This window comes from Protomyctophum bolini, assembly GCF_963924005.1.
Source record: "Protomyctophum bolini genome assembly, chromosome: 13".
NCBI lineage: Eukaryota > Metazoa > Chordata > Actinopteri > Myctophiformes > Myctophidae > Protomyctophum > Protomyctophum bolini.
The window spans coordinates 1,116,017-1,188,105 of record NC_137874.1 but is presented as its reverse complement, the minus strand read 5'-3'; the positions used below and the strand labels follow the sequence as shown (position 1 = coordinate 1,188,105).

At 41.7% G+C, this 72,089-nt stretch overlaps 1 protein-coding gene and 4 long non-coding RNA genes across 5 annotated transcripts in view; 1 reads left to right on the top strand and 4 right to left on the bottom strand.

Annotated features, from left to right (window-relative positions):
* The window catches only part of LOC308327460 (intermediate filament protein ON3-like), a 7,359-nt gene extending 5,716 nt beyond the window's left edge, over nucleotides 1-1,643 (top strand). Inside the window, exons 7-8 of the mRNA XM_080780969.1 lie at nucleotides 124-388; nucleotides 746-1,643. Of these exons, the coding sequence (XP_080637095.1) occupies nucleotides 124-388; nucleotides 746-1,035 (555 nt within the window). The 3' untranslated portion in view covers nucleotides 1,036-1,643. The remainder of the gene's footprint in view (nucleotides 1-123; nucleotides 389-745) is intronic.
* Nucleotides 1,644-30,170: 28,527 nt separating this feature from the next.
* LOC308327201 lies at nucleotides 30,171-30,893 on the bottom strand. Its single transcript, XR_013965172.1, has 4 exons — nucleotides 30,832-30,893; nucleotides 30,652-30,712; nucleotides 30,408-30,533; nucleotides 30,171-30,237 (listed from the first exon to the last, which is right to left on the bottom strand). It is a non-coding gene; the product is annotated as an uncharacterized lncRNA (long non-coding RNA).
* Nucleotides 30,894-37,016: 6,123 nt separating this feature from the next.
* LOC308326758 lies at nucleotides 37,017-37,941 on the bottom strand. Its single transcript, XR_013965122.1, has 3 exons — nucleotides 37,842-37,941; nucleotides 37,314-37,379; nucleotides 37,017-37,167 (listed from the first exon to the last, which is right to left on the bottom strand). It is a non-coding gene; the product is annotated as an uncharacterized lncRNA (long non-coding RNA).
* Nucleotides 37,942-42,366: 4,425 nt separating this feature from the next.
* On the bottom strand, nucleotides 42,367-43,641 carry LOC308326598. Its single transcript, XR_013965110.1, has 4 exons — nucleotides 43,542-43,641; nucleotides 43,014-43,079; nucleotides 42,514-42,867; nucleotides 42,367-42,420 (listed from the first exon to the last, which is right to left on the bottom strand). It is a non-coding gene; the product is annotated as an uncharacterized lncRNA (long non-coding RNA).
* A 4,427-nt stretch (nucleotides 43,642-48,068) lies between these two features.
* On the bottom strand, nucleotides 48,069-49,343 carry LOC308326811. The gene is made up of 4 exons (XR_013965131.1): nucleotides 49,244-49,343; nucleotides 48,716-48,781; nucleotides 48,216-48,569; nucleotides 48,069-48,122 (listed from the first exon to the last, which is right to left on the bottom strand). It is a non-coding gene; the product is annotated as an uncharacterized lncRNA (long non-coding RNA).
* Between the last annotated feature and the right edge of the window lie 22,746 nt (nucleotides 49,344-72,089).

Below are 72,089 nucleotides of genomic sequence, written 5' to 3'. Positions count from 1 at the left end.
CAGATCGGCAAGCTGACAACGTGACACGTTGTAAAAAAACAACAACACACCAGCACAGAGCCCTGAGGGACTACACTCAACCATACAAGTGGTTAATGTCTTCTGTTCTTTGTCTTCTATCAGAGGGCCAACCTGGAGGCCCAGATTGCAGAGGCTGAGGAGCAGGGAGAGATGGCCGTGAGGGACGCTAAGGAACGCATCAAGGACCTGGAGGACGCTCTGCAGAGAGCCAAGCAGGACATGGCCCGCCAGATCAGAGAGTACCAGGACCTGATGAACGTCAAGCTGGCCCTGGACATCGAGATCGCCACCTACAGGAAATTGCTGGAGGGAGAGGAGGACAGGCTGTCCACTGGCATCCAGTCAATCAACATTTCCCAACAGAGCTGTGAGTTTCGAGTTTGCCGTTATTTCCTTGTAATAACTGCAGCTAGGTTATTATTGTTTCCCATGATTATACCCTGGTGTTGTATTCGTTTTCCTATAGGCTTTAAAAGCAATCCCTTCATTCGCAAACAAACATAAAAATTCCATCTCTGGCAAACATTTGCATGACTCTCCTCGTACAGTATTAAAGGATGTAGCCTACAATATGAAGATAAAAACATAAGGCTACACATTTAAAAATTATGTACAAATGAAAACTGTATAAAACAAAAAGTGTAAAACATCTCTAGATGGTCAATGATTTGATAGATTTCTTCAATTGCCCATTTTCATTCTTGTCCTCGTCCCCTCTCAACAGCGAGCTACGGCGGCGGTTACGGTGGTGGCATGGACAGTCAGCTGAAGAGCAGCTACTCTAGCGGCAACTACAGCAGTTACGGCGGCGGTTACAGCAGTGGCGGCTACGGAAGCAGCAGCGGGGGCTACGGCTTCAGCTCCGGCAGCAGCTCCGGCAGCAGCAGTGGCGGCTACGGCAGCAGCGGGAGCGGGAGCAGCGTTGTCCAGAACAAGAAGAGTGTCGTCATCAAGATGATCGAGACCAAGGGCGGAAAAGTGGTGTCGGAGTCCTCCGAGGTGGTGGAGGATTGAGCAGTTCAGCTGAAAGCGTCCGTCGCGGCCTGCTAGGATCTTCTCCTGTTAGTCTTAGTAGTTTTATACTCACAGCTCACTTCCCCCAAACCGTTAGTCTCTCAAGCCATGACTCTCTCTTCCACAATCTTTGAATGCTACAGAGTGTGCAATTCCGCCTGGTAAAAGTACAGGAATCTGCTCTTCAGACTGGAAGGGTATTATTCGACCTATCACAATGCGGTGTTCACGAAAATGAAGTACAGACTGTCAGGCGGAAGCATTTGAGAATTGTGGGAGCCTAACACGTCTGTCTCGAGAGATTAAACCGCTGTCTAACAACCCAGTCTGAAGCAATTCCTCGCCATTCCTTCTACAGTACCATAGGCCTTCCATGTGTCCGCTAAAAGAAGCAATAGTCCTGACCCGAAAAGAAAAAAAGATCTGAAAGGGACCAAAGAATCTATTTTTGTCAGTCACATTTTGTATGTCTTGAAGATGAATGTTTGTTTTTACTAAAACAGTTGTTTGAAGTTTTTGTCTCACAAGCAACAAAAAAAGAGAAAAAGGATCGATGGGCAAATTGCAACTATGTAATAGTTGAAAAACAAAAACAAAACAAAAAGCAACATACACATTCCCTCCAATCTATGCAACTTTAATATTCCACTACAAGGGCTATTCCCTTAAAAAATAAATAAATACAGGTTGCATGAAATGGGTAAAGTAGTATTGTGAATGTACTTGAACAGTGCGGAGGTGTTTTTGGTCAACTAATGTCTTAAAAATGTCTGCTACAGTAGGTAGTGCATGTCACCCCTATGTGTGTGTCCTGTAACTGTCAACGGTCGACCCCTTAGGAGACTGCCCACACAATACTGTTGTCCTGAGGTGCTGTTTTTGCTACCAAACCAAATAAAACAGTGTTTACTGAAATCTCCACGTTGTGATGAATTTATCCTTCATTCAAATGAAAGTATGAATAAATGAATTAGCAAATTATGGTTTAAGGTTTTGAATGAATGAAGCAGTTGAGACGAATAAGCAGTCTAAGTCCCTAATTTATTCTGACTCCTCCCCGAAAAGGCCTAGCTGTGTTGACCCCATATACATCATTTATACATTATGGATAATTAGTGTGGACTTAGACTGTTATTCGTCTCAACTGCTCAATTAATGAATTAATGAACATATGAGAGAAACCGGAATAAAATACATCTAATCCTTATATTTATTTATACTATGTGCTATCAAATGAGCGCAGCATGCAATTAAAATGACTGCTAGCATTTACAGTTGTTTATCAAGAACGAGAAATTGCTTTAGAAGAAGCTTTATAACAAGCGCCCCTGTTCCTTGACTGCAAAAGGCAAGCCATTTCACATTTGTATAGCCTTATTAGCAGTTAGCACAGGCCTGTTAGCCCAGGGCTTATACTGTACATCTACTCTACTGTATATTAGTGCTGCCAACGAATATTCTATATCCGAATATAGTTTCGAATAAAAGAAAAATATATTTTTTATTTATTTATTAGTTTTCGGTGCCATGGGTAAGCGTTGTGACTTGTGAGCTTGTAGATTAGTTATATTTGCCACGCGACACGCCGACAACGGCATACATTGAAGAATAAATCAGCTGCCTCGCACATTTCCTAAACACAGACTATACAGCGCAGCGCAGTTCTGATTGGCTGCCTCGTCTCCAGCCATGTTGCCTCAGAATTCTTTAGGGTCACTAATTTCAGCATAACAGCGGAGCGCAGGCGCTAGCCAGCTAAAAAGTTTCATAACGTCGGCAGCAGACCCACAGTCCACAGATAATAATAATGCAGCTGGCTGCTGCCGGTAATTAATTGATTGAATCAATTTGGGCTTGATAGGCCGCAGTCACACCTATCAGACAAGCGTCTTATGGTTGTCTGATGAAAAGCATCAGACAAGACTACTCACTTTCTAATGGGAGTCACGTGGTTTCATCAGACAAACGTGTTTCATGTGGGGGGGGGGGGCAAGACACAAGACAGAAAACATTTTGTAGGCGACAAGCTGAAGAACAAGGCGGGACTTCAGACAAGACAAAAAAGGGTTGGGTTTACCCGCCAACCAATAGGAGAGAAGGTCCATTTGTTACGCTGCACTGGGCGGTCTTTTCACACTCTGTTGTTTTTTTTCTGCATAGTGCAGACACGGAAGAGGAAAGAGCCTATGCACTTTCGTAACGAAAATGATTTTATTGTTAAGTAAAGTAGTTTGGTCTGTTCCAGTAAGCAATTCAACAGGAAAATATAATCCCTGCCCGTCGTGGCCGAACAGAAAATTAAAACAAACGTTATAATTCAAGGTGCATGCATTTTATCATTCACTCCTAACCTAGCTCTGGTCCATATAGCCTAATGCTTATATGATTCTGCCCTGTTATGATCTGAGTGCCTATGCTGTGTAGCCTACTTGTACGACTGTACGTGAATATACAAATGCACACACACACACACGCACACGCACACTACCGGTCTGCCAGAACCGGACGAGGGTCCAGTAGCCTACCTAGAGAAACACAACACTCTGCATTGACAGAATGGACCGGAGCTACTTCTAAACTGCAGAAACAGTACAGTAGCATATCAAAAGAGATTGCATGCAAGCTATCAAATAATTCAGGTGTCACGTCGACTCCGTGAAGTTTCAGATCTCTCGTTCCACCTCGTATCAGTTTGTTATTCCACCCGACCCATAATCAATAGTTATCCGTCTGACTGCACGGACCAACGATATAAAAGGACATCAGTGCTTTACACAGAGGATGCGACATTATAAATGAAGGCCTACTTCAAACCATTCCATATGATTTGGTTGTTAAAATAAAATAAAACTGTTAATATGAATGAACATGTTTTCAGTTCGCATGGGCAGTGCGCATTGGACTGGAGATAACAGCCTGAAATGCAGCAAGTCGTGTGTTGTGGTAAAATGGATGCGCTTTATTAAAAATAATGGAGTCGTTGCTAAGCTCTCTCTGGCGCGTCTCCCTTTCCCTCTTTCTCCTCGCCACCAACATCGCCAGGACAAGAGCCCTCTTTCTCCTCCAAAAAAACATTTTGTCACCACAAACACGTTGACACAACCAACAAGCTACTAGCTACTGTGTCCCGCAGCAGCGCAGCTAACAGCGTAAGGACAACAACAGGCAACACGTGGATCTGTTTCCGCATGTCCTCGCACCGCCCACGCACCGCCCAGATTCCGCAAAGCATTGTGGTCAATTGATGCGACAAACGACAAGACAGATGAAACCATAAAACATTGATAAGACGCTTGTCTGATAGGTGTGACTGGCGCCTTAGACAACACACAGATCTATCACTCATCAATCTTCAATCATGAAGCGACTTTATCCTACAGGAAATTATAAAAAGATAAATAAAATGCGTAAGGATGAAATGTGGTGCCCCGGCAGCAGCAGCAGCAGCAATGCAGTGTTCTGTTCTGTGAATTAATACTGCCTCCGTGCCTCGTTTTGATAAGGCTGTGTGGTAGGATTGCTCATTTAAGAAAAATGTTTTACTGGAGAAGGGAGAATGTATGCGTTCCGTTCCATCTCAGTTTTCAGCAACACCAATGCACGGAGAGAGAGAGTTGCGCCAGCAATGCGATCTTAAATGTTATGTCTCAGGTTGTATTGGTGTAAATATAATTATTAAAAAATCCGATTGGCTCAAATTGAAATCCGAAATCCGAATGGCTCGAATTGCTCGAATCCACGTGGGTTTTTAAAACGAATATCCGAATCCAATTTTTGGACAATTACGGCAGCCCTACTGTATATGTTAGTGCTGGCCGGTTTGCCTTAGTTTCACATATCACTTTCATTCACTTTGGAATGTGGGATATCCCATAAACCTTGCAATGAAGCAATTTACTGTAGGCATTTTGCAAGGTTTTCCCTGACTTTTCAGATCATGTCCTCTGTTGGAATGTGATCTATATTGTGTATATACATGGTCTTATTCTGAAGTGACAATCCTTAACAGGAAGTGCCCATTAACGTGAGTGTATATATTGGCTAAATAAACGCCTCTCGTCAGTGTTCTGTTGTGTGTCAACAAGCTGACGAGTGGATGATGTGAACTGACGCTGATGCCTACTCGTGTATTATTTATTTCCTCCTTATATACTGACCAGTCTCCATGCTATCAAGACTCTTCCTACACTACAATGATAGCTCTGCTAACAGGTTATGGGACCCAGCAGGAAGAGCATTGGAAACCTTGGAGTAGGCTGTGTTTGTTTGTCGGAGAAAGAAGCCATTTCCAGGTATGGCAGACCAGATTTCTCGCCTACCTGAGACTGCGAGGGCTGAAGAGCACCACATTGAATGCGCCTGACGACGGCGGCAATGTGGACACGATAAAAGTTTGTCTTTAATTGTTTGATTGTGCGTGATGCAGCAGATGATGGGAGGAAGGCGTTGAAGATTCTGAACGATCACTAATGCTGGTAAGAGAAAACCAAGAATGTACACAGAGCTTACGTCGCTCCAGAAAGCTGCTAATGAAACAATTACTGACTATATTATACGAGCAGCACTGCACTGAGGAAATTGAAGAATGCGGAAGAGACTATAAGTGACGGCTTATTGACAGCTATGATTCTGAAGGGGCTGCAAGAGTCATACAAGCCATTTTTATCCACATTACACAAAGTGATGACAAGATGACCTTCGCTGAGTTTAAGACCGCAAGCTGAGGAGTTATGAGCGCACTGATAAGTTCAGTGGCAAGTGCAACTCTCAAGCTGAGGAGTTATGAGCGCACTGATAAGTTCAGTGGCAAGTGCAACTCCATCGGTGAAAACAGCGTGATGAAAGGCAAAGACATGAAACTGTGCTGTTACAACTGCGGCCAGAGGGGGGCATAAAGCTTTCGAATGCAAGGATGCTGCCAGCCAGAGAGAACAGACAGTGGTGCAGTCTTTGCAAAAGTTCCACGCACAACGATACAAACTGCAGGCGGAGAAGGAGGGACAACGTCAACGTGACGCAGGATGAAGAGGAGCACACGTTCACCTTCAAGGTGGGCCAGGTGAACCGCGACTTGGACGGCGCCGGGAGACCGAAGCAGATACTATGTCAGGGCATTGCTCTGAGCATTGGGCTGATGGTCGTCACCGGGGCTACGTCACACATTGTGGACGTGAAGAAGTTCCGAAACTTCGACGAGAGTTTCGAGCCACGAAAGCAAGTTCTGGAGTTGGCTGATGGAGTGAGGGCCTCTGGCATAGCGCTGAAGAGAGGTACTGCAAACATTTGGCTGAGAGATAACAATGGTTGTGAGGTGGAAACGATGCAGAAGGGGGTGCTCTATGTTCCATCCTTTCCCCAAGACATTTTATCAGTCAATGCAGCTATAGTCCAACGGAGCCACAGTCTTCTTCAAAGAGGGACAGAACAAGCTCATCCGTAAAAACGGTATGACATTCAACATTAAGGTACAGGACAGATTGTTTTATTTAAATTGTGATGTTGAATATCAAAACGTGGCATGAAATTCTAAGCCATTGCAACTGCGAAGATGTGTTGAAATTGCAGAATGTAACTGAGGGTATGGAAATGAAAGACAAAGTTGATATTTCCAAATTATCATGTGAAGTGTGCACAAAAGGTGAATTTGCTCAGAGCCGAAACAGCTGAGAGCCAGACCAAAGATCTAAAGCTGCACTATAAATTGTACACACTGATTTATCTGGACTGATCGATCCGACAGCTAAAGATGGATTCAAATACACTTTAGCATTTACTGATGACCAAGATGATGTAACCTTTGACTATTATTACAGAGTTATATGAGAGAGCATGATATATTTTCCCTGACTATACTGCCAGAGGGCAAGAATGCAGTGGGGGATGCAAGCAGAAACAGGGTGATGCATGATTGTCATAACACATTAAAACAAAAGAAAGGGAAACAAGTGTTCATTTTGTATTTGAGTGATATCTGATTCTGTGATTTATTTAATCTGCTATTTATTAATGAGTAGGTCTATTTTGAAAAGTAAATTGTATTTGAGAAATGACATGAGTATTTGAAGTTTTATTATTGCAACCAGTAAATTGATGACATAACATGATGACAGATGTAAAAGAGATGCTTACATTTTGCACATATTTATTGAAATGGATTATTTATTTTATGTGAAAAGATTGTGTAAAATAAGTTGAGATTCAAGGTTTAACATTATTAAGTTTAATGCATTTTATTGTTTACCAATATTCGATCAAGTGGGGGTGTTGGAATGTGATCTATATTGTGTATATACATGGTCTTATTCTGAAGTGACAATCCTTGACAAGAAGTGCCCATTAACGTGAGTGTATATATTGGCTAAATAAACGCCTCTCGTCAGCGTTCTGTTGTGTGTCAACAAGCTGACGAGTGGATGATGTGAACTGACGCTGATGCCTACTCGTGTATTATTTATTTCCTCCTTATATACTGACCAGTCTCCATGCTATCAAGACTCTTCCTACACTACAATGATAACTCTGCTAACATCCTCCCCCAAAACACTGAGGTTAAGATCACTAATGTAATGTGTTGAACTTGTGAGGAACAAAAGCAACAGAGCTTTATTTGTTCAACCAAATATCTTGCTTGATCATGTTACTATAGCTTAGTAGCTTGTTAGTGTTGGAACAGTTTTTAAACCCCAGACTCTGATTTCGAAGTGTGAATTTAATATAGGATTTACTATAGGCTAGGCTAGGTGTAGGCTAATGTGAGTTGAGGTTAAATTGGTCTTTCATTCGTATAATTAGGTGCCACATGCGGAGTGCACACCTCAAGCCTTACCCCCTCAAACCACCCCAACCTCATGAGATTCTCAAACATAATTATGGACTCAATAAAAATGTTGGGATTGAAAACAAAGGCTACGGTATTGGCCAATAACTTGAAATGGTTAGCAGGCTGTATGAAATATAAAGTTAATGGACACCATATAAGGCTTGTGTTGGAGGTCCTCCGTGTGTAATATGTCAGTATTATGTACATGCAGTTAATTTCCACATGATACTTTGACTTTGACAGAATCAGTTTTCATTTGTCACATCACAGTCTTACAGGTGTAAAGCAGTCAGTGAAATTATTTTATTTTGTGCACGCACCATCGTTTTGTAGTATTCCATGAGAAGACAGAGGATAGTGTGAGAGCAAAGGGATTATAGAAAAGAGGTTTAGAATAAATATAGGCCTATAGTACTGTATATAGGCCTATATCTTTATTTGTTCTATTTAAGCTCTAAATATAAGGTAGGCCTATCTGCTTTCACATTACACTATCTTTATTCTTTATTCTTTATTCGGATCCACATTAGCTTCCACTGCTGCGGTCGCTATAGTCTTCCTGGGGCCCACACAAAACATCACAACATAAAAACAACATACAATACCATATACATACAAACAACAAATGGCACTTGTCTGTCTAAATCTAAGTTCAATTACATTAGAATGCCAAAGATACGTATATAGATAATGTAGGTTGTACAAAAGCACATCAGTCCAATTGTGTGACGTCTCCCAATAATGTATTTACTTTTGATTTGTTTTATGTTAACAGATAATGAGTTCCACTGTTGGGTGGCTCTATAAATAACAGATTTTTAAGTGTTTCTGTCTTTGGTATTGGAAGTTCCAAATACCCTGAGCTTACCTGTCTAGTTCAAGAGTGTCTGACTGCAGGGCAGGATTGATTGATCAGGAAGTCTCTGCGAGGGCGGGGGCATTGGTCACATGATTGATCAGGAATGGGGAGGCGGGGCAAGTCAACATCAACCAGAGTAGAGGAAACACAAAAACGGAAACGGAAACAGATAAACGGAAACAGAAAAGGGCGTTCCCTTATTCCCTCCTCAGGGACTCGGCCCCGTGGGTCTCGTGCCCAAGTGGGGGTCCGCGGGGGTCCGCGGGGGTCCCCGGCGTATCTCGGCCGTCTCTGGTCCGTTTTGAACGAGGGGAATCTCGTTGCGACCGGGCCGCCCTCAGGGACTCGGCCCCGTGCCCGGGTGGGGGTCCGCGGGGGTCCGCGGCGTATCTCGGCCGTCTCTGGGCCGTTTTGGACGGGAGGAATCGTGGGCCCTATTGTAAACAAGTGTAATGCTTATGGCAGCAGTTCCCAAAGTGGGGTCCGCGGGCTAGGGGTACGCGACGCATAGCCAGGGGGTACCCAAGCTGACAAAAAAAATTATAATAATGTGTGTGTGTGTGTGTGTGTGTGTGTGTGTGTGTGTGTGTGTCTGCCCAGTGTCTGCCCAGTGCCTCCCCAGTGTCCGCCATGGTGCCTCCCCAGTGTCTGCCCAGTGGCTCCCCAGTGTCCCCTGAGTGCCTACTGCCTCCCCACTGTCCCAGTGTGACCCTGAGTGCCTCCTCAGTGTCCCCCTGAGTACCTCCCCGCAGTGTCTCCCCAGTGCCTCCCCAGTGTCTGCCCAGTGCCTCGCCAGTGTCTCCCCAGTGCCTCCCCAGTGTCTGCCCAGTGCCTCCCCAGCGTCCCCCCGAGTGCCTACCCAAAAGCGGTACCTGGTCCAAAAAAGTTTGGTAACCCCTGCTTTATGGTGTCGTCCACTCACTGTTAACAGTTTTTGTATTGAGTTGTACTTGAAATGTACTGTAATTCTGCAAACTGCATGTTAATCAATCTATATATATATATATATATATTGTAGTGACTTTTATAATATATATATATATATAGAGAGAGCCTAATCACAGACTGCTGGACATTCACTGGAGAGCACTCCAGGCATAAGGTTGAGCAACCCTTTTTTGGTCCCACCTGGTTTCTTAGGAGGCACTATCAATAAAGTCTCTTCAATAGTTTGTTCCACAGTAATTCAACAATCTGGATGGATAATAAATAGGTTGTTTGGTCATAGTAGTAACTTAGTAAGGACTAAGGAGTAGTAACATATAGCCTACACTTGCTGCAGTAGGTGTAAAAGATATGCAGTCACCTTCACTCTGCGCTCCAACAATATCACTACCATGTGAGGTATGACAGCAGTTGAGCCAAATAAGTCCATACTAATAATGTATAAATATGGATAAGAGTTCAGGACAGACAGGCCTTTTCGGGGAGGTTAGATGGTTAACTTAGATGTTTAACTGCTCTTCTGGGGTCATGTCAAAATTGGTTTCTACGTCCTCCTAAACTCAGTAGGCCTATGGGGACCAGGACAATTCCGGCTGTCTGTTGGTGTATTATGTTGGTCATGTCCATCTATGGTACATGGTGGTACAGTATATTATAACATTTTTTTTCTTTTCAATAATTGTTACCTATTAAAACCCGGCTATAACCCACTAACCCTACGACACTGTGGTATTGTGGTTTTGCATATTCAGACTATTACCCCAAAACAGTATGTATACTCACTCTGCTTCTCTTCTGAAACTGGCAACTGCTATCACATTTGATCACTCCTGGATGTCAGACTATAACACTTGTATAAACCAATGAATAGTGTGACAGTGCTTTAATCTGTGGGCACAATTATGGAAACTCTGTATACAATACATATTTTGTGATTCAAAGTAACGTCTAAATGGTTTCTACATCTTCATAAACACTTACTACACCGTTACACTACACTATACTATTACACTTATCATAGTTCATGGTATCATATTACACATGTCATAGCAGCATCCACCCACCTGGGAGGTACCAACATGGACTTCCAGAGCAGTACATGGACCTGGGAGAAGTGGCAATTCAATAAAACAAGCAGAAAGCCTGCAACACTGCATGTGTTTGGAAACAACAATAGAGCCACAACATAGTGAAAACCTTTTATCCTTTTCTTTATTGCTTAAAGAATACAACTTTGTAATCAAATTAATGTGTATCAATTACAACCACGTTATCTATGTTTATATTAAGGGTTTACCACACAGTCGCATTGCAAATGTTTGATAATACACCAGAGGTGGGCAAAAGAACAAATTCAGCCCAGATAACAAAGCATTTTACAAAGTAAACATCCTTAACATTGTGTACATTTGCTTGGATGCACTCTGCAGCCAAGCATCACATAGCTCCTACACCTCAGAAAATCACTACCTCAGGGTGTTATGCCTCATTCATACTTTACTACTACAATAGCCAACCTACAAGCTCACAACACCTCCATTTGATATGCATTGTGAGTTTGAAGGTCTGTTATTTTTGCGTGCGACGGAGCATACATTAGGCACTAGTCTGTCCTATGTCTTTGGTTCTATAAGTCAAAAATAGTCAGATTCTGTAAGGTGTAGCTAGCTAGTTGCGAATGCAGTGAGCACTTACTATGAGACCTAGCAGATCATGTCTGTCTGTCTGTGTGTCTGTCTGTCCCGCTATCCAAATATGGAGTGTGTTGCATCAGCAATCACTCAGCTCCATATATGGGCACAAAAGGGGCCAGGTCCACTCAGCTTCATATATGGGCACAAAAGGGGCCAGTGATTTGTTTGTTGTGGACCTGGCCCCTTTTGTGCCCATATATGGAGCTATACGTCCAAAACCCAAATATGTACGAGCTGCGTTCGCTTCCCGCGTTTGCGCGTCTTACTCGTTAACAATACTGTGGTGGAAAGTAGGAAAAGAAAATGAATCAACATAGTGTGCAACTCAACTAAAACAAAATGTCCTTTTTTTAACAGAAATTGAAATACATATTCACAACCGCTCCAAAGAATTGACAAGCAACCATTTTGTCCAGGATTGACATGTCCAGAGGTTCCTCAGTAACTATGTGATCACAGTAATCTAGTGAACGGATGTGTTCACACTGATCATAAGGAAGACCACTCCGTTGTGCCAACTGCAGGTAGCTCAGGCATTCATCCAATTCACACCGTGTTCTCTGTTTTTCTCCCCAGCAGGAGGCTGCACCTAAAATGAAGGAGAAAAGAGTTTTGAGAAGGACTCACCATTGCAATTATGCTGCAAGTGTAACAAATAAAATGTGATATATCTGCTCCCAAAACACACGTGTACAAGTAGTGGCTTGCCTCCTCTTTACAATATTTTCATTGTGCTCCATGATGGCTAGGTGAGCTCTCTCCTGCATCCCCATATAGGAGAAGTGTTGGCGCTTAGGCATGTACTTCAGAAGAGCACTGTGGAACACCTCCAGCTCACCTGTGTGTTGCAGCCAGAAAGCACATAAACATCTAGGGCTCCATCTTGCGCCACCCTTATCCCCAAACTAAACTAAACTTTTTACTATTTTAAAAAACATTTTAAAATAGTTCAACTAGCCATCTACATCGAAACATTGTGAGCTTGTATATCGGCTATTTTAACTATTTTAAAAGGTGTTTTAAAATTAGTTTAGAGATAAGGTGTTGTGCAAGCTATAGCGCCTACTGTAAAACAGTATGTATCATTTGAAAATTGGAACTTACCAGTATGCTTGAAGAGCCCCATTTGTCGAAGGTCCTTCAGAAGCCTACCGTCCTGTACCAGTGAGGCCAGCATCCTGAAGGAAAATATATGTACCAATATATTATTTGAAATATATTGTAATATATTGTAATATATTATTTGTCCAATACATTTTACAATATATTATATATATATATATATGCAAATACATGGAATAATATATTGATGACACATATATTATACACTATATTATATATGCATGTAATATATTGCAATATATTGCAAAATACACCAATTATTGCCGTTTTCCATATATTGCAATATATTGAACATGAATATATAATATATGAGTTTATATATCCCAAAATATATGCAAATTTATATTGATAAATATAAAACAATGTATTGCGATTTATATGGTCACATGTATTGGTAAATATATGTAAAGTTATAGTCACATATATATGTCACATGTATGTTCAATATATGGTAGAATATATGTTAAATATATGCAATATTATATGAAAACTTAGATTATATATATGGAGATATATATGTTTAATATATGGTAGAATATATGTTAAATATATGCAATATTATATGAAAACTTAGATTATATATATGGAGATATATATGTTTAATATATGGTAGAATATATTTTAAATATATGAAATATTATATGGAAACCTACATTATATATATATGGATATATATGGTAGAATATATTTTAAATATATGCAATATTATATGGAAACACACATTAAATATATGTAGATATATGTTTAACATATATGGTAGAATATATATTACATATATGTAGTTTTATATGGAGATATACACGTATAGATATACCTGCAATATATGGTATAATATATAATATGTAAACATTTGAAATATATATATAAATATATTCTAAAATGTATGCAACATGCACATGCACATACAAAGCAAACATTTATACTTCATACTAAGACAGACTAATGGGTAATCTATCAAAAGCCACCTTTATTTTCTTTTAAGAAAAATACAAAATATAAATTAAAGCAATGTCAATGACCAATGTCCATTTCAAACGTTCAGCAGTGCAGTTATAAATAAAATATAAATGCAATATAAATAAAATATCTTTAAACAAAATGCACAAAAAATAAATAACTTCAGATAAAAAAAAACCCTGAATTGATAATGGATAAGTTATTTCTCTTTTTGGGGGCAGTCATCGTCTTAGATGTTTTGTTTGTTTTGAACAAGGTATCGAATTACCGGTAGTACAGATATCGGGAGATTTAAAATTATACCCAGCCCAAACTGTCCAATATTGTCTAGTAGTAATTGTTATGTAGTATAATGTAAGTATATACGAAGCAAGTCACAAGATTTCAAGATTCCTGACTGACCCCAATGTTGGATGAACTTATCCATTAAAAGGACCACTTCACCACTTTTCAACCTATCTTCATATAATAGGTCCTCACTAATAATCATGAAAGAATTTGCATAATTATTTTCTACTCTGTCTGTGTCTCATAGGAGGGCTGTGGGCAGTTCAGAAACCGTCCTACAGTCACAGTGACATCATCGATGGGGAATACAAGCTAATATAAACTGCAGGCTTTCTAGTCCTGAAAAGTTGCAATGCGAAAATGGAAGCCATCTAAACATTTTTGTAAAAACATCTGCCTAATGATGTCACTGGAGGACGGTTTCTAAACTGCCCACAGCCTTCCTATGAGACACAGACTGAGTAGAAAAAAATCGTCCCATTTTATCATGATTATTAGTGAGAACCTATCATATGAAGATAGGTTGAAAAGTGGTGAAGTAAATTAATATTAACAAAATACGTAGCTTCAATTGGCACTTTCAAGGAACAAGACCTTTTTTTTTAAACAAACTTTCAAAGCAAAGAAATAAATTGCAAAAAGAACAGTCCTTTTTCTAGGTTAACAGTCCATCTTGGTACTTCACCGATTTGAACTTGGTGCGGAACAAAATACAAATTAAACAAGTGACTTATCTTATAACTTCACACTCTTTTGTTTCACCTGGTGCCTAAGCTCGCAGATTCTGCAGTTGATGGACTTTTTCACATCACCTTCCTTGGCCGTCGGAAACTGGTTTAGAACAGCATCTGTAGAACAGAACAATGATTACTCTCCCCCTCCTCAAATCTCCCTCACCTCTGCCTGCCCCCCCCCCCCCCCCCCACACACACACACACACACTCACTCTAGTTCCCTCTCAAAAATATCCCCCCACCTGGCAGGGATGCAATAAAATTTGGAAAGCACCAGCTCTGAGAACTATTTACCGAGTAAAGCCTGAATTTTGACTGGGTCGAGAGGCTGCCGACGCTCAGCCAAGGGATCCACCTTGCTGGCCCCTCCTTTCAAATTTGATATGAGGAGGACATCCACCTCGAAAAGCCCCAGTAGTAGGACTCGTGCCATCCCATTGGCGGTGGTTGAAGATTTTGCCGTCTCCCAACAATGCGCAGAGATGGTGACTGTTCCAGCCTTCCCGATTTTCACCTTATGTAAACAAAATAAATGAGCAAAAAAAGATACAAGGAAAATCACCACAAGCAATAGAATGCAAACAAGGCCAAAAACAAAGAAAAAACAATTAATACTTACTTGTGAAGGTTGTGAAGGTCTGCTTGGTGTGTGGATCAGTTCACCTGGGCCATCACTCTCAGCATCAGGGATGTCCTCTTTGGTTGATCTTCTTCCGTGTGATGCAGAAAGATGCTCTGTTCCATCAACATCTTTGTTGATGGATATGAGCTTCCTCACATCAACCAACAAAGCAGGAATTTCTGAGAAAGAAAATGCTACCAAATTATACAGACAGCAAATATCACAACACATCAGAACAGGAACAATTAAGCGATAGGACAGACACTTACCCCATTTTGAAAGCAAATATTGATTTATTTTTGTAGTAAAACATTTAATTGTAGTCTCATTTTAGTAATCTGAAATTGTGTTTGTCTAGTATTAGTTGACTAAATATCATACAGTTTTAGTCTACTAAATCTACAGTTAATTAAGTTGACTAAAATGTATCTTAGCAGGCCTGATTTTCACTGAGCTACATTAAATAGCAGATCTACAAGCTCACAACATGTGTTGTGAGTTTTAGAATCACTCAGTTCTAAATGGATTAAAACCATTCCATATACAGTAATATTTGATTACATAATTAATACTAGATACTTGCCTTTAACTACCATGCTTCTTAGTTTGGCGTTCTCTCTCTGTAAGGCCTTGATCTGGCCTTGCAGGTCTCTGGTGTTTTCTTGGCTTGACACTGACAGTTCTTCTGAACCGGGGCTGAAGAGACTGTCCTCAGACAAGATTTCCTCCTCCGCCTGTCTTTGCGCAGCAACTTTGGCCTTTTTCTGTAGGGCAAAGATGTTATTTTTTATTATTTAATCAATGATAATCCTATACACAAAGTATGCCTAATATAATGCTATCAATCTCTGCTGTTTAATTACCAGTTTGGGATTTCCAGAGCCAGACTCTTTGTCACCACCATTATTGGAATCTTCTCCATCAAAGTCCAGGTTTTTTGCTTTCCTCACCCTCTTGCCAGGATTTGGTACGTCAACTGGGTAGAGTTCCCGTTCAGCAGCTTTGAGCATAGCCTCTTTTTCTGCATTAAATATAGATTAGGATAGATTAAAAATCAACACCATTGTGCAAATATGCAGTGGTGGAAAAAGTACTTTTTTAACTTTAATAAAAGTATTAATATGTAAAAGTACAAAGGTATTGGCATCAAAAATGTACAGTAACAAAAGTAAAAGTACTAATTATGCAGAATGTCCCATTTAAAGTTTTCAAATGTATATTTAGTGTGTGAGTGTGTGTAAAGACCGACTTGCCTGCTAATCTAAGAATATCAGCCCTCTCGACCGGCCATCCATTAGGAGGTTTCTTGCGGCCTAGCGCACGGCACTCCACAAGATAGGTCCTGTCAATTTAAATTCAAATGAGCTTTATTGGCATGAGAAAACATACGTTTTCATTGCCAAAGTACAATAAAAAAAAACAGTTGAAAATGGGGAAAGTACATACAGTTGGAGGGGGTACAGCATTGTGTAACCAGAGCAATGTCACATTGCATCATTATATACATCTTATAGGGTATAAAGCTTTTTTTAAACAAATAGCAATTTTTTTGCAACCATTTTGGTACAGATAGCAGCAGCTTTTTCTTTCTCATGACTATTTTAATAGTAGATACAGAAAAACTCAGACGTGTTTAAAGGTAGCAGCTCTGTTTACATGTGCATGTGTACAGATATATAGTAGCCCTTAGGGTGGTTGTATTCCATTGGATAACCTTCTTTTGTTATCAACAGCCCAGCTAGCAAGTCATGGCGCGCCGCCTGCGGGAGGCGGTCGCCGCGCGCCGCCGATCGTGTCCTCCGCCGGGCGCGTCGCACGATGTGGCCGCGTCGTTCTTGATCAGCGTGTGCCGTGCGCGCCGACGCGCGTGTAGCCGGCGCCCCGCTTCTCTGCCGCGCCTCGAACGTCAGCTACCGAAGGCAGCAGCAGGACAGCGTGGAGCTGTCTTATGACACCACCCCCCCCCCCCCCCCAATATATATTGCGACCCCGCACCCCTCCTCCCCCATGCTCACCTCCCTCCCACATATTTATAGAAACATAATAAAGCAGCAAATGTATACTTAATTTTGTTTCTTTATTAGGAAAAAAAAGGTTACAATGAAATAATTTAGGCACATAGAAAAAATATGTAAACAACCAAGTTTAGAATACAAGAAAACAGTCATACCATTCAAACACTTTAACCATCATTGTTGGCTCACGAGCTTGTAGATTTGCTATTTTTGAAAAATCGTGACAATGTGGCCCAAACACAGTGAACGTTTTAACTAAAAACTGCAAGGATTTAGAAGACATTTTGTGGAATCAGTTCTCAAGTTTAATTTCTATAAAACACCAAGTCTATTCTGTGTGGAGTTAGTTATGTAGGCCCAGTAATGTTGCAATAACAGTTACACAGCAATAAACAGAACACACAATCGAGATTCACCTTTTGAGCAAGAAATAGTGCAGCATACATTCAAGAGTCCATTTGGAAACCCCTATAGCGGTGGGTTTGAACCCTTTTCATGCCAAAGTTATTCAGCATTTGAGCCACGGACCACCGTTTGATGAGCTGCCTGCCATGCCTGTCCGTTTCCTTCCTTTATGAAGCCTGACTGGTGGTGGCCGCCAGCAGAAGTTCCAAAATGCACCCTGTCCAACGTCTCCGGCTCTCAGACCCCAGGTCCCTGTCACTGAAGTCCAAGATCCAGTGGTTTTAGCCACTTTAACCATTATTTAAAAAGCTGTAAGCTGTTGAAAACGAGTTTGCTAATTTTGAAACATCGTGAAAATGTGGCACAAATCTGTAAATATATATTATTTTGCTGCAAACGTTTTAACTAAAATCTGTGAGGATTTAGAAGACATATCAGTTCTCAAGTTTAAGTGCTTAAGTCTTTAAAACACCAATTCTCTTCTGAGTGGAGTCAGGAGTTTCTGAGCGTAGCAATGTGTGTATGTCCCCGTGTCTGTACGTCCGAGCACGGAAAGCTGGGTGCGTTCCTTGAGGTCTGGATGTTGCATATAGTAGAGGGTCAGGGAAACCCGACTGGTGGTAGAGCAGAGGTTGCATTTGAAGTCGATAGGTCTTCCTCCAGCGAAAGTTCGTCTGAAATCACAGAATTCATTAAATAAATTATTTTCACCTTAATAATTTCTCTGGCTTGTGATCCATGACTTAACAGTTGCCCTGTGGGTAAAACCCAGCCATTTTCTAATTTCTATTCCTGTGCTAAAAAGCTAAATGTGACAAAATGTGAAAATGTTCTTACCATTTTATTTATCCATCACCATCATCTCCACGTGACCTCCTCATCTGTAATTTGAACAAAATCAAATACAAAATTGATATGGATTGCATTTGTATAGGGCTCACAACACATGAGCTTGTAGATCGACTATTTTCACCATGCAACCAAGTGTAAATTCAGGCATTCTGAAATAGGCCTACCTACCATCACTGCTGTGAAATGTGGGATAACGTTTTGATGGCTGTGAGAACCACTGCCTTAACCTATTTAGACCTGAGGACGCATCTGTGTCGCCTCATAGGTTTTAAACATTATTTTAAAAACTGTTGAAAAATAGCAGATCTACAAGCTCATCTCCCTTCTACACCTCAGTCATTTAAAATGTCATGATGGTAACAAATTAACAATGGTACACATTTCAAACTTGAGGCAAGAGAGCTTGTAGATCGGCTATTTTCAGCAGGATACAAAGGCCAATATATACAGAAGTTACACAAAATATATGGCTTAACCTTGTTATGTAGCTGCTGTTGTTGTTGTTGCCATGATGTAACTGGAGTAGAAACCAGGTCAGGGTGGTAGAGAACGCAGGGTTCCAGTCCTGAGAAGTTTAGACAAAGACAAAGATACAAAATTGAAATTTGTTTTCAGTAAAAAAAAGGTTCAGTTGTTTCAAAAAGTAATTACTTAATTCAGTGGTTCCCACCAAATAACTGTTCAGACAGAGCAGAGACAGGGCAGTTTAATAAAGATTAAAATTAGCATTGATATTTAAGTCCACAGTCATCACAGTAGGCCTATACTTACTTTAGAAAATGCGTTTCATGGTTTCCCCAGGCTCCACCGTCTGGGTCTTGGAACGTCATCTTGTTTGTCTGTAAAATGAAATAATATAAAACACCGTCCATAACGCTTAAGCTGCAGTAGCTTTCCAATGGAGCTGTTTTTAAACCTGTTAAAATAGCATGAATTATACGTTCGCTAACCCCCGTCCAGACAATAGATTAGCTAGCTAGCTAGCTATAGCTACCGGATCGGATACACCGGTAATCTATTCCCTCTGCTAGCGTTAGGAAACGAAACGATTCTAACACGTGCAATTACACTACACACAGTATAAATCAGATATAAATATACACTGACCTTTCAACTGAATTTCTCCGGAGAAAAACGGCGAAATATAAGGCTTTGTTGTGGAGTCTTGTCTTCCTACGTAGCTCATTTCTCAATTCTCAACAACACATTGAACACAACAACAACAGACTCAGAGAAGCCTGCAATGCATGCCGGGTGAAGCCTTGGTCCCAGGCTTCACCATAGAGAGGGGGGGGGGCTTCACGGGTGAATTTACTGCACGACCACAGTAAAGTGTTACAACTTACAATTACTATAGTCTGCAGGTACATATTATTATTAATACAAATTAAAACTAAATATAGCTGCAAGAAGAAGTAGAAGAAGAATCCACTTATTTATATTCAATAATAGTTTAAAAAAAAAACATAATAATCCTACAAAATATAATATTATTATTATTGATTTATTTTATACATAAGATGCACATCCTTGTCTGAGAGAGAGAGAGAGAGAGAGAGAGAGAGAGAGAGCGCAAAAGAAAGAGAGAAGAGAGGAAGAGAGGGGCGGGGGGGGCAAGCCTCAGGACAGCGCCACGAGGGCTGTAAATGCACACTGTTGCGCAGAGGAATGAAAATCTAACTGAGGCGTGATCGTTTGTCGCGCGGACAGCGGGGGGAAGTCCAAGCCAGCCCGGGCGTGCTACGCTGTGAAGGCGACAGCGGGAGGCGGTAGCTAGCGGGGAAATGTTAGCTGGGAGTTCACAAATCTCGCTCCTGTGCATTTTGTCATTGGTCATATAGTTTCAAACTCACCTGTCAGTATCCCCGTCAAAATCAACTATCCAGCTGGTTGGAATGATGCTGGTTGTGTTCTTGTCGGGTCCCATCGCCCAGCTAACAAGGGCAAACCTTTCTGTCATACTTTTCTTGTGTTAGTGCAATTTAAAAATGTTTGTTTGCTAAAAGTTTGTGTGTACCGCAGCCGTGTGTCTCCTCCGTCTCCTCACTCTTCAATGTGTTTGTAACTCGCGCCTAACTCTGACGTCAGACAACTACTCTCCCTCATGTGCATGCGCGAAACACATCCGTGTGCGATGATTGGCTGGCTTGAAGGGCGAAGGGTTCTGTACATGCGCAAGTTGCGCACTAAGCATTCTGGTCGATGTAGTCCTAATGTAATTAGCACTGCTTACTGCTAAATACAGTAGGACTACAACGACCAGAATGCTTAGCGTCTCAAGGAAGTCAGCGTCTCTGAATAGATACAAAAACAATACGTCTAGAGCAGTCAGCAGAAGTAGAGAAAACATCGAAAATGGACCGAAGAAGGAAATATATTCTCCCGGGTTCTGATCAAATGGATATTCCAAAAAGAACAAGACTGTTATGGAAAAGAAGGTTAGTCTTTGTTTTCTTGATTCACATGATAATGCACATCTACGTACTGTTGTAAAGTAACTAAATAGCCTGATTGAATGCAGCTGCCTGCGTGCAGAGCTGTCAGCTGTAACACTGTCTAAACCAAACTATCTGTCTATAATGTTAGTTTAGACTCTAAACTAACATTATAGACAGTCTGTCTAGTGCATGTTTACTTCAGGTAAAACTCATAGGAAGGGAACATGGTATATCACTGATCACTCTATCTATCAACAATGAGTAGCCTATGTAAATTAATAGGCTACTATAGGCCAGTGGTTCCCAAAGTGGGGTCCTGGGACCCCCAGGTGTCCTTGAGGGAGTTCCAGGGGGTCCCCAGCTAAATAATAGTTTGGAACCAAACGGAGTCAAATTAACATAGATTTTACAATATAAATTGGGGCTCCCAGAGATAGAAATGGCATTAAATGGGGGTCAGTAGACTAATGCATGTCAAACTGGGGGTCCTTGAAATTAAACGGGTTTAGAGCCATATGAATCTTATCTTGTGAGGGTCCCTGGTATATATTTTCAAGCAGGCTAATTGTTGTCAATTTGGGGGTCCTTGACATGAAAAAGTTTGGGAACCACTGGACTAGGCTAATTGAATTACAATCAATCATATTATTATATAATGTAAAACATGTACATGTTTTTATTTAGGCAACATATGATCATTGTGATGTATGTTCATTCTGTCATTGGGGATATCCTGTGCTTTGACATTTACACATATATTTATAGATAGACTGCTAACTCAGTCTGAGCAAGTACAGTATAGTAATTCTCCATTAGTGCGGTGTACAACATTCCTGGTGTGAAATTGTCTAACATATAACCTCGCCCAAAAAGGCATGCAGGACCCCCACATTTGTGGCCTGCAAATATGAATCAAGTACAAAAAGGCCATTGTGCTTTCTTGGGTTTAAATCCTATTAGTAGACCTTGTATCTGAACTGTTCTGCACTGTGCTTTTCCTATGCAACCTGCTAATAAAGTATTCAATCAATAAATAAATCCATGTTTTCTATCACTTGCACCCAGGAAAGAAATGAGTGAGATTGATCAGCCAAACCAGGATCTTGTAAGTCATGAACTTAAACATACGTAAAACTACACCTTACTTATACTATTGTATTGCCAAATGGATCTCCAAGAACAGAGATCTTCATCAATATATTGAAATATGTGTAGCTTACGAGTACATTTAGCCCATGACTATATTATGAGTGATCTTTCAATATGCTCTTTTATCAGATTATATACAGATTTGTCAAATTTGTTGCAGATATTATGTTGAACCTGCCCTCTTTTGTTTTTTTAGCCAATAGCCCATGCCAGTTCTGATGCCTGGACCCCCCTAAGTGAACCATCTTCAGAAAGGCTATCAGGAACAACAGAAAAGACAGGCAATGTAAGTTCCAGCTGCTGGAAAACTTTAAATAGCAGATCTTGTTGATCTGCTATTTTGGTTTGTAGACTTTATGGGTGTTAACTTTTGTTTATTTTGTTTCCCCCCCCCCCCCCCCCCCCTTCTGTTGTCTTTTATTTTATTTTATTTTTAGGTAACTGATGATTTTGAACCTTGGGTTCCTCTCAGTGGACTACAAAGTTTGTCAGAAGCAGAAAACTCTGTAAGTTTCAACTTTGAGGTGTTTAGTTGAAGAATGTATTATTTAGCAATGCTTTCAACTTTTGCAAAAATCTGGCCTGTAGCACTAACATTATAGAGCAATATTAATATATTTGATTTATGCTGGTATCGACCCAGCCAGCTCAAGTTTGCAGAATTACAGTACATTTCAAGCACAAACTCGATACAAAGACTGTTAACTGTGAGTGGACGACCCAATTAAGCATTACACTTACCAAAAACACAAGCTCACAACGCAACGTGTTGAGAGCTTATAGATCTGCTATTTTAGGTGAAGAGACATTGAAGAGAGATCAGGTATAGAGGGGCTATAAGCGGTTAAACTTAAGTTATATTGATAATTCCAAATATTAAAGTATTGAGGCACCCCTTTGAAAAACCCTGGTGTACATTACATTTACATTTTTTCTTAGACATATTTTAGGAACTAGACATGTTACATTTTGTTAACAGGCAGATTGTAAACAATCTATTGATTTTTATTTTGTAATCTGTTTCTTTAGGTAACTGATGACGATGATTCTGAAACATGGAATCCTCTTAGTGGACAGGAAAGTGTATCAGGAGGAGCTGAAGACTGTGTAAGTTTCAACTGTGGTGTTTAGTTGAACAATGTACACTTTAGCAATACTTTAAACTTTAGCAAGTATCTGGCTTTATAGCCTCTTAAACAGACACTTGGCTCTCACACATTTCAAATGCTTCAGCCTGTGTCTGTATTGAATGCTTGGAAAACCTGGTCAAAACGGAAAGGGAAAAAACCTCTAAAGCCGATACAGTACATGTGATAAAATCTGTGTTTGGGGTGATAGTAATTATAATTATAGTAAGTTAATCAAGATGTTGTATTCTTATTTACAGAACCTAAATGCCAATACCTCTCTCTATGACTCCGACAATGGCCCTGAATATGTACATGATGTCACTCCTGATGTTGTAAGTATAGTGTACAATACAGTTCACGTTCTATTTTATGTTAATCATCTTAAGAACTAGCCATGTTGTAAACAATCTAATCTATGTGGTCGGCGGTCGCCGGTTTCTGTTTCTTTAGGTAACTGATGATGATACTGAGCCATGGACTCCTCTCAGTGGACAACAACAAAGTGTATCAGGAGGAGCTGAAGTCTATGTAAGTTAACTGTATGTTTTTTATTGTTAGTTTTCCACATTCTCTCCTCACCTAGTTCACTTTCTTTCACCACACTTCCCAATTCCATTTCATCCTAACTGATTTTTTTCACCTGTTTGATCCCTCACTGATGGTCCTCATAGACATAAGAAAGATTAGACATCACATTGACCATACAGCCACAGCTAGTAAGCTGTGGCTGTATGTTATCTTAGTTTACACCTTGGTTTGTGTGTGTGTGTGTGTGTGTGTGTGTGTGTGTGTGTGTGTGTGTGTGTGTGTGTGTGTGTGTGTGTGTGTGTGAGATACTGTAGATATCCAAACAGATTTTTTTTCTTCTCCATATCTAGAGCCTGTATGATGACCGTGGAGATTATATTCCCAGATGTCCTACTTCCCCGCTCTTGTTTGAGGATGAATGTTCCACAGAGAGTGAACCTCACTTCAATGATGGACCTAATTTCAGTCAAGCGTCACCAAATACCAGTAACTTTATTCCTAATGACTTTGATGACAGTCTTGGATCCATTATTGGAAGTGAAGAAGAAGATTCAATTGTATTTGAAGATAGCCCTCAGTCAGTAAATGAGGAATCACATTTTGGAGAAGTCAGTCATGAACAGTTTCCTCTGGAAAATGAAGACCCCCTTTACACTGGTTCAAGACTAACCCAAGCTCAGAGTTTTTTACTTATACTTTCATTTGTTTTGAGACACAGCCTCACAGGCATGGCTCTGTCTGATCTCCTAGATTTGATCAATATTCACTGTCCAGAAAATACACAGTTAACCTCAAAGTATCTGTTCTTAAAAGAGCTTAAGCCAGTAGAATGTCACCTACAATGTCACATATATTGTCCAAACTGTGAGTACTACATCGGTGACCAGTATAGTGAAGGACAATGTGTTGTATGCAACACAACATGGGATAAAAACAGCTCACTAAAGAATGGAAACTTCTTCATATACTTACCAATCCAAACACAGTTGGAACATCTCCTTCAAAGGGAAGATATTGCACATTGTCTCAAGTCAAGAGATGGCACATGTAATTCTGACATTTATGAAGATATTGTAAATGGTAAAATGTACCATAATCTGAACAAAATTGGAGGCCCTCTTGACTGTACTCATGGATACTCCTTAACACTTAACTGTGATGGAGTGCCTGTATTCAAATCATCACTTTATAGTATTTGGCCATTATATGGGATTGTAAATGAGCTTCCTTATGCTTTGCGCAAAGAAAATGTTCTAATGTTTGGCTTGTGGTTTGGTAATAAAAAGCCAAATGTTAATTCATTTTTAAAGCCATTCACTTTAGAGTGTCAGAAGTTGTCAAGTGTGGGCTTTAAGATTAAAAGAAACAGCATTTTGGAACAATGTAGAGTTGTGGCAGCTCTTATGATGTGTGATTCCGTAGCTAGGCCCATACTTCAAAACATGACCCAGTTTAATGGTCAGTATGGTTGCAGCCTCTGTTTACATCCCGGTGAACAAGTTGAAAAGGGTCGTGGCACCGTCAGGGTATACCCATACAAAGACGTCCCAAAGAGGGACCACGCTTCAACCATAAGTGATGCAAGAGAGGCGTTGCATACCAAAAAATCAGTGAGAGCTGTTAAAGGGCCCACATGTCTGATAAAGATTCCACACTTTGACTTCATATCGGGTCTGCCTCCTGACCATATGCATAATGTACATCTTGGTGTGGTTCGCCAAATGGCAAGCATGTGGCTGGACAGTGAGAATCATGAGAAGCCATATTACATTGGCAATAGAGTGAATGAACTTGATGAACAGCTCTTGCTAATTAAGCCTCCTTGCAATATAACAAGAGTGCCCCGATCTTTTCAGCAAAGGAGATTTTGGAAGGCTAGTGAATGGCAGAACTGGTTACTGTTTTATAGTATATTTGTGCTAAAAGGAATTCTGCCCCAGGCATTTTACAACCACTGGTTAGTCCTTGTCACCTTTATGTTCATTATTTGCAAGGACATTATAACAACAGAGGACGTAACAAGATGTGAAAAACTTGTTGTAGATTTTGTCAAACAATTTGAAACACTGTATGGAAAGACCCATGTGTCATTTAATGTACATTTATGTCTTCATTTGCCTGAATCTGTCAGGAATTGGGGACCTTTGTGGGCTCATTCTGGGTATATTTTTGAATCGTATAATGGTGAAATACTGAAAATGTTTCATGGCACTCAGTGTGTTCCTTTACAGATAATGAAACAATTCACGTATAGACAAGTATTGCCTCTTTTGAGGAATGATGCACTGAGAAATGCTGTTCCTGAATGCATCCAGCTATTTAATAACTTAACAGGACTAAAAAGACTGAAGCAGTTTGAAAGAGTAGGCGATCAACTTGTTACCCTTGGTTTACATTATTCTCGAAAACTTTCTAGTGAAGAGACACTGGTCATTAGAGAGCAACTTTCAGTCACCACGGATACAGTCGTGAAAATATTCAGACGACTTCTAGTCAACGGGGAGCTGTATTACTCTCAGGAGTTCACAAGAGTAGTGAAAAGGAACAGTTTCACTGTGCTGTTGCAGAATGGACACATCATCACTGTATACTATTACATTGTAGTAGTGCAACATGGTGACAGAAAATGCTTTGCTTTTGGAAGATCGTATGACAGATCACATAGTACGCTGATTAATGTTGAGAATGTAGTTGGTCTGAAAAGGGAATTTCGGGGCAGGAAACAGATATTTGATGTGACATTGTTCAAAAGAAAATGTATGCTAATTGATCTGCCACAATATGCAAGCCTCTATGCATGTATACCTCCAAGATCCAGTGTGGAGGATTGAAAATATAACGGCAAAGAACATTTCAATTGTCATAAAAACAATCACACCTATGTGAAGTGAGGGGTGCTCGTATCATCGTACATCATCCAATACAACTAAAATAAATATCAAATTAACATTAAAAAAGCCAATTTGCTCAGACACATAACTTAAATTATCCTTTCATTGTTGATGGCATTTAATGCTTGTTTCAATAAACTTGTTTGTGTAATGCAGATTATTTTGTCTTCAATGTATTTTCTTTAGGCTATATAGCTATGCTATGCATGGTCCATGTATATGCTATGGTTGTTTATTTGAGAAAAAACACTTAATATAACCATATATGGTACGATATATAATCATACATGGCACAATATATGGCAAATGCATTTATTGCAATATATTGGAGCATATAAAGTATATATATATCCATATATGGTACAATATATAACATGTATATGATACAATATATATCCATATATGGTACAATATATAATCATACATGGCACAATATATGGCATGCATGTATTGAAATATATTGGATCATATAAAGTCAATATCTAACCATATATGGTACAATGTATAATCATACATGGCACAATATATGGCACATGCATATATTGCAATATATTGGAGCATATAAAGACAAACTTATATGTAAAAATATATTGTCCTTTTTGGTATTGATTGCAATATATATCTTTATATGTATCAATATATACACATATATGGTATATGCATATATTGTGATATATTGTAAAATATAAATACTAAATCTCATATATGGTAATATATTGCCTAATATATCGCATGATATTGTCCAATATATTGCAATATATTTTTCTTTCGTAAGGGGAGTCACTCTTGAGCCACTTTGTCATCCGCCGCTGCTCTGCACTGAGTGGAAGATGACAACACCGGTACGTGTTGCCGTCCTCTGTCCACGTGTGCTCATCACACACATGGTGCAGGACGGACAGCCAGCGCAGACGTCTGTTCTACGGTGGTGAGATGAAACATAGAATCGTAGAAACGTAGAAACGTAGAAACCCCCATTGACTTGCATGCGTTGGACTTTCTACGTTTCGCCCCCCTCCTTCGAGAGGAGGAGGATAGCCTTTTCACTATCCCCGCCCCTCTCGGATGCCGGGCCGACCAAGATGGCGGCGCCCACAGAGACTGGGAGAACTGGGAAGTAAATGCAGTTTTAATTCATTATAGGTCTGGTGAGCTAATTCCGACGGTCTGTTTCTGCTCGACGTGCCCCTATGACATTCCGGTTTTAGGTCTTGTGTTTTTTAAGACTTTTTGGACACGAGTTTTATTCATATCTATCTCCACCTTCTGTGTTGCAATGGAGCGACTCGAGCGAGCGCAGCAAACCAGAGGTACGGTGCATGTGACATTATAAACTAATGTAACATTGTGTGTTTACATTGACTGCTTTTTATTTGGTCCTCTTTGAGCCAAGGGTGGCCATGCTAACGACGTTAGCGTGATGCTGACGCAGCTCACACAGTGAGCCTATCTGTGGCGTGAATATACCATTGTCTGACTTGTCAATTCAAACGTTTTTAATGTGACAAGTTGTGGTGTGTTGGTGCTCACACGGGATTGATTGTTAGATCAACCTGGGATTTTATAATGGGCACTAAGTTGTGTGCTATGTGTCCATCCATGCTAATAGCCTTATTGTTAGATCAACCATGTTGTGTGCTTGTCCATTCTAGCCTAATAATGGCCTAATCAAATCTACAAGCTTGTAGATCGGCTATTTTCAAATAGGACCCCTGACCCCAATCAATGTTCTCTATAATATTTCAATGGGTCTGACTCATAGCAATATTATATATAATATTAAATGCCATGTTCTTGTTTGCTCTTAATGCTAGACTACAGAACTGGAGACCACACCATCTGTCGCCAGGACACAACCAGTGGAACAGCATGGGCAGCCAGACAACCCAATGGACAGAGAGAGGCATCACCCCAGATGAATGTCTTGCGACTCGCCATGACCAACCTTGGGGGGCCATCCAAATGCCGCTGCACTCGCCTGCACCAAACACTGGAAAGAGAGGATGGCCAGACACGAAGAAGAAGAATGCTAGAGTATACTGCTTGTGTGCGTTCATATTGTTTGAGATAGGTTTAGGCCTTTGTGTAGTGTACAATACATGATTAGGTTACTCCCCTATTTTTATATTTTATTTATTCACATGATGGTAAGTAGTGATGACAAAGCAAAAATAAAAGCACTGGTAGTAGTACATTCCAACTATGGAATTTGGGTGCAAGTCCCAGCAGAGCTCTCAATTGCTGTCTCACTGCTGTCCAGTTCACAAATTAAGATCAGGTCATCTGAAATCCACTTGTTTAATTGTAGACACATATTTCCAACCAGGACCAGATAGCTCAGTTTCTGCCTCAGCCAAGTGATTTCCATGGCAACCCCATTTGATTAACCAGTCCACTTTTCACAGTCACTTTACTCACTTTGCACTCTTCAGACACAGGCAGACAGAGATCTCCATGTGGGACACAGACGGACGGTTAAAACGGGTCCTATGACAAAAGGGTATTGCATACTAGGTTCCCAACTTGCATCGTTCACAAGTAGGCCGGTGGCTTACGTGGAGTTTAAAAAAATAGTGAAAATGATTTATTTTAGAAGCAATCTGATCTATTTTTGAGGGTCTCCTATGTGCAGATTAAACACAAACATTGAGGCAAATTGTTTGCCGGAATGAGATGATGTATGATAAGTGGCCCTCAGTTCACACATGTGATTTGTTTGTTTACTTTAAATGTTCTGCAGTGTGGAATAACTTAACTGTTCTGCCTAGCCAACCTACTATTAGTTATAAATTATACATTTTCATTATTGTGTAACAGTCTTGTATGATTTATGGCATTTTCTAAAAGAACATGACAAGTTAAAATATGAATATAGGCCTACATGGTTTCTGCCTGACCGCAACGATATGCTGCTATAAGCTTTTGTGCTATGCCTAAACACATTTTTGCACATTGTTGTGACTATATTGCACTAGGTGCTTTACAAAGGCTGCCATATTATGTTGCTAAGTTTTATATATTTTTCTGACAGTTTATTAGTTAATGTTCTTAATATTGTTCCTTGCACATAATGCAGGCCTAAATACTCAAACGTTTAACATTATGAAACAAGTTGTCAGTGAAGTTGTAGTACAGCTGTAATTAAATGTCTACAAGAAAAAAGCAGTGTGCAAACACAGGTATGTTTAGGTCTTTGACTCTGAAGTTGTCAACAGTTTGAGTGAATTTGTTAGGGTCCGGTCACCGTCGAAATGTGACGTCAACCAAACAAAAGCACATGGCTACTTATCATGCACGTAACTAAACACAAGCACGTGGCTACTTGTCATGCACGACGGGATCCTCGTCACAAACGTACGACTTTTGGTCCAATAGCGCCGCCAGCCGGAATATCACTCCGGTGTGACCCACCCCCCAGCGCTGCTGCAGTAGCTACAGTAGTGTGAATATCAGTTACACTGCTTGGTAATGACTGGCACAATGGAAAGAAATTGCAACTGTCTGAGAACAATCCAGAATATTACAGATGCACAGATCACTCACCTCTGTGTCACCCTCACAGGTTCCACAGGAAAACCACATGTGGTTATAAATGGACCTTTGAAGAACATACATCAAGAAAAAGTGATTAGACATCACGAACAAATGACATGTTTGAAATGTGTCTACTTTGATGAAACACTCACATTGTCCAACCGCGCAATAGCTCCATGCATTTCTTCTGGCTTCTGGATTTCAACTTCTTCAGGAAACCTGCAAAAACACACACACACACACACACACACACACACACACACACAGTGCACTGTATTGCATCACAGTATATAAGCATAATATATAAGCATAGTATATAAACAGCTTTGAACCCATTATTTTCTCACTGTTCTACAAGTACGACTACAACCGCCATAAATATAGCTAACCTTTAGCAGTATGCCATATATCAAACTCGTGTTTGATCTCAGGGTGCTCAATCCTCATCCTCTTCCTAATTGATGGAGAGCGGTCTGTGGTCATCACCTCCACATCTAGCCCCATACCAAGCAGTGCTGCAAGTATGGAAAATGTATTTATGAAGTGCCTTTCAAAACATAGTTACAAGGTGCTGTACAATTATCAAAATGAAACAAACAAGGCAACATAACAGCAATAAAGCATAATGAGGACCTGTCATTCCACGCTTGAAGCCCTCTGGTTCCATCATAACGGAGCTGGATGCTTCGGTGACCTGGAAGGAGGAGCAAGAAACAAAACGCAGCAGAACAGAAAGTTATTTCAATAACGGCATGCTACTACACATGCCGACGATCCTGCTGTGAACACAACATTTAAAAACCTCAAAATTACCTGTACTAGTTCAGTGTGAAGGATCTCCTTTGTGTCGTCCAACATGAAGGAGTAATGGCAGTATTTGGCACTGAACCCAGATGTGTCACATCTGGCATCACCATTGAGTTGGGGCCGTTGTTGGGGCTCATCATCGTCTGGTACCTGCTTCAGGAAGACTCGTGCTAGGAGTTCATTCCGCTGTTCCTGATACAGTTCCTCAATGGCAGGGTGTAGATATGCCTTTTGGATGGCATGAAATGTTGTGGTACCAATCATATGCAACTTCATTGCCTTACACCAGTTTGAAAGCTCAGTGAAGGTGCCCCCCGTGAACAGAGCAGAGGCAGCAGCTTGCAGGTTGACCTCTGGCATTCCCCTGACATCCGGCGATGACCTCCATATGTCCTTGTGGCCACCATTGCACTGCCACTTGACATTCAGCTGTGCACCAGTATAAAACTTGTGCACATTTGTGTCAAGGAGTTCTTCTCCACAGAACTGGCAGAACCTGAAGAGGGACATTATTCTCTCCTCATCGACAAGGACCTTCCCAGTACATCTCACGCCCTCTTCCTCCTCCTCCTCCTCCTCCTCCTCCTCCCCAGATGAGGTATCGGGCTGGAAGCTGTCATCTCCTGGGTCATCAGCCTCCACACTGGTCTGAGAAGAACTCTCAAATTCACTCGAACGATATCCTGTGGTCTGCATGAAAAACAGAATTTGATAGCAATCTCTTTCATATGAAACTTTTAATTACATATGCAGCTAGAAATGGATGAGACAACCCGAGTATATATTCTCAAGTGAGTTTTCTTTTCACACAGCAAGGCTAACTTACAGATTGACTTGGCCCTGCCACTGCCACTGGAGCGCTATACGACGGTTCCTCTGCCACTACCACTGGAAGTTCTGGACTCTCTGGAGCGCTGTGCACTGGTTCCTCTGGCACTGCCACTGCCACTGGAGCGCTGTACACTGGTTCCTCTGGCACTGCCACTGCCACTGGAACGCTGTGCACTGGTTCCTCTGGCACTGCCACTGCCACTGGAACACTGTGCGACGGTTCCTCTGTCTGGGTGAGAGTAGAAACAGTTACTACAAAAAATTACTACATCTGGACAGCTGTATGAGGCCAGGTGAGGAATGGTTTAGTCTAGGGGTAGACAACCAAGGATGGTGATCACTGGCACACTGGCAAGTGTGAGAGACAGGCTTTTTGGTAAACTATAAAAAATAAAAAAACATAGTCAAATAAATAAAGTCCCTCACATTTGTATGTAAACTATGAACTCCGACTGCATGGGGAGAGTCGAGTTATTGCTCTGAATCTAATGATCATTATAACTAACAATGTGAGACAACATTTTTAAAATGAAGGGAAAAGGTTATATTTGTGTACAATCAAAATATGTTCTATCATATTCTGTCATTGAAATTAACGTTGACATGGCACACTGCCTATTTAGAAAATACAAACATGGCACTTTCTAAAAGGTTGCAGACCCCTGGTTTAAAATAGTTTCTCAGACTTGTAGTTTCTGAGTTAGTTGTCCAAACAATTTACACATTTGTTTTATTTTGGCATTATATTAATTGGACTTGTTTATTTTCCTGACTAACACTAATCATGTGAGATATTATAGAAGTGTAAGATCACAATAAATGGCATTACAGCAGTGCTGTGAAACATCTGGCCCAGTCTGTGACCAGTTTGGAGGGAGGGAGGCATTATGAACTATATTTTCCAACGTTGAGAAGTGAATTTGAAAGGAACGGACATGTTCCTCCAAATGTTTACAGTTGGGGGTTTTGATAGCATGCGTTGAAAAAGACGTTTATTAAAACGCCAAACAAACAACAAAAAGATGGGCCACCATGGCATGGCAGCCAAATAGACCCATTTATGCTACCATATGTTATAGCCATGTTTTCTCAATGTACTCGGATGAAGTCATGTTTCATACTGTATACTAAATACTATCACGATTCGATCAAAACAGTACTATGACAATTACTGTAAATAACGTTATATGAATACCTCCGTTCGACTCCTTTTCGCTGGCGGAGGTTCAGCCGCGGCCTCTGCTTGTTCCTCCAGGTTGATGGAAGGAACAGCGGTGGTCGACAGAACGGCTCCAGGCATTCTACCACCCATAAGACGGTACCTCGTCATGTCGCCCTGTTGAAACTCCTCCGGTTGGAAGTGCAGACTACACACACGCTCCTTCTGTAGCTCCATGAGTGCCGTGTTCTCATTGTACTTCGGGTTCCTGATTGCTCTGACCCATTCCCTGCAACGCGCTGGGTCGTTGACTGGGAATTTGAAAGAGCTAAGTTCACCAGGATGATCCCTCCGCTTCGCAAATACTCAAGAAACAAGTCTGATAAATCAAGACTGCTCTGAACTCCTACTCTACAAAGTCAATATGGCGCTCCTGAGAATTTATACCCAACACCTGGGCGCTAAGCATGCCCAGCTGTGTTGACACGTGATATGTGTATAGCCGGTGATGTTATTGTCTATTGGAACCAGCGTGGTTCACAGGGTGGATGTGTTTGGTAACCGCGCCCCCTCGGGGAGGTTGGCTGCGCAAAGCATTCTGGTAGTTGAAGTTATTAAGGAAGTGACAACGTTGTCTCTGACGTGAGTTCCAATCGGATAATCTAAAATATCTAAAACCAGAGATTACACAAAAAAAACCGCCAGGAAAGTGTAGTAAATCTTAGAAAGGTCATTGATATATATTTTTTTGCTAAAAGGGTGAAGTGTCCCTTTAATGGGGCCAGTCCTTCACAGTGACACTGTCACGATATCAGTCTGTTGTACTCTTTTATTATGTAGTGTTGCCCTAGTGTTTCCTGTTCTGCCTAGTTGTGTTTGCCTGTCTTGTCTCACCTCCCTGTGATTACTAGTTTTCTCCACCTGTGTCCTGTTAGTCTCCCAGCCAATCCCAGTGTTGATTGTTTGTTCTGTTCACCTGTGTATTGTGATCCCTGTCTCTACTTAAACCCTCAGTCCCTTATGTTCCCTGCTTGATTATAGATGTTGTTACAGTGTTCAGTCCTAGTTATGTCCTTGTAGTGTTCTTTGTATTCTCGCTTGTGTTCCTGTGTTTTGGAGAATAAATCACCTACATTTGACCTGCTCTGCTCCTGTTTCTGCAATTAGGTTCTACATATCCTGAGTCGCAACGTGACAGACACACACGTTACATGAACCACGCGACTGGGATGGTTTCTTACCCCTCAATGTCGTGAATTTGCTGCGCCTGAACTCATCTTCTCCTCCTACAGTGCGTGTCAACCACATTAATCCCCATAGCCGACACTGGCAATGATGTTTTTCATACCAATCGTTGCATAGAAGCAGCATGGTTTTGTTATGCGTACACACCCATGGTACTGTGCCAAGAGAACTCACAAATCAAGGCAAACGCACGCACACGCAGTCAAGTTGTCTACCGATAACCATCTCAAACCCTCACCCTAACCTAACCTCCCACGGGACAGCACACCTAAACCTAACCTAACCCTTAACGCACCCCTCACCAACCTTAATCCGGTCGTCTCAACGCACCCCACACCAACCTTATGTCTAACCAAAGGATTCCTCCCGAGCCACTTCCAATGTGATTGAACTATAGGCTCTGGGGCTGACAAATATTAGCCCCAATGTTGAGTAAATCAACAAAGGTGTGGTAGCACCAGGAGAGTGTGACCCAACTTAATGTGTTTTAAGAGTCTGTTTAATTATTTAATAATAAATATAATATTTAATAAAAAATAAAGGTTTACAATTAATACCGTGAATTAATTGCACTAGCAAAGTGTAACATGCAGTGAGGACGGAACGTTTGTTCTAGCCCAGGTTCTCTGGGGTCCCAATATAAGGAGCCCAGCTTCCGGTTCCCCTCAGTTACATTCTGGAAAGAAAAGCAACACTCATTGCTCCGTCTTTATCCCTGTTTATTCAGGTTCAGTTTTATTAATGAGGTACTCAGCAGCCCTGAGACCCGTAACAGAGGCTTGTCATGTCAGCTGTCAATCAATCAACTCAATGAAGGCCAATGGAAGATGATTTATTGGGCTGTAAAACAATATGCCCATTTTGACCTATTTTGTTTTTCTCGCAAATATTTGATGCTGCTGCTTTAGATTCAACCAGCAGAGGCCCACAGCAGAGCATACCCTGCTCTACGCAGGGTATGGCAGCATCCTGGGTACTAAGGCCTTCAGGAGGCTGAAACCCTGTACTGGCATAAGCCATGTTGGATGGCCTCCTGCACAATACACCGGGAAAGCCATGGGGTTTCCTTTAGCTCTGGTGCCCCATGTCACAAATACCCATACCTTTCCTGAAGGGAGATGTCTTGGTCATGTACAGTCTGAATATTTCATATATTTTGTCAGGTGTGCGCTGTGAACAACAAGTCTGACTCAGCCTTTTTACACATTACCACATTTAACCAGACAAGGAAGGTAAAAAAAATATACAAGGAACAAGGAACTGAAAAATTATACTCTGGGAAATTGAAACAATAAAGTTCCTTTAAGGACAGTTCTGTGAGTGCTGGTATTCCCAGCTAGCAAGTCATCGCGCGCCGCCTGCGTGAGGCGGTCGCCGCGCGCCGCCGATCGTGTCCTCCGCCGGGCGCGTCGCACGATGTGGCCGCGTCGTTCTTGATCAGCGTGTGCCGTGCGCGCCGGCGCGCGTGTAGCCGGCGCCCCGCTACTCTGCCGCGCCTCGAACGTCAGCTACCGAAGGCAGCAGCAGGACAGCGTGGAGCTGTCTTATGACACCCCCCCCCCCCCCCCATATATATTGCGACCCCGCACCTCCCTCCCACATATTTATAGAAACATAATAAAGCAGCAAATGTATACTTAATTTTGTTTCTTTATTAGGAAAAAAAAAAGGTTACAATGAAATAATTTAGGCACATAGAAAAAATATGTAAACAACCAAGTTTAGAATACAAGTGGATGTCATTTTGCTGAGAATGCACTTTAAGACCACTCTTTGAGAACCACTGGCTTCTAAAATCTATAAAACAGTAAAACACCAACTTTCCTGAAACCACCAGAACATGTTGGATAAGATTGTGTCCACATTTCCAGTTTTCTGAAAAACCTATGTTTCTATATTATATTAGTGGTTCTCAAATTATGTTATGTCAAGGACCGCAGAAATATTATGAAATTGGCCGCAGACACATACAGTATCTGAAAATATGTTGTTCCAGGGACTACCCAGAAGCAAAGATGAGTTAAAAACGTTTTCTCTGAAACAATATATATTCAAAGATTTGCACATTTTCAGGATACAACTAAATAGCAGACCTACAAGCTTGTATCGCGGTCCCTGGAACAACATATTTTCAGATTGGAGTAAATCGTTTGAACACCAATGATACAGAAACATCTAGGCTTTTCAGAAAACAGTCATACCATTCAAACACTTTAACCATCATTGTTGGCTCACGAGCTTGTAGATTTGCTATTTTTGAAAAATCGTGAAAATGTGGCCCAAACACAGTGAACGTTTTAACTAAAAACTGCAAGGATTTAGAAGACATTTTGTGGAATCAGTTCTCAAGTTTAATTTCTATAAAACACCAAGTCTATTCTGTGTGGAGTTAGTTATGTAGGCCCAGTAATGTTGCAATAACAGTTACACAGCAATAAACAGAACACACAATCGAGATTCACCTTTTGAGCAAGAAATAGTGCAGCATACATTCAAGAGTCCATTTGGAAACCCCTATAGCGGTGGGTTTGAACCCTTTTCATGCCAAAGTTATTCAGCATTTGAGCCACGGACCACCGTTTGATGAGCTGCCTGCCGTGCCTGCCCTGGTGGTGGCCGCCAGCAGAAGTTCCAAAATGCACCCTGTCCAACGTCTCCGGCTCTCAGACCCCAGGTCCCTGTCACTGAAGTCCAAGATCCCGTGGTTTTAGCCACTTTAACCATTATTTAAAAAGCTGTAAGCTGTTGAAAACGAGTTTGCTTATTTTGAAACATCGTGAAAATGTGGCACAAATCTGTAAATATATATTCTTTTGCAGCAAACGTTTTAACTAAAATCTGTGAGGATTTAGAAGACATATCAGTTCTCAAGTTTAAGTGCTTAAGTCTTTAAAACACCAATTCTCTTCTGAGTGGAGTCAGGAGTTTCTGAGCGTAGCAATGTGTGTAGGTCCCCGTGTCTGTATGTCCGAGCACGGAAAGCTGGGTGCGTTCCTTGAGGTCTGGATGTTGCGTATAGTAGAGGGTCAGGGAAACCCGACTGGTGGTAGCCTTTCCAGCAGAGGTTGCATTTGAAGTCGATAGGTCTTCCTCCAGCGAAAGTTCGTCTGAAATCACAGAATTAATTAAATAAATTATTTTCACCTTAATCATTTCTCTGGCTTGTGATCCATGACTTAACAGTTGCCCTGTGGGTAAAACCCAGCCATTTTCTAATTTCTATTCCTGTGCTAAAATGTGAAAATGTTCTTACCATTTTTATTATCCATTTTATTTATCCATCACCATCATCTCCACTTCCTCCATGTGACCTCCTCATCTGTAATTTGAACAAAATCAAAAACAAAATTGATATGGATTGCATTTGTATAGGGCTCACAACACGTGAGCTTGTAGATTGACTATTTTCACCATGCAACCAAGTGTAAATTCAGGCATTCTGAAATAGGCCTACCTACCATCACTGCTGTGAAATGTGGGATAACGTTTTGATGGCTGTGAGAACCACTGCCTTAACCCATTTAGACCTGAGGACGCATCTGTGTCGCCTCATAGGTTTTAAACATTATTTTAAAAGCCGTTAGCTGTTGAAAAATAGCAGATCTACAAGCTCAACTCCCTTCTACACCTCAGTCATTTAAAATGTCATGATGGTAACAAATTAACAATGGTACACAGTTACACATTGCAAACTTGAGGCAAGAGAGCTTGTGGATCGGCTATTTTCAGCAGGATCCAAAGGCCAATATATACAGAAGTTACACAAAATATATGGCTTAACCTTGTTATGTAGCTGCTGTTGTTGTTGCCATGATGTAACTGGAGTAGAAACCAGGTCAGGGTGGTAGAGAACGCAGGGTTCCAGTCCTGAGAAGTTTAGACAAAGACAAAGATACAAAATTGAAATTTGTTTTCAGTAAAAAAACGTTCATTTGTTTCAAAAAGTAATTACTTAATTCAGTGGTTCCCACCAAATAACTGTTCAGACAGAGCAGAGACAGGGCAGTTTTTGTGAGTTCCTAGAGTACAAGAACAGAGAGAAGAGTAAAATAAATGGCTCAGAACGTACCTGCATGGCAATGCTCACCGTCTGGGTCTTGGAACGTCATCTTGTTTGTCTGTAAAATGAAATAATATAAAACACCGTCCATAACGCTTAAGCTGCAGTAGCTTTCTCTTTCTTTCCAACGGAGCTAGATGTTTTTAAGCCTGTTAAAATAGCATGAATTATACGTTTGCAAACCCCCGTCCAAACAATAGATTAGCTAGCTAGCTAGCTAGCTATTGCTAATCTATTCCCTCTGCTAGCGTTATAGGGTTACGTGCAGTCGTGCACAGATATAGATCGAAACGATTCTAACACGTGAAATTACACTACACACAGTATATATCAGATATAAAAATACACTGACCTTTCAACTGAATTTCTCCGGAGAAAAACGGCGAAATAGAAGCCTTTGTTGTGGAGTCTTGTCTTCCTAGCTCATAACAACAACAGACGGAGAAGCCTGCAATTCTGCAATGCATGCCGGGTGAAGCCTCGGTCCCATGCAGAACCCACCATAGAGGGGGGGGGGCTTCACGGGTGAATTTACCCCACCACGACCACAGTAGGCTAAAGCGTTACTGCAGGTACATATTATTAATAAAAATGAAAAATAAATATAGCTGCAAGAAGAAGTAGAAGAAGAATCCACTTAATTATATTCAATAATAGTTAAAAAAGAAGAACAAAATCATAATAATAATAATCCTACAAAATATAATATTATTATTATTATTGAGAGAGAGAGAGAGAGAGAGAGAGAGAGAGAGAGAGAGAGAAAGAGAGGGGCGGGGGGGGGCAAGCCTCAGGATAGCGTCACGAGGGCTGTAAATGCACACTGTTGCGCAGAGGAATGAAAATCTAACTGAGGCGCGATCGTTTGTCGCGAAGACAGCGGGGGGAAGTCCAAGCCAGCCCGGGCGTGCTACGCTGTGAAGGCGACAGCGGTAGCTAGCGGGGAAATGTTAGCTGGGTTGTAGCCTGATTGTCAGACTCAGAGAGCTTCCAGCTGCTCTTGAGTCTGACATTGGCTCCTGTCTGAGCGATTTACGAGGAGGAGGGCATTTGATTTCCCTATAACCAATCACTGGGGATCAGCGAATCTGCCTTCCCGTGACGTCATTTTCAGTCGACACAGAGCCTGTCAACAGTATTGGAGAGGGATTTTTTGAGCAGCATTTGTTAGCGAAATACAACGCATAAGTTTATCTGCTACTGTAAATACGATGTCTGCTGACAGCATTGAGACGACTTGCCGTCTTTGCAAACATAGTTTGTTGAATGACAAGAACGTCGTAACTCATTCACGAGTTTTATTCAGTGGAAAAGAAAGACTATTGAGTGATCGTTTCAGAGATATCGGTGTCGTTCTCGCGTGTATACCCGGTGTATATTCTGGGAGGATTTGCATGAAATGTTTCAGACTACTTGAGAATGTTGAAAAATCCCAGAGTATTGTAAATAAATGGCAGTCTGAGGCTGAGCATAATGTGACGGAAGAAGACGAGGGATGCTCGAGTCGAGAGGAGAAGAGGGAACGTACTACGCCCATAAAGACGCCTCGGAAAAAGAAGTTTTGTCAAAGACTAAACACTGGATCCCGTGTCAGCACGACAGAGGTAAACTAACACACTGTCTACAAGCCAACATAAACATATTGCTGTTAAGGTAGCATTTAGCTCCCTTCCTCAAGTCCTTGTCTAAAGGCTGTGTGGTGTCACTTTAAAACGTCTATCTATATCTGATATTATAGACATTTAATCATTTCTGTGTAATGTTTGTCATTTAGTTTATAATTTAGTATTTATCTGACTTATTCCATTGTTTAGTTAAAGTTGATCAGATGCATTATTTGTGTGAATATTATAATTATTACAATTGTTTTCCTCTAACCTTTTGAAGAGCCAATACAACTTTGTGTTGAATAATTTCAAATAGATTCATATTGGTTAAGCTTAGTTACCAATATTGAAGTTAAAATGATTTGTTGAATTTGCTGTCTCCCTCTCTATATTCAGACAGTGCCATATATATGACATTATCCCCCAGCCCTCTCCAATTTTGTTATAACTATTTTAAATCACACGCATGTGAAGTGAGGGGCACAGTGAGAGCATTATTTATATCAGCCAGTTTACGTCTTCTCACGTTGTTGTTTGGTGCCATAGACTTGACTGGCAAACTACATCATAACTGTAATTTCAGAAAGCCATATGTTGGAGGGGCTAGTGCAAAGCACCCCCCAAAAAAAAAAAGTTAAATAACTGTAGTATGGAATTGCCATTGGTATTAGGCAGGGCTGACTTAATTGATTGATGTATACAAAATTATGAGTAATCTGTAAGCGTCATGTCAAGGTGTTTTAGCAAGATTTCCCCGATTAAATGCTATTATGTTTCTGTTACTGAAAGATTACTGACCGTAATAATCTTGGTAATTTTGTTTTTTTTAACCATTTTTAGGTGTACATCAATTACCCAAGTAAGCCCTACCCAGAGAAATATAGATGTGACGCTGACATCAGTGGAGTCGTTAACCACCTGGCAAAGGGCAACTTGACCACAGCAGCTGGACTGATGGTGCAGCATGATGGTCTAATGGCAGAGCTTAAACCTGTGATAGAAGCGGTTATTGACAAGGAGTGCCAACGTCTGTGTCATCGAAGGGAGGGTTTCATGTTGTGGAAGTGTTCCCCCGAGGAATTAAAGCATTTCTCCTTGCACAAACTCAGGGAGGATTTGGAGAGAATGGCACCATTCACGTTCTCTCTGATCTGCACCATATCTGGAATGAAAACTAATCATGCCTGTGCTGCTGCTGCAATTGCCCTTCGAGGAAGAGAGAATCACCTGTCAGCATTTGCATACTATGTCAACAGTGTACTGCAGTACGGTGGTGCCAAGAAAGCAGTATTTGAACGTCTGAGCAGGATGGGGATCACCACCACACATGCAAATGCTGTCCTCAAACAACATGCTATGTCAGCACTCTGTGGAGCAGACGTACATAAATTAAAAGCTCTTGATAGAAAATGGCGGCACTTCACAGGAGAGCATAGGAGAGCCAACTACTCCACGTTTCAGTTTTCAGTCAGACATTTCTGAATCTGAGATGTCAGACCTAGGGGCAGGTTAAATGATGATATAACACCAACCCTCCCAATGTCTCCTCCAAGGTCTTCTTCCCCACCCACTGTCTGTGCAGAGGGCAACACAGCAAAACAAAACCTCCTGTTCTCTCCTCCACCTGCTGTCTGTGCAGAGGGCAACACAGCCACACCACCTGCCCTGTTTTCTCCTCCACCTGCTGTCTGTTCAGAGGGCAACACAGCCACACCACCTGCCCTGTTCTCTCCTCCACCTGCTGTCTGTGCAGAGGGCAACACAGCCACACTACCAACCCTCCCATTGTCTACTCTCCAGCACACAATACCACCCTCATATTCTGTAATAATGGACAACCTCGATTTCTTTGTATCTGTACACCACCAAACAGCCACAAACCCTAATAAATCCATTCACTGGACCCACCATACTGTAGTGGAGGACAGAGTTCCTTTGCGTCACCTCAGTGGCGAAAAGCCAGTCACCAGTCTTAAGGACTATGACCTTTCCAACTCCCTGCCTAATGTTGATACCCAGAAAGTCTTGCGTCGGGACTTCATAGTACTTGCCAGCAGGATTATCTGCAAACATCTATCAGCATTCAAGCCTTTCTCCTCAGTTGTACTCCACCACATCCCCCATCAGTATTCTGACCAGATGTCAAAGCCATCCACCTCAGTAAGTTGTAATAGAATATCTATCTGCGTAAAACATGCCTAGGTCCAGACCTTTGAATTTGCTCACTTCACTTCAAGTTATTGAGTCTGATATCAGGCAAGCTTGTGTAAAGAGTAGAGACCATAGACTCTTCCAAATCCCCCAAGGGAACTACTTGGGGGGGGGGGAGCAACTATCAAACTTTAACTAACTACAGACTTTTACTAAGCCAAAATTCTGGCTGATGTTGGATGATTCTGATATGTTTTTCTCTCTACACTCCTCATCTCCCCTCCCGTTTCCTCTCTGATATAAGCATCCAGTGGGACTCCTTCTAAAGAATGAGAACCTTACATCAGATCTGGCTCAAATTCTGCAGCACATACAGAAAGAGTAAGTTTTTTTTATATACACACAAACACACACAAACTTTTCATGCCAAAGTTATTCAGCATTTGAGCCACGGACCACCGTTTGATGAGCTGCCTGCCGTGCCTGCCCTGGTGGTGGCCGCCAGCAGAAGTTCCAAAATGCACCCTGTCCAACGTCTCCGGCTCTCAGACCCCAGGTCCCTGTCACTGAAGTCCAAGATCCCGTGGTTTTAGCCACTTTAACCATTATTTAAAAAGCTGTAAGCTGTTGAAAACGAGTTTGCTTATTTTGAAACATCGTGAAAATGTGGCACAAATCTGTAAATATATATTCTTTTGCAGCAAACGTTTTAACTAAAATCTGTGAGGATTTAGAAGACATATCAGTTCTCAAGTTTAAGTGCTTAAGTCTTTAAAACACCAATTCTCTTCTGAGTGGAGTCAGGAGTTTCTGAGCGTAGCAATGTGTGTAGGTCCCCGTGTCTGTATGTCCGAGCACGGAAAGCTGGGTGCGTTCCTTGAGGTCTGGATGTTGCGTATAGTAGAGGGTCAGGGAAACCCGACTGGTGGTAGCCTTTCCAGCAGAGGTTGCATTTGAAGTCGATAGGTCTTCCTCCAGCGAAAGTTCGTCTGAAATCACAGAATTAATTAAATAAATTATTTTCACCTTAATCATTTCTCTGGCTTGTGATCCATGACTTAACAGTTGCCCTGTGGGTAAAACCCAGCCATTTTCTAATTTCTATTCCTGTGCTAAAATGTGAAAATGTTCTTACCATTTTTATTATCCATTTTATTTATCCATCACCATCATCTCCACTTCCTCCATGTGACCTCCTCATCTGTAATTTGAACAAAATCAAAAACAAAATTGATATGGATTGCATTTGTATAGGGCTCACAACACGTGAGCTTGTAGATTGACTATTTTCACCATGCAACCAAGTGTAAATTCAGGCATTCTGAAATAGGCCTACCTACCATCACTGCTGTGAAATGTGGGATAACGTTTTGATGGCTGTGAGAACCACTGCCTTAACCCATTTAGACCTGAGGACGCATCTGTGTCGCCTCATAGGTTTTAAACATTATTTTAAAAGCCGTTAGCTGTTGAAAAATAGCAGATCTACAAGCTCAACTCCCTTCTACACCTCAGTCATTTAAAATGTCATGATGGTAACAAATTAACAATGGTACACAGTTACACATTGCAAACTTGAGGCAAGAGAGCTTGTGGATCGGCTATTTTCAGCAGGATCCAAAGGCCAATATATACAGAAGTTACACAAAATATATGGCTTAACCTTGTTATGTAGCTGCTGTTGTTGTTGCCATGATGTAACTGGAGTAGAAACCAGGTCAGGGTGGTAGAGAACGCAGGGTTCCAGTCCTGAGAAGTTTAGACAAAGACAAAGATACAAAATTGAAATTTGTTTTCAGTAAAAAAACGTTCATTTGTTTCAAAAAGTAATTACTTAATTCAGTGGTTCCCACCAAATAACTGTTCAGACAGAGCAGAGACAGGGCAGTTTTTGTGAGTTCCTAGAGTACAAGAACAGAGAGAAGAGTAAAATAAATGGCTCAGAACGTACCTGCATGGCAATGCTCACCGTCTGGGTCTTGGAACGTCATCTTGTTTGTCTGTAAAATGAAATAATATAAAACACCGTCCATAACGCTTAAGCTGCAGTAGCTTTCTCTTTCTTTCCAACGGAGCTAGATGTTTTTAAGCCTGTTAAAATAGCATGAATTATACGTTTGCAAACCCCCGTCCAAACAATAGATTAGCTAGCTAGCTAGCTAGCTATTGCTAATCTATTCCCTCTGCTAGCGTTATAGGGTTACGTGCAGTCGTGCACAGATATAGATCGAAACGATTCTAACACGTGAAATTACACTACACACAGTATATATCAGATATAAAAATACACTGACCTTTCAACTGAATTTCTCCGGAGAAAAACGGCGAAATAGAAGCCTTTGTTGTGGAGTCTTGTCTTCCTAGCTCATAACAACAACAGACGGAGAAGCCTGCAATTCTGCAATGCATGCCGGGTGAAGCCTCGGTCCCATGCAGAACCCACCATAGAGGGGGGGGGGCTTCACGGGTGAATTTACCCCACCACGACCACAGTAGGCTAAAGCGTTACTGCAGGTACATATTATTAATAAAAATGAAAAATAAATATAGCTGCAAGAAGAAGTAGAAGAAGAATCCACTTAATTATATTCAATAATAGTTAAAAAAGAAGAACAAAATCATAATAATAATAATCCTACAAAATATAATATTATTATTATTATTGAGAGAGAGAGAGAGAGAGAGAGAGAGAGAGAGAGAGAGAGAGAAAGAGAGGGGCGGGGGGGGGCAAGCCTCAGGATAGCGTCACGAGGGCTGTAAATGCACACTGTTGCGCAGAGGAATGAAAATCTAACTGAGGCGCGATCGTTTGTCGCGAAGACAGCGGGGGGAAGTCCAAGCCAGCCCGGGCGTGCTACGCTGTGAAGGCGACAGCGGTAGCTAGCGGGGAAATGTTAGCTGGGTTGTAGCCTGATTGTCAGACTCAGAGAGCTTCCAGCTGCTCTTGAGTCTGACATTGGCTCCTGTCTGAGCGATTTACGAGGAGGAGGGCATTTGATTTCCCTATAACCAATCACTGGGGATCAGCGAATCTGCCTTCCCGTGACGTCATTTTCAGTCGACACAGAGCCTGTCAACAGTATTGGAGAGGGATTTTTTGAGCAGCATTTGTTAGCGAAATACAACGCATAAGTTTATCTGCTACTGTAAATACGATGTCTGCTGACAGCATTGAGACGACTTGCCGTCTTTGCAAACATAGTTTGTTGAATGACAAGAACGTCGTAACTCATTCACGAGTTTTATTCAGTGGAAAAGAAAGACTATTGAGTGATCGTTTCAGAGATATCGGTGTCGTTCTCGCGTGTATACCCGGTGTATATTCTGGGAGGATTTGCATGAAATGTTTCAGACTACTTGAGAATGTTGAAAAATCCCAGAGTATTGTAAATAAATGGCAGTCTGAGGCTGAGCATAATGTGACGGAAGAAGACGAGGGATGCTCGAGTCGAGAGGAGAAGAGGGAACGTACTACGCCCATAAAGACGCCTCGGAAAAAGAAGTTTTGTCAAAGACTAAACACTGGATCCCGTGTCAGCACGACAGAGGTAAACTAACACACTGTCTACAAGCCAACATAAACATATTGCTGTTAAGGTAGCATTTAGCTCCCTTCCTCAAGTCCTTGTCTAAAGGCTGTGTGGTGTCACTTTAAAACGTCTATCTATATCTGATATTATAGACATTTAATCATTTCTGTGTAATGTTTGTCATTTAGTTTATAATTTAGTATTTATCTGACTTATTCCATTGTTTAGTTAAAGTTGATCAGATGCATTATTTGTGTGAATATTATAATTATTACAATTGTTTTCCTCTAACCTTTTGAAGAGCCAATACAACTTTGTGTTGAATAATTTCAAATAGATTCATATTGGTTAAGCTTAGTTACCAATATTGAAGTTAAAATGATTTGTTGAATTTGCTGTCTCCCTCTCTATATTCAGACAGTGCCATATATATGACATTATCCCCCAGCCCTCTCCAATTTTGTTATAACTATTTTAAATCACACGCATGTGAAGTGAGGGGCACAGTGAGAGCATTATTTATATCAGCCAGTTTACGTCTTCTCACGTTGTTGTTTGGTGCCATAGACTTGACTGGCAAACTACATCATAACTGTAATTTCAGAAAGCCATATGTTGGAGGGGCTAGTGCAAAGCACCCCCCAAAAAAAAAAAGTTAAATAACTGTAGTATGGAATTGCCATTGGTATTAGGCAGGGCTGACTTAATTGATTGATGTATACAAAATTATGAGTAATCTGTAAGCGTCATGTCAAGGTGTTTTAGCAAGATTTCCCCGATTAAATGCTATTATGTTTCTGTTACTGAAAGATTACTGACCGTAATAATCTTGGTAATTTTGTTTTTTTTAACCATTTTTAGGTGTACATCAATTACCCAAGTAAGCCCTACCCAGAGAAATATAGATGTGACGCTGACATCAGTGGAGTCGTTAACCACCTGGCAAAGGGCAACTTGACCACAGCAGCTGGACTGATGGTGCAGCATGATGGTCTAATGGCAGAGCTTAAACCTGTGATAGAAGCGGTTATTGACAAGGAGTGCCAACGTCTGTGTCATCGAAGGGAGGGTTTCATGTTGTGGAAGTGTTCCCCCGAGGAATTAAAGCATTTCTCCTTGCACAAACTCAGGGAGGATTTGGAGAGAATGGCACCATTCACGTTCTCTCTGATCTGCACCATATCTGGAATGAAAACTAATCATGCCTGTGCTGCTGCTGCAATTGCCCTTCGAGGAAGAGAGAATCACCTGTCAGCATTTGCATACTATGTCAACAGTGTACTGCAGTACGGTGGTGCCAAGAAAGCAGTATTTGAACGTCTGAGCAGGATGGGGATCACCACCACACATGCAAATGCTGTCCTCAAACAACATGCTATGTCAGCACTCTGTGGAGCAGACGTACATAAATTAAAAGCTCTTGATAGAAAATGGCGGCACTTCACAGGAGAGCATAGGAGAGCCAACTACTCCACGTTTCAGTTTTCAGTCAGACATTTCTGAATCTGAGATGTCAGACCTAGGGGCAGGTTAAATGATGATATAACACCAACCCTCCCAATGTCTCCTCCAAGGTCTTCTTCCCCACCCACTGTCTGTGCAGAGGGCAACACAGCAAAACAAAACCTCCTGTTCTCTCCTCCACCTGCTGTCTGTGCAGAGGGCAACACAGCCACACCACCTGCCCTGTTTTCTCCTCCACCTGCTGTCTGTTCAGAGGGCAACACAGCCACACCACCTGCCCTGTTCTCTCCTCCACCTGCTGTCTGTGCAGAGGGCAACACAGCCACACTACCAACCCTCCCATTGTCTACTCTCCAGCACACAATACCACCCTCATATTCTGTAATAATGGACAACCTCGATTTCTTTGTATCTGTACACCACCAAACAGCCACAAACCCTAATAAATCCATTCACTGGACCCACCATACTGTAGTGGAGGACAGAGTTCCTTTGCGTCACCTCAGTGGCGAAAAGCCAGTCACCAGTCTTAAGGACTATGACCTTTCCAACTCCCTGCCTAATGTTGATACCCAGAAAGTCTTGCGTCGGGACTTCATAGTACTTGCCAGCAGGATTATCTGCAAACATCTATCAGCATTCAAGCCTTTCTCCTCAGTTGTACTCCACCACATCCCCCATCAGTATTCTGACCAGATGTCAAAGCCATCCACCTCAGTAAGTTGTAATAGAATATCTATCTGCGTAAAACATGCCTAGGTCCAGACCTTTGAATTTGCTCACTTCACTTCAAGTTATTGAGTCTGATATCAGGCAAGCTTGTGTAAAGAGTAGAGACCATAGACTCTTCCAAATCCCCCAAGGGAACTACTTGGGGGGGGGGGAGCAACTATCAAACTTTAACTAACTACAGACTTTTACTAAGCCAAAATTCTGGCTGATGTTGGATGATTCTGATATGTTTTTCTCTCTACACTCCTCATCTCCCCTCCCGTTTCCTCTCTGATATAAGCATCCAGTGGGACTCCTTCTAAAGAATGAGAACCTTACATCAGATCTGGCTCAAATTCTGCAGCACATACAGAAAGAGTAAGTTTTTTTTATATACACACAAACACACACAAACTTTTCATGCCAAAGTTATTCAGCATTTGAGCCACGGACCACCGTTTGATGAGCTGCCTGCCGTGCCTGCCCTGGTGGTGGCCGCCAGCAGAAGTTCCAAAATGCACCCTGTCCAACGTCTCCGGCTCTCAGACCCCAGGTCCCTGTCACTGAAGTCCAAGATCCCGTGGTTTTAGCCACTTTAACCATTATTTAAAAAGCTGTAAGCTGTTGAAAACGAGTTTGCTTATTTTGAAACATCGTGAAAATGTGGCACAAATCTGTAAATATATATTCTTTTGCAGCAAACGTTTTAACTAAAATCTGTGAGGATTTAGAAGACATATCAGTTCTCAAGTTTAAGTGCTTAAGTCTTTAAAACACCAATTCTCTTCTGAGTGGAGTCAGGAGTTTCTGAGCGTAGCAATGTGTGTAGGTCCCCGTGTCTGTATGTCCGAGCACGGAAAGCTGGGTGCGTTCCTTGAGGTCTGGATGTTGCGTATAGTAGAGGGTCAGGGAAACCCGACTGGTGGTAGCCTTTCCAGCAGAGGTTGCATTTGAAGTCGATAGGTCTTCCTCCAGCGAAAGTTCGTCTGAAATCACAGAATTAATTAAATAAATTATTTTCACCTTAATCATTTCTCTGGCTTGTGATCCATGACTTAACAGTTGCCCTGTGGGTAAAACCCAGCCATTTTCTAATTTCTATTCCTGTGCTAAAATGTGAAAATGTTCTTACCATTTTTATTATCCATTTTATTTATCCATCACCATCATCTCCACTTCCTCCATGTGACCTCCTCATCTGTAATTTGAACAAAATCAAAAACAAAATTGATATGGATTGCATTTGTATAGGGCTCACAACACGTGAGCTTGTAGATTGACTATTTTCACCATGCAACCAAGTGTAAATTCAGGCATTCTGAAATAGGCCTACCTACCATCACTGCTGTGAAATGTGGGATAACGTTTTGATGGCTGTGAGAACCACTGCCTTAACCCATTTAGACCTGAGGACGCATCTGTGTCGCCTCATAGGTTTTAAACATTATTTTAAAAGCCGTTAGCTGTTGAAAAATAGCAGATCTACAAGCTCAACTCCCTTCTACACCTCAGTCATTTAAAATGTCATGATGGTAACAAATTAACAATGGTACACAGTTACACATTGCAAACTTGAGGCAAGAGAGCTTGTGGATCGGCTATTTTCAGCAGGATCCAAAGGCCAATATATACAGAAGTTACACAAAATATATGGCTTAACCTTGTTATGTAGCTGCTGTTGTTGTTGCCATGATGTAACTGGAGTAGAAACCAGGTCAGGGTGGTAGAGAACGCAGGGTTCCAGTCCTGAGAAGTTTAGACAAAGACAAAGATACAAAATTGAAATTTGTTTTCAGTAAAAAAACGTTCATTTGTTTCAAAAAGTAATTACTTAATTCAGTGGTTCCCACCAAATAACTGTTCAGACAGAGCAGAGACAGGGCAGTTTTTGTGAGTTCCTAGAGTACAAGAACAGAGAGAAGAGTAAAATAAATGGCTCAGAACGTACCTGCATGGCAATGCTCACCGTCTGGGTCTTGGAACGTCATCTTGTTTGTCTGTAAAATGAAATAATATAAAACACCGTCCATAACGCTTAAGCTGCAGTAGCTTTCTCTTTCTTTCCAACGGAGCTAGATGTTTTTAAGCCTGTTAAAATAGCATGAATTATACGTTTGCAAACCCCCGTCCAAACAATAGATTAGCTAGCTAGCTAGCTAGCTATTGCTAATCTATTCCCTCTGCTAGCGTTATAGGGTTACGTGCAGTCGTGCACAGATATAGATCGAAACGATTCTAACACGTGAAATTACACTACACACAGTATATATCAGATATAAAAATACACTGACCTTTCAACTGAATTTCTCCGGAGAAAAACGGCGAAATAGAAGCCTTTGTTGTGGAGTCTTGTCTTCCTAGCTCATAACAACAACAGACGGAGAAGCCTGCAATTCTGCAATGCATGCCGGGTGAAGCCTCGGTCCCATGCAGAACCCACCATAGAGGGGGGGGGGCTTCACGGGTGAATTTACCCCACCACGACCACAGTAGGCTAAAGCGTTACTGCAGGTACATATTATTAATAAAAATGAAAAATAAATATAGCTGCAAGAAGAAGTAGAAGAAGAATCCACTTAATTATATTCAATAATAGTTAAAAAAGAAGAACAAAATCATAATAATAATAATCCTACAAAATATAATATTATTATTATTATTGAGAGAGAGAGAGAGAGAGAGAGAGAGAGAGAGAGAGAGAGAGAAAGAGAGGGGCGGGGGGGGGCAAGCCTCAGGATAGCGTCACGAGGGCTGTAAATGCACACTGTTGCGCAGAGGAATGAAAATCTAACTGAGGCGCGATCGTTTGTCGCGAAGACAGCGGGGGGAAGTCCAAGCCAGCCCGGGCGTGCTACGCTGTGAAGGCGACAGCGGTAGCTAGCGGGGAAATGTTAGCTGGGTTGTAGCCTGATTGTCAGACTCAGAGAGCTTCCAGCTGCTCTTGAGTCTGACATTGGCTCCTGTCTGAGCGATTTACGAGGAGGAGGGCATTTGATTTCCCTATAACCAATCACTGGGGATCAGCGAATCTGCCTTCCCGTGACGTCATTTTCAGTCGACACAGAGCCTGTCAACAGTATTGGAGAGGGATTTTTTGAGCAGCATTTGTTAGCGAAATACAACGCATAAGTTTATCTGCTACTGTAAATACGATGTCTGCTGACAGCATTGAGACGACTTGCCGTCTTTGCAAACATAGTTTGTTGAATGACAAGAACGTCGTAACTCATTCACGAGTTTTATTCAGTGGAAAAGAAAGACTATTGAGTGATCGTTTCAGAGATATCGGTGTCGTTCTCGCGTGTATACCCGGTGTATATTCTGGGAGGATTTGCATGAAATGTTTCAGACTACTTGAGAATGTTGAAAAATCCCAGAGTATTGTAAATAAATGGCAGTCTGAGGCTGAGCATAATGTGACGGAAGAAGACGAGGGATGCTCGAGTCGAGAGGAGAAGAGGGAACGTACTACGCCCATAAAGACGCCTCGGAAAAAGAAGTTTTGTCAAAGACTAAACACTGGATCCCGTGTCAGCACGACAGAGGTAAACTAACACACTGTCTACAAGCCAACATAAACATATTGCTGTTAAGGTAGCATTTAGCTCCCTTCCTCAAGTCCTTGTCTAAAGGCTGTGTGGTGTCACTTTAAAACGTCTATCTATATCTGATATTATAGACATTTAATCATTTCTGTGTAATGTTTGTCATTTAGTTTATAATTTAGTATTTATCTGACTTATTCCATTGTTTAGTTAAAGTTGATCAGATGCATTATTTGTGTGAATATTATAATTATTACAATTGTTTTCCTCTAACCTTTTGAAGAGCCAATACAACTTTGTGTTGAATAATTTCAAATAGATTCATATTGGTTAAGCTTAGTTACCAATATTGAAGTTAAAATGATTTGTTGAATTTGCTGTCTCCCTCTCTATATTCAGACAGTGCCATATATATGACATTATCCCCCAGCCCTCTCCAATTTTGTTATAACTATTTTAAATCACACGCATGTGAAGTGAGGGGCACAGTGAGAGCATTATTTATATCAGCCAGTTTACGTCTTCTCACGTTGTTGTTTGGTGCCATAGACTTGACTGGCAAACTACATCATAACTGTAATTTCAGAAAGCCATATGTTGGAGGGGCTAGTGCAAAGCACCCCCCAAAAAAAAAAAGTTAAATAACTGTAGTATGGAATTGCCATTGGTATTAGGCAGGGCTGACTTAATTGATTGATGTATACAAAATTATGAGTAATCTGTAAGCGTCATGTCAAGGTGTTTTAGCAAGATTTCCCCGATTAAATGCTATTATGTTTCTGTTACTGAAAGATTACTGACCGTAATAATCTTGGTAATTTTGTTTTTTTTAACCATTTTTAGGTGTACATCAATTACCCAAGTAAGCCCTACCCAGAGAAATATAGATGTGACGCTGACATCAGTGGAGTCGTTAACCACCTGGCAAAGGGCAACTTGACCACAGCAGCTGGACTGATGGTGCAGCATGATGGTCTAATGGCAGAGCTTAAACCTGTGATAGAAGCGGTTATTGACAAGGAGTGCCAACGTCTGTGTCATCGAAGGGAGGGTTTCATGTTGTGGAAGTGTTCCCCCGAGGAATTAAAGCATTTCTCCTTGCACAAACTCAGGGAGGATTTGGAGAGAATGGCACCATTCACGTTCTCTCTGATCTGCACCATATCTGGAATGAAAACTAATCATGCCTGTGCTGCTGCTGCAATTGCCCTTCGAGGAAGAGAGAATCACCTGTCAGCATTTGCATACTATGTCAACAGTGTACTGCAGTACGGTGGTGCCAAGAAAGCAGTATTTGAACGTCTGAGCAGGATGGGGATCACCACCACACATGCAAATGCTGTCCTCAAACAACATGCTATGTCAGCACTCTGTGGAGCAGACGTACATAAATTAAAAGCTCTTGATAGAAAATGGCGGCACTTCACAGGAGAGCATAGGAGAGCCAACTACTCCACGTTTCAGTTTTCAGTCAGACATTTCTGAATCTGAGATGTCAGACCTAGGGGCAGGTTAAATGATGATATAACACCAACCCTCCCAATGTCTCCTCCAAGGTCTTCTTCCCCACCCACTGTCTGTGCAGAGGGCAACACAGCAAAACAAAACCTCCTGTTCTCTCCTCCACCTGCTGTCTGTGCAGAGGGCAACACAGCCACACCACCTGCCCTGTTTTCTCCTCCACCTGCTGTCTGTTCAGAGGGCAACACAGCCACACCACCTGCCCTGTTCTCTCCTCCACCTGCTGTCTGTGCAGAGGGCAACACAGCCACACTACCAACCCTCCCATTGTCTACTCTCCAGCACACAATACCACCCTCATATTCTGTAATAATGGACAACCTCGATTTCTTTGTATCTGTACACCACCAAACAGCCACAAACCCTAATAAATCCATTCACTGGACCCACCATACTGTAGTGGAGGACAGAGTTCCTTTGCGTCACCTCAGTGGCGAAAAGCCAGTCACCAGTCTTAAGGACTATGACCTTTCCAACTCCCTGCCTAATGTTGATACCCAGAAAGTCTTGCGTCGGGACTTCATAGTACTTGCCAGCAGGATTATCTGCAAACATCTATCAGCATTCAAGCCTTTCTCCTCAGTTGTACTCCACCACATCCCCCATCAGTATTCTGACCAGATGTCAAAGCCATCCACCTCAGTAAGTTGTAATAGAATATCTATCTGCGTAAAACATGCCTAGGTCCAGACCTTTGAATTTGCTCACTTCACTTCAAGTTATTGAGTCTGATATCAGGCAAGCTTGTGTAAAGAGTAGAGACCATAGACTCTTCCAAATCCCCCAAGGGAACTACTTGGGGGGGGGGGAGCAACTATCAAACTTTAACTAACTACAGACTTTTACTAAGCCAAAATTCTGGCTGATGTTGGATGATTCTGATATGTTTTTCTCTCTACACTCCTCATCTCCCCTCCCGTTTCCTCTCTGATATAAGCATCCAGTGGGACTCCTTCTAAAGAATGAGAACCTTACATCAGATCTGGCTCAAATTCTGCAGCACATACAGAAAGAGTAAGTTTTTTTTATATACACACAAACACACACACACACACACACACACACACACACACACACACACGTATATATGAACAATTTCACAATCACCAAATGTAAGTTTGTTTTAATGTGATTGCTGAAATTGAATGGTATGAAATCGAATTGGCCATCTATAAGCCCAGACCCCATCACATTTTTACAATTGTTGAGATTGTAGAGCTACATATGCCATCTTTGCTAATTTTAATCATGTTATTAAAAGTGATTTTCTTTTTAAATACATTGATTCATTTGATTAACTATGGTACAATGGTACACATAAATGTAGCATGAAATATAAACTAATATAAATACTATATAAAATAATATGTACATTTTATTATGTGCCTGGCTGGCATAGGTATGTGGCAAACACCCCTGATGGTTCCACTCCAATTTTAGTTGGAGGTGACAGGCTAACTGAGGCCAATAGTCGAAATATCCAGTGGGCCTTCGCAAACGGGGGAAGTAAAAAAGACAGGCTGGAAGACCTGCAATTCATGTTCCTTGACTGGCCTGCTGTCCGAAACTTGTATGAAGTGAGCGGTAGACAATTAGGGCAAAGGGCATAGTATTGGAAATAAGTGAAGGCAAAATGGCCATATAAATTGTAATGATGTTTTCATGTCCAGACTTTTCAGGATATGGAGTGCATGTGTTCTGTCCAACAAGTTCGTGTTGGACAGCTTGGGGGTAAACAAGTTCTGGTTCAAGTTCAACGTGTTCCAAGTTGAATTAGAGAAGTAATAACTGTTTTATGCATGCTGCATGTGTTTTCAATGAAATAAAAGTTTGTCATTGCTGCCAGGTGGAAACCTTTTAAGTCCCAAACCGTTCCTTTTTACTTATTATTTAAAATACCCAAAATGGCTGATCTACGTAACAAGCTCAACTTTTAGATCTGCTATTTTAACTACTGTTGTAGTTATATGCACTTATATGAAGTAGGTCAAAATCAGCCATATTATCCCTGACCAAAACATTGAGAAAAATAAATAAATATATATGTATATATTATTTTAATATGGAGATACAAGGCGTCTTCCTGACAGCACCGACACAATCTATCAGTGGTATGTTTTTAATAGCAATATTGCACATTATGACGTAAAGATTTTTCCCATGATGTCTACAACACAACCTATATAAGTAGTCTAATACTGTATGTTGTGATTGTTCAGATATACCATAGTATATTCTTTAAGGAATCTGCACGGGACCACGGCACACTGTGTGCCAACATGAATAAGATGAAGTGCAGCAATGCAAAAGCGGGACCACACAAAGCATACAACCCGTATAAGGAGGTGGTCAAGAAGGACACGGCGGCGCTCTTGCTGGCAGCCACAATGGAGCATTTAGGGCTCACAGACGCTGAGGGTAAGGAAAATAATGTACTAAAGAAAAGGCGTTGATCCGAGCACTCAAAAGGTAAAAAAATGAGGAGAGGGTGGATAAAAATAAATGTACTTTATTTAGAAAAGCTAAAATAATTGCATGTTTCGACTCCAACAGAGTGTTCATCAGGGCAAGTAGGCCTGATGATACTCCTCATACTTGCCCTCATGAAGACTCTGTTTGAGTTGAAACATGTTTGCTTATTTCAGCTTTTCTAAATAAAGTACATTTATTTTTATCCACACTAACATTTTGAGTGCTCGGATCGCCGCCTTTTCTTTATTATTCCAGTCCCACTGATCCTTGAAGCACCAGCCCTACTTTACATTACATTTTTGCATCTCCATCGAGCACCTGGTTGATTTTCTTTTTGTCGCAAGGAAACTAATGTGTTGACATAATGTCAACAAAACTAAACATAGCCACTTAGATATGAGGATAATATTCTGTAAAGAAATTACACCGAATTTTAAATTTTAATTAATTTTAAATGCATTATGGCTGAAGTGCCCCTTTCACTTAAACTCTTGTTTGTCAAAAGAAGCACAATACCTAGGGCAGACTATGACACAATTTTCTTCTTTGCACTTGCCCCAGATGTTCCTGATGGTCTGATACCTGACGAGGTGTTAAAGGGCACAGATGAGGATAAGCGGAGCTGGCTGCACAAGACAGTTGGAGAGGTTATAGACTCTTTTGCTCTGTTTAAAGACTTTGGTGTACCAGATATTGTCAGAGAGCCTCCAGAGAAGAACAAGTTTCCATGTCGAGCTGCAGGTTGTACTAAGCTATACATCTTTGCCAAGACAAGGTCATACCACGAAAAGACGAAACATGGCCTAACACATGATGATGACACCATGACAGAGACGAATACTCAGACTCAGTCTCAGAGTGATTCAGACCATGTAAGGGAACACTCAGAAGCCAGGCTAGGGTTTGGTTTGTTCTTAGCTGCCATGCAGGATGCTATTAAAGAGGGAGATGGGGAAAGGCTCATGCAACTGTACAAGGTGGCTCTGCTTTACTACAAAACCTACAAGCATACTCACTATGCTTACAGTACCCTGCTTCTCACAGTGCAGCTTAAAGCCACCTTGTCTCCTCAGTTGGCACATTCAGTGACGTGGAACCGTTTTTTTAATGGTAAGGGAGGAATGGGCAGGAACATCCCGTTAGATCTTCACCTTGAGCACCTCAACAATGTTTTAAAATCCTTCTTAAAAGGTGTGGGTCCAAACATGACTGAGGTCACTGCCTTACGGATCAGTAAGTCCCTTGCAGTACTGAGAGACCTAATGCAACAAGTAGACCAAGAATTAGGTCTCTCTGACCCGTCTGGTTATCACAAAAATTCCAGAGAGGATGAAGACATCTTAGAACTGGTCAAGGTTTTCAAGGAGACAAGGCTTTTCAGTAAGTGTCCTGGTAGAGGGCACACAGCCTTCCCTGCGTTCCAGAAAAATCTATTTGCTAAGTTAAATTACAGTGAGTTATGGGACTGGATGAAGAGCAAGCTAAATTAATTTAGCATGGTACACATCTAAGATGAGTTAAAAAAAAACACTTGTGTGAAGTGAGGGGCGCCTCTCATTATATCCATCATCATCACATTCTGGCCAATCACTTTGTGTCCTCACTTGGTTTATCCCTATGCATTGTTTGGTTTATCCCTTCTACCCCCATGCAGTGATTGGTTTATCCCTGCCCACAGTGCGGCTGTATACCGTCTTCCTGTACACGACTCCACCAGCATCAGCCTGTTTGTAGAGTGGTTCCCACTGTAAACGCACGCACGCTCTCTCTCTCACACACACACACACACACACAGCCTTGCCAAGGGATCAATACGGTCGTTTATTTTAGCAGTAATTGTCTATGTTCATTGTTTTTTTGTGTATTTGTATTGTATTGAAGCAATGACTTGACGCAACGTGAGTTATAACAATTTGGAATTACAGTACTATGACCATAGAGTAATAAAAGGATAGAGACCGAACCATCGCTATGGGGTACACACACAAAGCTGGGCATAGGAACATTAACCCATTCAGGACGTGAACCCCTTTATGTTTTAAGCATTATGTAATACTTTAGATATTGAAAGATAATATCTACAAGCTTGTAGATCTGATATTTGTGAAAATGTGCCTCAAGATATCCCTGGAACAACAATTTCAGATGGGGGACTTCAGAACCACAGGGTTTGTGTATTTGGAAGACTTTTTTTCTTTCAAGAATCGGCCTCAGCCAGGTCTAAATGGGTTTTAAATAAAAAGTACACTTCAAAAGAAACAAAGAATCATCCAAATGTTTTAATTCATATATATGTAAATTTGTCACTGTCTTGCAGAAACCTTGTCTTCAGCAATGATCAATAAATGCAGGCATATCTACAGCAATCCATTTTCTTCATCATTTATTAAACTGCATACCGGTATATACCTTCTATCTTGCTCTTGAAGAGGGCGGACGCTTTTTTTCCCTCTCTCCCTCCCTGTCTGTACTCCCTGCTCAGAGTGTCTATTCTACACTGTCTCTTCGAAAACCCTGAAACTATCAAAACATGGAATTAATCATGGAATTAGTGTGCTGGTCTCTGTACGTGATGGACAACATTTTTTTCATGTAAATTGGGTTCTGGAGAGCCCGCTCAATACCCTGATGGATCTTCCCCCGACTATCAGCGTAGAAGAGGCATCTATTTGGATTATGGTTACAGGATTTCTGCTGATTGGGCTGTGCATTGGTCTTGTGTACCGAAGAATTGGAAAATGGCAACGCTGAACGGAGCCCCTATGCTGTGCCTGCCATGGCCGAGCTGGGCAGGGCACTTGGGGAGATGCATCAGAAGATGGACACGATCTTGGAACAGGCCAGCCCTGCAGATGCATCAGAAGATGGACACGATCTTGGAACAGGTCAGCGCCCGAGAGCCATGACGGACAGAGAGCCATAACGGACATAGAGGTGAAATAGCCATATTGCTATACCTCGCTCTAAACATGAATCTGGATTCCCCCCCCAATTGACAATCTCCACAAGAAGAGACAGCGAAGAAAGGATCCTCTGCCCCCCCCCCCCCCCCACCTCAACCTCCACCCTCCCTGACACCTGTTGTTGTGTCTTCAGACTATGGGCCGTGTTCGTTTCCACTGAACTCGCCATGATAACGCAGGACTTTGAGGCAACGTGACATGACCTTGGGGAGATATGCCAGGAACACACACTTACACAAACACATGGGAAATGAACTTTCCACCGAACTGTTCTCATGGACACACATGTCTTACACACAACCGCCTTCTACCCCCCCCCCCCGGCAGCTAGGTATCTTTTTTTTCCTCCCCCCGCGCAGCCCATCCCTTCGATGGCTTGCGTAGGAAGAGAGCTTTTTTGTGCCTGGCCCAAGCCCCCGACCCTAAACAAACCCCTCACCCAAGCTTCCGTGCCTACACAATGCAACTGTATGTGTTATGATGTCTTCATCCCCCCCCCCCCCCTCCATCTGCTCCCCCCCCCCCCCCATTCTCTCTTTCTTTCTTTTTTTCTATGATGCAAGAAAGATGTATTTGGCGCTGCACTGCGGCGACATGGACTAGGGTTACGCTTGCATGCGGGCCCTTTGTCTAAGACAAATTTCTTCCTCGGGAGACTAATAAAGTATACAATACAATACAATATATACAAATCAGTTTTCAGCAGCTCTGACATTGATTTATATTGAGAACATTTACTAAACCTTTTTTGTGTCAATAGTCACTGGGAATCTCAGAAACATCCAATTAAAGCAGATAATAAACTATACAAATAAGTGAGGGAAACTTTATATACACTAACCATCAGAGTCATAGTTGTAGTCAAGCATCTCAGGAACATCATCTGCACTGTCAAAGTAACCCATAAAATCGAGCTCAGGCTCAAAAACACTCTCCTCCTGGACACTGACCTGATCTATGTCTATGTCACCAAAAACATCAGCAATTATCTCCAATATCGCTTCGGCATGCTGCAATTTAAAAACTGGAAGGTTGTCCTTTATGTACTCAATATCAAAGATATACGGACATTGTTCTAAGACATCCTCTATCAGTTCTTTACTGAAACGGTGGGCGGTGCGAGGACATGCGGAAACAGATCCACGTGTTCGTGTTGCCTGTTGTTGTCCTTACGCTGTTAGCTGCGGGACACAGTAGCTAGTAGCTTGTTGGTTGTGTCAACGTGTTTGTGGTGACAAAATGTTTTTTTGGAGGAGAAAGAGGGCTCTTGTCCTGGCGATGTTGGTGGCGAGGAGAAAGGGAAAGGGAGACGCGCCAGAGAGAGCTTAGCAACGACTCCATTATTTTTAATAAAGCGCATCCATTTTACCACAACACACGACTTGCTGCATTTCAGGCTGTTAGCCATGGGGCGCCTGGGCGCACGGCTCTCTCCTATCTGCAGTCAGACCGTTCAGCGTTACTTCAGGAGAGGAGACGACAGATTGAGTGCATGCCACTGCTTTGGCATTGCCAGTGGACACCTCGATGTTAATGTTATTAAAAAAAATGAGAGAGAAAAAAGGGGGGGAATCATAACATTTCATGCCCAAAATGATTGTTTGGGAGCAGTAGCATTTTCAGAAATATAAGTCATGGCTACGACTCTTTCATAATCTCCAGTCCAATGCGCACTGCCCATGCAAACTGAAAACATGTTCATTCATATTAACAGTTTTATTTTATTTTAACAACCAAATCATATGGAATGGTTTGAAGAAACTTCACGGAGTCGACGTGACACCTGAATTATTTGATAGCTTGCATGCAATCTCTTTTGATATGCTACTGTACTGTTTCTGCAGTTTATAAGTAGCTCCGGTCCATTCTGTCAATGCAGGGTGTGCGTGTGTACACGATAAATATCTAGTACATTTGTATATTCACGTACAGTCGTACAAGTAGGCTACACAGCATAGGCACTCAGATCATAACACAGGGCAGAATCATATAAGCATTAGGAGTGAAAATGCATGCACCTTGAATTATAACGTTTGTTTTAATTTTCTGTTCGGCCACGACGGGCAGGGATTATATTTTCCTGTTGAATTGCTTACTGGAACAGACCAAACTACTTTACTTAACAATAAAATCATTTTCGTTAATACGAAAGTGCATAGGCTTTCCTCTTCCGTGTCTGCACTATGCAGAAAAAAAACAACAGACTCAGAGTGTGAAAAGACCGCCCAGTGCAGCGTAACAAACGGACCTTCTCTCCTATTGGTTGGCGGGTAAACCCAACCCTTTTTGTCTTGTCTGAGGTGCCGCCCTGTTCTCCAGCTTGTCGCCTACAAAATGTTTTGTGTCTCGTGTCTTGCCCCCCCCCCCCCCCCCCCATGAAACACGTTTGTCTGATGAGACCACGTGACTCCCATTAGAAATGCATTGGGAGCTGTCTTGTCTGATGCTTTTCATCAGACAACCATAAGACGCTTGTCTGATAGATGTGACTGCGGCCTAACAAGTCCCTGATCAAGGTTTTTTCAGCTGGCTCTACCCGTTTACTCTTTGTAGGAGTGGCAATTATTTGTAAAGGTGTTTCATAGATAGGCTGAGGCACTGGACATTCCCCTGAGGTACAGTTACAAGTAGCATGACAATGTGTACAACACATATGGCCAGGCTCAATGTTGGTTGCATTGTTTTCAAAGTAGAGTACAGTGCTTTACGAATACATTGATCACGTTTTAAATTAACAATTTCTCTGACCGATTGGTCAACATGAACGTGCTGCTTGGTACAGTAAAGTACTGCATGTGCATTACAACCATTTCTGCCTGCTCTGCCTATTTGCTGGACCAGATCTTCAGCATCTTCTGGGGCACCAAACATCACAACAGGTGAAATATTGGGGAAGTTCAAACCCATTCCTAATGAAGTTGTGGCAACAACAACTCTACAGTTCCCGTCACCATTCAAAGATGATAACACTCTTTTTTTGTTTTCTTCCGGTGTATTAGTGTGGAATATTTCAGGTATAAGGTTATCTGGCTGTTTGTCTTTGTCAACCCAAGCATTGTCTCCGAGCTCTTTTCTGAGGTAACCATAAACTTTACCAATGGCTTTCAGTGTCCGGCAGTAAATAATGATTGGTGACATCGACTGTCCTTTATCCAACACCTCCTTTACCACCCAATGAAGGCACGTAAGGTTCGTTTTTGCTGGCACACGAGAAAGTCCTAGTCTGATATTTGGCCGATTTGGGCTAACAGCCACTTATTTTACTCCTGTCATGTTGAGTTTCTCTCTGACGTGACGTCGGGACTCCAAATCTGCAGATGCCGTTAATGCCAGCACTGGTGTACCTGACAAAAATCAGAAAAGAACATTGTTTTAGCCTCTAATACAAGTACACTCAAGTGTTAGTATAATATATATAATATATAATATATCTTGGTCCACTCCACAGAGGCTTACATAAGGAGGCAAACATTGTGAAAATACGCTATAGACAAGCTCAAAAGCTTGTAGATCTGCAACAATAGCTGCTGCTATTTGTTCCATTATATATAGGGCAGGCCATGTAATCTAACAAATTAGTTGACATTGAGTAGGTAGTAGCTCTCGTCCATAGCCTAAGGATAGAGAAGTCCTTAAGGCTATGGACCAGAGCTAGGTAGGTATTCCACCCCCTGTACTGTACTGTATATTGGGTTTTTTTCTCCTTTTTACCTGCTTATATGACGATTTTCTTTTTTTCTATATATAGCTATATAGAAGTGTTTATTTGTAGGCTATGTCTCTAAATGTTCTGATAAATTGTGTAATGCTTTACCAGTGTGTCGTCCACACTAACAGTTTTTGTATACAAGTCTTGTGCTTTCATGTTGAAATGAATCCATTGTGCAATACTGTTAATAAATACTTCTCAATCAGATACATATTAAGGCAGCAGCGACTGAAATACATAGCTATTGATTCTAGACATGTTTTACATGGTGTTAACATACCTTCTTTGGTAAGAGACCGGAGTTCTTCAAGTCTTCCAAAGGCCTCTCTGAAGGCTGGATCTCCATTCTTCCCCTCTCCCCTTTAGCAAATAGACATGCAGATGCAGTAGTTAGATAAATGTGCAGATATTGTGCAATTGATCATCGAAAATTCGAATAGTTAGCTTATAAGCCTCCCTCTTTCCTTGACAACATGACAAGATATACTATTCACATCAAACGGTTGAAGTCTGGGTGGGGTTTGCAACTTTACATGTCAAATGGCTACATCAACATACTGCCACTTGGTAAACAAGTGGTCTCTCCGTGAAACAAAAGAATGCTAAACTTCTCCCACACCTAGCAGAGCCAGGGTACTTGACTGTGTGATCCCTTTCACACCTGTAGTCAGACAGACTCCATGAGGATTGACTTAGCACAGAAATGTAGTTGACCCAAATTACACATGCATGATATAGTACAGAATTATTGCCCAGAAACGACACTACACTGTAAATGTCCATGTTACTTACCATTTGTATGTCATATGGACTTCGTCCACAACAATGCCGAATAGCTTCTCTTTGTAGATGTCGGTGTTAAGCATGTTCCTCCATTTCTCCTTCAGAATCCATGCCTCGGGGGTGCCAAAAACAAGCGAGCATTGCCCGTTTGAAATGTCTGTGTCGTCATGGACACCGAGCTGCATCGCCGTTAATCCAAACCGAGCCGCTTCCTTGATCTGGTCCTCCATTAAAGCGAGCAATGGAGAGATAACGATGAGCAGTTTCTTCCCCAGACCCATCTCCTCCAGAATGAGAGGGACGAGTTGGTAAATGAGAGACTTACCAAACGACGTCGGAAGAATGCAAAAAACATCTCTCTTTTCAATGAACGCCTTCAAAGCAGAGTATTGTTCGGGTTTTAAAGTTATTGTCAAATTTAATCGTTTAAAAACCGCGTCGATAGCAGTGTCTAAATCTAGAGCCTCAGCCTCAGCCATTGTTGTTGTTGTGAACTGAAAAGTGAACTGGCTGAGCTGTGTCGCGCAGATTGATGACGCGCCTTGAAAACGGGCCTCGGCGCTGATTGGTTCTTTTTTAGACCCACCTCCAGCCCCTGCGCTCATTGGATGGACTGCTTTTTCGGACGGGATAAACTGCAGCTTCTCACAACAACACCAGACCAAAGAACCAGTGCGCTCAGTCGAGTGGGCGTGGTCTATGGGCTGGAAACTAGGCTACTGGTATTGTCTTGTTTAACAGGTTCTTCTCAGACCGTGCACCCGATAAAAGACATTAAGATGAATTGCAGTCGTGCCTGCTTCCTTGATGCGTGGTGAGACGAGAAAAAAGGACGAGACGAGAAAAAAAGACGAGACGAGCTGTTTTGGGGGGAAATAGTACCATCTAATGGCAATTTCATTGGAAAACAATGCTGTCTGTATTACTCTTATTACACTATTATACTTGTTGTAGCCAATTTGATGAATATGCACTGAGAATTTGACACTGACTGACAACCTGGGCTTAGGCGGGTTTCAGCCAATCACAGGCAGTCTATTTATATGTGTCACGGGTGCACAGCAGCAGGGAATTTTGGGAAACACAGGGAAGCCACACAGTTTTTCAACCGTGCGTGTTTTGTTTGTTTTCAGTTGTTTTGAGTTATCTTTTGTTTATTTTTTGCATCACTAGGTATTGTTTATGTTATGCCTTCTCCACCCCTGCAAACAAAATAAAACATTTCTAACTGCACTCAACGATACGACCTGGTTTACTGCCATCATCAATCACCACGCGTTGGAAAGAGCTTCACACACCATATCCCTCACTGGCATCTTTTCTATGAAAAGTGCCTTTACATAAAGTTGAAAAACTAGCTTCCAAACAAAATCGTTTGAAGACGGATGGACACGGAACTGACGGAAGGACAACGCCCCAGCCACTGCCTTCTTGCCGACTCATTCTTCACGTTACAACAGCCCGCAGTGGAACGCGGACCAAACATCAAAGCGACGGTGAGACTGATTTATGAATGAATAAAAGTTGCGGAAGGAGTGGCCTTCGCGCAACGGGATACAGGAAAATCCTGAGTAATTCTAAACAAAGACTCCGCCGATTGATAAAGCAAAGATGAGTAACGTGGGAAATCAGGAAATGAATCCAGCTGTCAGTCAAACTGAAACAGAGAAGGAACTTGGTAAAAGGACTTCTAAACCCACGTATAAAGCACTGGAGGCAAAAATCATGTCATTGCAAAAGGAAAGGAATGCTGGATTAAAGAAAGTGTGCAAAATGGCTAAGGAATTGGATCAAATGATGGATTCAAACGAAAATGTCTCTATCATACAAATCAAATATGAAATGTTGTGGAAAATGTGTGGGGAAACTACAAGGTTGCATGAATCACTAAAGCCTGTATTGCCTGCAGATTAAATGTTTACACAAAATGACTGGTTTCAGGGTCACATGCACAATGTAAATGAAATAATTGACAAAATGGAAAAATGGGTGCTTGCAAACAGGGAGCAATGCATTCTCACACATGAAATCAATGATGATGTGTCAATCAATGCAAATGAGGCTGTGGGTGAGCCAAATAACACTGATGGGTCAAATCATGCAAATGAGATTGTTGGAAACATTGGTTCAAATGCAAATGAGGTGTCAAACCATGCAAATGAGGTTGTGTTCAACCATGGTTCTAATCACAATACTGTGTCACATGCAAATGAGGTTCTGAATATTAACGATGGTTCAAATAACAATGCTGTGTCAAATGGAAATGAGGATGTGGATAATATTGGGCCAAATGACAGTGTTTCTAATGCTGGGAAATCAAATGTGTCACGTGGGAGCTCTAGACACCCTGGGCTGTATTTTGCGTGTCTGTCACAACAACAGAACCAAGTCAATGAGGAGGACAAAGACAGCATGCCACAAAGATCTCACCATCTACATCACACTGTATATCCACCACAGCAATCCAACCGACACAGTGAGAACCAAGACAACATTTTCACAATCATGCAAAAGCAAAATGACATTACAGCATTACTAGTGCAACAGCAATCTTCACTATCACTACCCCCCAGGGATATACCGATCTTTGATGGAAACCCTCTCGAGTACAACACTTTTGTTAGAGCCTTTGAACATGGAGTGGAAGGAAAAGCTGCTAGCAATGTGGACTGCTTGTACTACCTGGAGTAGTACACTCGCGGGCAACCTAGAGAGCTGGTGAAGAGCTGCCAACACATGCCATCTGACAGGGGGTATCCGAAGGCCAGGATGCTTTTACATGAACGCTTTGGAAATGAGCAGAAAATAGCCACTGCATATATGGAGAGAGCACTTGGATGGGAACCTGTAAAATCAGAGGACGTCGAGGCTTTACAAGCATTTTCATTATTCCTACGCATCTGCTGTAATGCTATGGAGGACATCAGCTACATGTCAGAAATGAATATGCCATCTAACATACGTGCAATAATCATGAAATTACCATACAAACTTAGAGAAAAATGGAGAAACATTGCTTTTGAGCATCAGGAGAAACGTCACCGGCAAGCAGGTTTCAGTGACTTTGTGAACTTCATGGAGAGACAAGCGGCTATTGCTTCTGACCCACTTTATGGAGACATTCAAGACACATCAGTCTCATTGTCAAAACTCAAGTTTGGAAGTAAAGCATCACAGGTACGCATACAGGAGAAAGGAAGCAGTTTTGCTACATCTGTGATTTCTGAAAATGAAATGGAGAGTGACTTACCCGATAATCCTACAAGAGAATCCTGTCTGCTGTGTGAAGAGGGCCACAGATTGGATGTGTGCCCCAAGATGGAGAAGAAGCAGCACTGTGACAAAATTGACTTTCTAAAAGCGAAGGGTGTTTGTTTTGGATGTCTATCTGTTGGGCACATAAGTTCACAGTGCCACAGTAGGCTGTCTTGCAAAATATGTAACCTGAAACACCCTACCATTCTCCATATCCATGCAATGGAATGGGAAGAAATAAGATCACAACAAGAGGACACACAAGATGAAAACGGAATAAGTCAAGCCACCACTCCCAAGACTTGTGGCCATATAGGGGCCGGAGCACAGGATTGCGTCTTGTCTATTGTGCCTGTAAAGATCAAGGCAAAGAAAGGCGGCACAACTTTAAAGACTTATGCATTTCTAGATCCTGGCAGTTCATCCACTTTCTGTTCTGAGCAACTGATGAGGAAGCTACAGGTGAGAGGAAGGAACACTAGATTCCTAATGAAAACGATGAATCAAGAAAGCTTTGTCAACAGTCACGTCATCTCAGGACTAGAGGTCGCTGCACTCAATGGTGACACTAGCCCCTCTCGGAACCCTACATAAAGCTTTTATGAAATTTGATTGTCGCTTTATATAGGGTTCCTGGCCATGATAAGATTTTCTAATGCGATTGTTGGAACGCGGATATAAACAAACTCACCGTTTCGTCGATCGGCGCGTTATTACCACGGTTTTTATTGTGTTTGCTTACGAATGTGCGAACTATAAGTACCTTACATACCTGTGATAAAATCTCCTGTGTCGCGGAAGCCGTTAAGTATTTTTAATCCATGTTTAATTAAAAATGTCGCTTTGATTTCTTCTTGTTTATTTACCGTTTATTGTACCGCCTCCCGATGTGCGGTTGGCTTTGCGGGCTACGTCCCTGCCTCTGATCTGCTCCGTCATAGCTGTAGCACCACTAGCTAGCCAGATAGGCAGTACAATGAGGTGTCAATAAACAAGGTAGGAAGAAACAACATTTTTAATCAATCATGGATTAAAAATACTTAACGGCTTCCGTGACACAGGAGATGTGTCGGTATGGTATGTAAGGTACTTATAGTTAGCACATTCGTAAGTCAACACATGAAAAAACATCGTAAAAGCGCGCAGAAGCTTTTCTCATGGCGTGTTTACATTGTATTTGTGTGTGCGTAACTGGCGGCAGCCCAGCGTGAAACAGGACCCAATGGGTAAAGTAATCAAAGTGTCAGAAACTTTACTACATTTGGGTTCTGCTTGTGGGGCTATGGTGACACCTACATTGAGCTGCCTGACGTATATACCCAAGAAAAGATGCCTGTGACTCGTGATAACATCCCACGGCAAGAAGACTTATATGCTTGGCCATATTTGAACTCTGTGGAAATTGCTGCTATTGATGCTGAGGTGGAGCTGTTAATTGGAACTAACTCTCCAGAAGCAATGGAGCCATGGGAAGTGATAAACAGCAGGGGTAAAGGACCTTACGCTGTTTGAACTCTATTGGGATGGGTTGTCAACGGACCGTTGAGAGGAGGCAATGAGAGTGTGATTAGCTGCCCCACAGTCACAGCCAACCACATATCCATGGCTCAGATAGAGGAATTGCAGATGAAGCAAGATAATCATGACTTCAGGGAGAAATCAACCGAGGACAAGCAACAAATGCCCGTACAGTATTGCAAGCCCATGCAGATCGCTGACACTTCAGCTGAACTCAAGAACGAACATTCCTGCTTGAAGTTGCCTTTTAGAGAGGACAATGTTGTCATGCCCAACTACCACCACCCTGCTGAGCAAAGGGTCCTTGCTGGGAGAAGCTAGAGACATCTCACAAGGGAGGTATGTTGACACAAAAGGGAATCCAGCTGACGAAGCCTCTCATGGGGTGAAACTTGAACATCGTCTCACTTGCAGTAGATTGATCCATGGCCCGGAGTTTCTTTCCAAAAGTGAAGAGGAATGGCCTATTTTCTATATTTCTATTCTATATTCTCTTTGTGGAAAAGGCTTAAGACCTCAGTTGTGCGTTGTCTCCAACTGAGGAAGATGTTGCAGTTGCTGAGTCAAAAGAGAAAACAAACGCACGCTTCTCTGTCCAGCAGCGGGCTTGACCCAACTCAACAAAAGAACAAAGTGGAAGAGGACATGAAGAAGTTCAGAGCCACAATGGGTGGTCACACTCTATGTCCTGAAGACATCGACACGGCTGAAAGTGCCATCATTCAACACTGTCAAATGAACAAGTTTAGTGATGAAATCACTGCTTTGAAAAGAGGAGCATCTGGAGTGAAGAAAGGCAAACCTTCTCTACCACCTGGGCTTTTCAACAAAAATGACTCGTACTCCAAACGGCGACGGAGGCAAGTTCAATTCCTCGCCAATCTTTTTTGGCACAGATGGATTCGTGAGTACGTACCACTGTTGCAGGAGAGGCAACGGTGGCCAAGGGACAAGAGGAACTTCGTCGCAGGAGACGGCGTCATGGTAGCAGACTCTAATGCGCCTCGTGGATCCTGGCTGTTGGGCAAGGTCCTGCAGACCTTTTCTGACAGACATGGACTTGTGCGGCCTGTGAAAGTCTGGACCAAGTACAACATCCTGGAGCGACCGATCACATGAAGACTAAAGACTGAAATCCATTCTCTACTACTGGGGTTAACAACCCTATTGGATACACGCATACATACATACATACACGAACATTATGAACATTATGAACAATGAACATTATGAGTTGAACACTGACGTGGACTATTTATTTGGCTACAATGTTTTGTATTTGTTGAATTGTTATGTTTTCATACAGTAACAATTAGGGGCCGGAGTGTTGTAGCCAATTTGACCATTTTATATTGTGGTTAAGTTCTTGTGAAGTTGCTATGACAACCTGGGCATAGGCGGGTTCAGTCAATCACAGGCACAGCCTACTTGTATGTGTCACAGGTGCACGGCAGCAGGGATTTTGGGAAACGCCACAGGGAAGCCACACAGTTTTTCAACCGTGCATGTTTTGTTTGTTTTCAGTTGTTTGGAGTTATCCTTTGTTTATTTTGCATCACGAGGTATTGTTTAAGTTAAAGTTTAAGTACCTGGTTTATGTTATGCCTTATCCACCCCTGCAAGCAAAATAAAACATTTTTAAATGCACTCAACGAGACGACCTGAGTTACTGCCATCATCACCACGCATTGGAAAGAGCTTCACACCATATCCCTCACTGGCATCCTTTCTTCGAAAAGTTGCCTTTACACCATCTTAACACTACAGCATGCAGAGGAGAAGTCATAACAGAACCATCTAAACACTACAACATGCAGAGGAGAAGTCATAACAGAACCATCTAAATACTACAACATGCAGAGGAGAAGTCAACAACTATACAGAGGGATCACAGTGGTGGAAAAATGACTACGTTTTTACTTAAAGGACCACTTCACCACTTTTCAACCTATCTTAATATAATAGGTCCTCACTAATAATCATGAAGAAATGGCGCAATATTTTTCTACTCAGTCTGTGTCTCATAGGAGGGCTGTGGGCAGTTCAGAAACCGTCTTCCAGTGACATCATCAATGAGGAACACAAGCTAATAGAAACGGCAAGCTTTCTAGTCCTGAAAAGTTGCAATGCGAAAATGGAAGCCATCGTTCTCACGATAATGAAAATCTAAAACATTTTGTAAAATAACTTGTTTAATAAAAAAATCTGCCTAATGATGATTGTTCGGATTTCGGGAGATTAACCGAGTATCCGACAGACTCAGCAACCCGCAAGACTTTAACTAAGATTCAACACGCATAGACTGAACTAAAACGTTCCAATAATCGCTTCTCTTTACAAACGCATACTTTTTATATGGTTTTATTCACTCGTTATTACACATAAACACACTCCACATACACACTGTTTGTTTCCCCCTCCCGCTGACACAGGTGGATACAGTACCCCGGATCTTTGCCTAATAGCCTGTTGCCCTGTTCCTATCATATATGTTGGCTGGGAGTTCAGCTCTCGTTGAAACATTCTAAGCTGGCCCAGACCGGCCACTTGAGAGCCATTCTTCGCTCTCTCGATCTGGTACAACTTAGCTGCTGGTCTGATTACAGATTAGTTCAACACTACCTGGTTGGTATTTACCGATGGTTTTAAATCTATTGTTTGGGAGACAAAACAAGAGGCACCATACATACTCTGTTACAATCTAAACACATTACAACACAACATTATTATTTATTTATTATAAAGTTATTAATAATGCACATTAATATGTATATTCACCATTGGCCTTCTCGCCTGTTGCCTCTCATGATCTTCTCCTTGAATCTAACTCACTGCTAGTTCACCACATGGATACAGCAGGCCCTTCTGAGGTCCCACCTCCCTGGCAAAGTTGTCAGCCAATCGAAAGCCCCAGACTGCTCCTTCTTCGCCTGAGAGGTGGTTCTAAGCCCATGCCTGTCCCAACTTCCACCACACTTCCTGTGGTGTAAGGCTAGCTGCTATTTCAGACTAACTTAAACTGGTCGACTCTTAGATATTATACAGGTGTTTTGCTAACCCAATATCTAAGTATGGACTCTAGAACACGTATCGATACACATTACAGTTATTGAATTGGTACTTCATACATTGCTCCCCTGCTATCAACATGTGTGTACTCAGTGAGTCAGCACCCCTTCCTCTGTAGGTGTCATAAAACACCCCACACTCTCCAGGAAGGTAGCCTACTACCCAACCCCCCGAGTGTTGCATGCAGCCTATTTATTGCCCCACGGAATGTGGACAGTTCTCCTCTCTCCCTGATGAGCATGTCCAGATCACATAATACATCCCCAATCTTGATCACGATCTCGTCCATAAATAACTGGACAATACAATGATGTCACTGGAAGACGGTTTCTAAACTGCCCAGTGCCCACAGCCCTCCTATGAGACACAGACTGAGTATAAAGAAATCGTGCCATTTTATCATGATTATTATTGAGGACCTATTATATGAAGATAGGTTGAAAAGTGGTGAAGTGGTCTGATAAATAATTTTGAGGGTTTGTCCCCCAAAATAGACAATGTAATTTAATTAATGTCCAATAGCCTTATGGGCTTTTAATGTTCGGAGGAGCAGGCTGACTACGCTGCTTTGGGAAGCATACGGCATACCGGGTTCTGAATTACAACTTCCCAGATAACCTCCGAACTAGGAGCTAATACATCTTTAGACTCCGGTGGAGGAGATGCCGGTAATGTACTCGCGTAAAAGTACTGAAGTCTAATTACTATAGATATGGTAAAGGGTTGTAACTCCTTTACACCCCATGTGGATATTTAAACTTTATATTTAATGTAATAAGGTTGAACTGATAAACTATAATCTTATATAAATGAACCTTTTACAGATAAATACTTTAGGGTAAAGGCAATACTTGAGGAAAAGAGTATAATTACTTACAAGAAGAATGACGTGACACAATGAGCAGAGACACAGCCAGTCAGCGAATGCTTTTCAAAGGGTTATATTCGCCATTGATATTTTCCGGGGAGAGGAATGGATTTACAGAAACAGCATCTTGAAAAGTCTCCCCCGGACCGAAGTCCGGGGATTACATTATATATGGCATAAAACAAAACAATCAGAATGGACCTAGGAAGTTTGATTGGGTGGTGGCCACACCCAATCTACTATAAAGCTCAGTCACAAACAACTCTCCTCAGACAGAGGACTGTCAGTGTAACAGATGTGATCTTGCGTTGAAGCACCATAATGCAGGATCTCAGCAGTGAGTAGATGCTATGGTGCTATGCAGCTGCCCCGTTAGCTGCATAGCACCTAGCTTTGGTAATGTATCCCGCCGCAGTGCCGCGGCACGGCAGCACTATGTGTTCTATGAGGCGCAGTGATACTGAATACAAAGAAAATTGTACCATGTGACAGAGGGGTAAAAAATTAACGGATATATATTATGGTAGCAATTCATACAGCTTCATGTCCAAAAATCCGAACCAACCCTTTAACTTTAATTAAATTACAAAGAGCAAAGTTTCACAACTTACCGAAGCCTAATGAGACGGTTGTGCTTGTCTCTTCGCACACAGTCCTTTGAAGTCTGGGTCAATGGAGGTCAGCTTCAGTTTGACATCCAGCCTGTTTCTGTACTTAGTTTTTACGTAGGCGAGTGAAGAGAAGCCTTTCTCGCAGAGATATGACGTCGCAAAGGGAAGGAGAACGCGTACTGCCTTGTCGGA